This window comes from Mesoplodon bidens, assembly GCF_964165515.1.
Source record: "Mesoplodon bidens genome assembly, chromosome: 6".
Taxonomy (NCBI): domain Eukaryota; kingdom Metazoa; phylum Chordata; class Mammalia; order Artiodactyla; family Ziphiidae; genus Mesoplodon; species Mesoplodon bidens.
Genome location: NC_138162.1, coordinates 38,801,256 through 38,873,344, shown reverse-complemented (window position 1 = coordinate 38,873,344; position 72,089 = coordinate 38,801,256). Strand labels below are relative to the sequence as shown.

At 39.4% G+C, this 72,089-nt stretch overlaps 1 protein-coding gene across 1 annotated transcript; it reads left to right on the top strand.

Annotated features, from left to right (window-relative positions):
- Nucleotides 1-29,629: 29,629 nt before the first annotated feature.
- On the top strand, nt 29,630-71,782 carry HABP4 (hyaluronan binding protein 4). The gene is made up of 8 exons (XM_081237181.1): nt 29,630-30,100; nt 34,585-34,747; nt 40,326-40,487; nt 40,690-40,758; nt 44,424-44,507; nt 65,918-66,089; nt 69,172-69,357; nt 71,199-71,782. The coding sequence occupies exons 1-8, from the start codon at nt 29,740-29,742 to the stop codon at nt 71,253-71,255; spliced, it is 1,254 nt and encodes a 417-aa protein (XP_081093307.1). The 5' UTR covers nt 29,630-29,739; the 3' UTR covers nt 71,256-71,782.
- The last annotated feature ends 307 nt before the right edge of the window (nt 71,783-72,089 follow it).

The window sequence follows — 72,089 nt, the reverse complement described above, 5'->3', positions numbered from 1 at the left end:
ATGGTTTTAATTTGCATTTCGCTAATGGTTAGTGATGTTGGGTATCTTTCCATGTGTTTGTTGGCCATTTGTATATCTTCCCTGGAGAAATGTCTAAGTCCTTTCCCCCTTTTTTAATGGGTTTTTTTTGTTGATGATGAGTAGTTCTTCACATATTCTGAATATTAACCTCTTTCATATACATGATTTGCAAATATTCTCTGCTATTTCATAGGTTGCCTTCTCAATGTTGATTGTGTCCTTCAATGCACAGAAGTTTTAAATTTTGATGTAGTCCAATTTATCTATTTTTATTTTTGTTGCCTGTGCTTTTGGTGTCACACCCAAGAAATCATTGTGAAGCCCAATGTCATGAAATTTTTCCCCTAGGTTTCCTTCTAAGAGTTTTATAGTTTTAGCCCTAATGTTTAAGCCTTTGATCCATTTTTCATTAATTTTTGTTTATAATGTGAAGTAGGGGTCCAACTATATCTTTTACATGTGGATATCCAGTTGTTGTAGAACTGTTTTTTGAAAGACTCTTCTTTCCCCATCGAATGACTAGTCTTTGCACCCTTGTCAAAACCATTTCTGTTCCCTTGATCTATATGTCCATCCTTATGCCAGTACCCCACAGTCTTTATTATTGTTGCTTTGTTGTAAGTTTTGAAATCAAGAAGTGTGAATTCTCTGACTTGTTCTTCTTTTTTAAGATTATTTTACTCTTCTTGTTCCCTTGAGTTTCCATATGAATTTTAGGATCAGCTTGTGAATTTCTACAAAGTAGCCAACTGGGATTTTGATAGGAATTGCACTGAATCTATAGATCAATTTGGGAAGTATTGCCATTTTTCACAATATTAAGTCTTCCTATCCATGGCCATAGGAATCTCTTTCTACTTATTTAGATTGTCTTTCATTTCTTTCAATAATTTTTTGTAGGTTTCAGAGTATAAATTTTACACTTGTTTCCTTAAGTTTATTTCTGAATATTTTCTTCTTTTTGGTGCTATTTTAAATGGAATTGTTTTCTTAGTTTCATTCTAGGATTGTTCATTGCAAGTATGTAGGAATAAAGTTAATTTTGTATATTGCACCCTGAAATCTTGCTTTTATTTTTCTTGGGTGAATATCTAGGAGTGGAATGTCTAGGCCATATGATAGGTGTATATTTAATTTTTTTAAGAAACTTCCAGGCAGTTTTCCAATGTGGTTGTATAATTTTACATTCCCATAATCATTTATTAGAGTTCTAGTTTCTCCTCACTCTTGCCAACCTGCTATCATCAGTCCTTTTCTTTTTTGTTAGCCATTTTAGTGCATGTATAGTGGTATCTGATTGTGGTTTTAATTTGCATTTCCTTAATGACTCATGACGTTGAGCATCTTGTTATGTGCCTGTTTGCAGCCACAGATCTTCCTTGATGAAGTGTCTTCACATCTTTTGCCCAGTTTTTACTGTGCTGTATTTCTTATTATTTAGTTTAAATTATTTCTTTATATATACTGGGTACAAGTCCCTTATCCATTGTGTGATTTGTAAATATTTCTTCCCATCTCTTTTTTTTTATTGGAGTATAGTTGATTTAAAATGTTGTGATAGTTTCAGGTGTACAGCAAAGTAATTCAGTTATACATATACATATATCCATTCTTTTTCAGATTCTTTTCCCATATAGGTTATTACAGAGTATTGAGTAGAATTCCCTGTCCTATATAGTAGGTCTTTATTAGTTATCTATTTTGTGTACTGTACTGTGTATATGTTAATCCCAACCTCCTAATTTACCCCTGCCCCCCAACCTTTCCCTTTTGGTAACCATAAATTTGTTTTCGAAGTCTGTGAGTCTGTTTCTGTTATTGTAAATAAGTTCATTTGTATCATTTTTTAGATTCCACCTATAAGTGATATCACACGATATTTGTCTTTGTCTGACTTAACTTCACTTAGTATGATAATCTCTAGGTCCATCCATGTTGCTGCAAATGGTATTATTTCATTCTTTTTTATGGCTGAGTAATTTTCCATCGTATATATGTACCACATCGTCTTTATCCATTCTTCTGTCGATGGACATTTAGGTTGCTTCCATGTCTTGGCTATTATTGTAAATAGTGCTGCAATGAACATTGGGGTGCACGTATCTTTTCAAATTACGGCTTTCTCCAGATATATGCCCAGGAATGGGAGTGCTGGATCATATGGTAGCTCTATATTTAGTTTTTTAAAGAACCTCTATACTGTTCTCCACAGTGGCTGTACCAATTTACATTCCAACCAACATTGTAGGAGGGTTCCGTCTTCCCATCTCTTAACAGCATATTTTGAAAAAGTTCATAATTTTATGTCCAACTTATCAATTTGTCATTTTATGAATTGTGCTTTTGGTGTTATAACCAAAACTTTTTTCCCTAACCCATGATCACAAAGATTTTCTTTGTTTATATCTAGAAATTTTATTGATATTCTCTATTGGCTTTCTAATATTTTAATTTCATTGATTTCTGCTTCAATCTTTATTATTTTCTTTCTTCTGCTTATGTTGGGTTTCATTTGCTTTTCTTGTTCTAGTTTCTTAAGGTGGAAGCTGTGGTCATGAAGGTTCAGTCCCCAAATTTAGAGTTGGAAAGCTTAGTTTTTGATACTTTACAAAGACCAATTCTACTACTAACAACATTATCTCTCTGTGTGTATACCAAGTAATTGCACCCACTGCTCACATCCACTCTTTATGTTTTTTGTAAAACAAGAGGGAAGATTTCAGAGAGATAAAAGTAATAAATCTCTTTGCAAGTCTATTTAATAACATACAAGGTCTTATTATTTGAGAGATTTTTTTTGTTTATCATTCATCAGTTGTTGCACATTTGGGTTGTTTCTACTTTTTAGCTATTGTGAATAGTTCTATGAAGATTCATATACAAGCTTTTGAGTGAACATGTGTTTTCAGTTCTCTTGGGTATATGCCTCAGAGTAGAATTGCTGGGTCATATGGTAACTTTATGGTTAAATTTTTGAGGAACTCCCAAACTATTTTCCACAGAGGCTACACCATTCTGCATTTCCACATTATGTGGAAATGCAGAATGGTGTAGTATGTGAGCAGTATGTGAGCATTCCAATTTTTTCATATCCTCACCAATACTTTTTTTTTCTCACCAATACTTTTTTCCTTTTTTTAATTATAGCCCTCCTAGTAGGTGTGATGTAGTATCTAGTGATTTTAATTTGCATTTCCTTGATGGCTAATGACATTGAGCATCTCTTCCTGTGCTCATCTTCTTGGTATGCCATATTTCTTAGTAATGGTAGCTCTTTTCCTTGCAATACATTAGGTAATAAATACCTAGTTCTGAAATAACTTTTATACTGTGAATTAAACCCTGTATGATGTTTTTGCTGAGCTAGAAGTAAGAAAAGGCAGTATGATGAACACGTTAGTTGGCAGACAGAAACAAAGACCCATTACAAAGAGAATAATTATTATATTGAAGTCCCTTGCAGCTTCCTCCAAATAAATCATGTATTAGTTCAGCAAGAGCCTGCTGTGGGTTATGGAGAAAACACAGATAGGTCAGATTTACAGGGCCAGCACTAGACAGACCTGGGTAGAACTGATGGTGAGCCCTGCAGAATCAGCTCTGCTGAGAAGAACTCAGTATACTGCAGGAGTAAAAACAGAAAGTTGGGTGTCTTCAGCCCGCAGCAGCTACCTGTGGGAGGGAAGCTAGCTAGAAAACCAGCTTATAATGTGTGTGTATTTGTGTATGTGTGTTGTCCACTCATTCATTTATTTGTTCATACCTGGGTATGAACTCAGAAAACTTCTGTGTTTCTCCTTTACTCCCACACTACTATTACACTCACAACATTTCTGACACCTGATGCGTGTGTGTATGTGGGGAGGGTGTTTCCTTCAGCAAGCAATTCTGCAACACCAGCTAGCTGTCCTACAGTTTAAGTCAATTTATCTCCAAGTAGTGTCAGATCCCACAAGTTAAGGGCTCAGTCCCACAAGACTGTCCCCCCTACCTCACTGCAGATGCCAATCCAAAGTCCAGGGTGCCACCTGTTCTTCTGACCAACTGGCTATAAATCAGAGGTTCCCACATCCCCCCCCCCACCTTGGGTTCAGTTAATTAGCCAGAGTGGCTCACAGAACTCAGGAAAATAGTTCACTAACTGTTTACCAGTTTATTGTAAAAAGATATGATAAAAGATACAGACGAACATCCAGATGAAGGGATATGTAGGGCAAGGTATGTGAAAAGGGGCACAGAGCTTCCATGCCCTCTCTGGGCCTGCCACTCTTCCAGTACTTCCACACGTACACAAGCCTGGAAAATTCCTGAACCCCGTATTATTGGAATTTTAATGGAAGCTTCATCATGCACGCATAATCAATTACTAACTCCATTTCCGGCCCTCTGCACTCTTTGAAGAATGGGTGGTGGGGCTGAAAATTCCAAGCTTATAATCATAGTGTGGTCTTGCTGGTGACCAGCCCCCATCCAGGAGCCCACCAAAAGTCACTTCATTAGAACAAATGACACTGCTATTACCCAGGAAATTCCAAGGGATTTGAGAATGCTGTGTAGGTGCAGACAAATACTGTTTTATTCCATTTATACAAGATCCGTAGAATAGTCAAATTCATAGAGTCAGAAAATACATTGGTAGATGCCAGGGGCGGGGGGGTGGGGGGTGAGGAGGGGGAATGGGGAGTTAGTGTTTATGGGGACAGGGTTTCAGTTTAGGAAGGTGAAAAATTAGAGAGATGGATGATGGTGAGAGTTGCACAACAATGTGAATGTACTTAGTGCCACTGAACTGTATAGTTAAATATGGTTAAAATAGTATGTTTTATATTATGTGACTTTTACCACAATTAAAAAAAAACATTAAAAAAAAGAACCAGGGTCAAAGATCAAATATGAGAACAAATGGTTCTCCTAGCACCACTATTTGCAAGGATTTTAGAGACCTTGTGTCAGGAACCAGGAGCAGAGACTAATATACATTTTTTTTTTTAATTTCACAATACCTTGCCAAAAAGAATTATCTCAGGTGGCAGACAAAAATCGATTGGTAAGGAGTTAAACTTCCAAAATAAAATAACATCAACAAGGATTTGTAACAATTTTTATAGCTTCCGAATTCTTGGACTCAAGATTTTTTTTGTTTTTTTTTGTTTTTTTTTAGTGGTGCGCGGGCCTCTCACTGTTGTGGGCTCTCCCGTTGCGGAGCACAAGCTCCGGATGCGCAGGCTCAGCGGCCATGGCTCACGGGCCCAGCCGTTTCATGGCATGTGGGATCCTCCAGGACCGGGGCACGAACCCACGTCCCCTGCATTGGCAGGCAGACTCTCAACCACTGCGCCACCAGGGAAGCCCTGGACTCAAGATTTTTGATACTTTTCTGTGTAAACTTTTCCTTTCTCTTCTTCACTAATTTTCTTCAACAGCCAGATGAAGTTAACCCAGGACTCCCTGTCCACCAACCCAGACCAACTGTAACATCCTGACACACAGGCAAAGTCTGAGCCCCAAATACTCATACTCATCCTGAATTCCGACTGCAATCTAGTTCAGGCATCCCTTTATCTTCAAACATCACCAGCTGGTCTACTGAGCTCGCCTACACCACCAAGCCTCTCCTTTCTGTGCCTTGTGTTCTTTGTACATTTATATTCCATTTTCTCTTGGACTTTGCATCTTGGTTCTTTCTGTGCTCATTTCCACTTCCCACTTCCCTCCATTCATTCACTTCTTCATTTCTGGTCTCACAACTCCCATGAGACTTGATCTTCCAAAGTCATCAGTAATGTCCCATAGCAAAATCCAATGGCTTCTTTTAAATTCAGTTCCCATACCCATACTCAGACATAACCTTCATTGTCAGTTAAGTAGCATCATTCTAGGCCTTTTTAAATGCACTTATAAACATGTACATATAAGGATGCATGGTATATTTTGTGGTTTTCTTAAAAACACAGAGATTAAACTGTTCCTTTTGCTCTGTGACTTGCATTTTCACTTCAAAAAATATGTCCTGGAGATCTTTCTATGCTGTACATTGATCTTTGCCTCAGCCTTCATATTTACTGCATAGTATTCTGTGGTATATAAAAGCATAGTTTATTCGACAAGATTATTTCATATTATTCTTCTACCCTATGGACATGTCAATTGTTTAACTTTTTTCTAATATTTTAAACAATAACGCAATGAACATTTTTAGTTAGGCCGCCCTATGCCCATGTGCAAAAATGTTGCTGGGTTGAAAAATTACTGGGTTGAAAACTATAGAAAATTTTAACTGGTAAATGTAGGCAACTTGCTCTTCAAAATGCTATGACAATTTACATTCCTACCAGTAGTATAAAAGAGTAACTCTTTTTTCACATTACCAGTGATACTGAACATTATCTTTTTTTATTGTTGCTAAGCTGTTGGGCAAAAATCATCTGTTATATACATTTATTTATTTATTTATTTTAATTTTTACTGGAGTATAGTTGATTTACAATGTTGTGTTAGTTTCAGGTGTACAGTAAAGTGAATCAGTTATACATATACATATACCCACTCTTTTTTAGATTCTTTTTCCATACAGGTCATTACAGAGTATTGGGTAGCGTTCCCTGTGCTACACAGTAGGTCCTTATTAGTTATCTATTTTATATATAATAGTGTGTATATGTCAATCCCAATCTCCCAGTTTATCCCTCCCCCCCACCTTTCCCCTTTGGTAACCATAAGTTTGTTTTCTACATCTGTGAATCTATTTCTGTTTTGTAAATAAGTTCATTTGTTCCATTTTTTAAGATTCCACATATAAGTGATATACGATACTTGTCTTTCTCTGTCTGACTTACTTCACTCAGTATGACAGTCTCTAGGTTCATCCATGTTGCTGCAAATGGCATTATTTCATTCTTTTTTATGGCTGAATAATATTCCATCGTATACATGTACCACATCTTCTTTATCAACTCCTCTGTTGATGGACATTTAGATCACTTCCGTATCTTGGCTATTGTAAATAGTGCTGCAATGAACATTGGGGTGCATGTATCTTTCCGAATTATGGTTTTCTCCAGATATATGCTCAGGAGTGGAATTGCTGGATCATACAGTAGTTCTATTTTTAGTTTTTTAAGGAACCTCCATACTGTTCTTCATAATGGTTGTACCAATTTACATTCCCACCAACAGTGTAAGAGAGTTCCCTTTTCTCCACATCCTCTCCAGCATTTATTGTTTGTAGACTTTTTAATGATGGCCATTCTGACCAGCGTGAGGTGATATCTCATTGTAGTTTTGATTCACATTTCTCTAATAATTAGTGATGCTGTGCATCTTTTCATATGCCTATTGGCTATATGTATGTCTTCGTTTACAGAAATGTCTCTTTCGGTCTTCTGCCCATTTTTTTTGATTGGGTTGTTTGTTTCTTTTGTTATTGAGTTCTATGAGCTGTTTGTATATTTGGGAAATTAAGCTCTTGTTTGTTGCATCCTTTGCAAATATTTTCTCCCAATCCATATGTTGTCTTTTCGTTTTGTTTATGGTTTCCTTTGCTTGCAAAAGCTTGTAAGTTTGATGAGGTCCCATTTGTTTATTTTTGCTTTTATTTCTATTGTAAAAGCTATTGATTTTTGTATATTAATGTTATATTCTGCTGCTTCACTGAATTCTTTTAATATTTAAATTAATTTTATCATTGATTTTTTGAGGGGGTTTTCAGGTATACTATCATATCATCTGCAAATATAGATGTTTTTACTTCTTCTTTACCCATTCTGATGCCTCTAATTTATTTCTCTTGTCAAATTGTATTGGCGAATACCTCTAGTACAACATTGAATAGTAATGGATAATGCACATACTTGTTTCCAATCCTAGAAGAATTGCCTATAATGTTTGCCCATTAGCTTCTTTGAAGGTAATACTATGATCTTTTTTCTTAGATTTATTAATATTAGGTATGATACTAATTGATTTCTAAATATTTAACCAGATTTGCATTTCTGGAATATAACCCACTTGGTCATTGTGTATTATTTACTTAATGTGGTATTTACTCAATATTTTGTTTAGAATTTTGTACCAATATTCTTGAATTATATCGGCCAATAGTTTTCCTTCTTTGTACCCTATTTAGTTTAGATGTCAGTGTTATACTTTCCTCATAGAAAAAAAGGAGTAAGATTTCTTTCCTTTTTAATGCTTTAGATAAATGGTTTGGTAGAATTCCCCTGGGAAATTATCCATGTCTTGTGCTTTTCCTTGAGGTAGTTATTTAATAATTTTCTTTGTTTCTTCTATGGAAATTGGTCTCTTTAAGCTTTCTAACTCTAATGAGCTCAATCTTGCTAATCTGAATTTCCCTAGGAAATTATCAATTTGCTCTAGGTTTTCAAATGTATTTGCATAGAAGTCTGCAAAGAAGTCCCGTATGGTTTATTAAGATTTCTCTTGGGACTTCCCTGGTGGTCCAGCAGTTAAGCTTCCATGCTCCCCAATCTTGAGAAAGAAAAACAGAGCTGGAGGCATCAGGCTCCCTGACTTCAGACTATACTACAAAGCTACAGTAATCAAGACAGTATGGTACTGGCACAAAAACAGAAAGATAGATCAATGGAACAGGATAGAAAGCCCAGAGATAAACCCACACACATATGGTCACCTTATCTTTGATAAAGGAGGCAAGAATATACAGTGGAGAAAAGACAGCCTCTTCAATAAGTGGTGCTGGGAAAACTGGACAGCTACATGTAAAAGAATGAAATTAGAACACTCCCTAACACCATACACAAAAATAAACTCAAGATGGATTACAGACTTAAATGTAAGGCCAGACACCATCAAATTTGTAGAGGAAAACATAGGCAGGACACTCTATGACATAAATCACAGCAAGATCCTTTTTGACCCACCTCTTAGAGAAATGGAAATGAAAACAAAAATAAACAAATGGGACCTAATGAAACTTCAAAGCTTTTGCACAGCAAAGGAAACCATAAACAAGACCAAAAGACAACCCTCAGAATGGGAGAAAATATTTGCAAATGAAGCAACTGACAAAGGATTAGTCTCCAAAACATACAAGCAACTCATGCAGCTCAATAGCAAAAAAACAAACAACCCAACCCAAAAATGGGCAGAAGACCTAAATAGACATTTCTTCAAAGAAGATATACAGATTGCCAACAAACACATGAAAAAAGTTCAACATCATTAATCATTAGAGAAATGCAAATCAAAACTACAATCAGATATCATCTCACACCAGTCAGAATGGCCATTATCAAAAAATCTTCAAACAGTAAATGCTGGAGAGGGTGTGGAGAAAAGGGAACCCTTTTGTGCTGTTGGTGGGAATGTAAATTGATACAGCCAGTATGGAGAGCAGTATGGAGGTTCCTTAAAAAACTAAAAATAGAACTACCATACAACCCAGCAATCCCACTACTGGGCATATACCCTGAGAAAACCATAATTCAAAAAGAGTCATGTACCAAAATGTTCATTGCAGCTCTTTTTACAATAGCCAGGACATGGAAGCAACCTAAGTGTCCACCAACAGATGAATGGATAAAGAAGATGTGGCACATATATACAATGGAATATTACTCAGCCATAAAAAGGAACGAAACTGAGTTATTTGTAGTGAGGTGGATGGACCTAGAGACTGTCATACAGAGTGAAGTAAGTCAGAAAGAGAAAAACAAATACTGTATGCTAACACATATATGTGGAATCTAAAAAAAGAAAAAAAGGAAAGAAAATGATCAGAAGAACCTAGGGGCAAGATGGGAATAAAGATGCAGTCCTACTAGAGAATGGGCTTGAGGATATGGGGAGGGGGAAGGGTAAGCTGTGACAAAGTGAGAGAGTGGCATGGACATATATACACTACCAAATGTAAAATAGATAGCTAGTGGGAAGCAGCCGCATAGCACAGGGAGATCAGCTCGGTGCTTTGTGACCACCTAGAGGGGTGGGATAGGGAGGGTGCGAGGGAGTGAGATGCAAGAGGGAAGAGATATGGGGCCATATGTATATGTATGACTGATTCACTTTGTTATAAAGCAGAAACTAACACACCATTGTAAAGCAATTATACTCCAATAAAGATGTAAAAAAAAAAAAGTAAAAAAAAAAAGACCCCATGCTCCCAATGCAGGGGGCCCTGGTTCAATCTCTGGTCAGGGAACTAGATCCCACATTGCCGCAACTAAGGATCCCATGTGCCACAACTAAGACCCAGCACAGCCAAATAAATAAATATTTTTTAAAAAGATTTCTCTGATTATTGTCCCTTGTTGGTATTCAATTAAAATGTGTCTTAAGAGAAACCTAATATGGTGGGTGAAGAAATGAAAGGAGACTTTCTTGGTATGTTTTTATATTCCTTTTCTTTTTCAGTGGAAATATTCATGTATTCCTTATATAATTTTTTAAAAAGCAATATGGACAAAAGAATGAAGCCTAAAAAGGACATAGACACACATGCATGCATGCATGCCCACAGAGGGGTGATCTCTAACTGGTAAGTGTCTACTATGTGGAGTCTATGGCTCCATCATCCTCCTTGATACAAATTAACATGTCAAGATACAATCTGAGACAGCCAATTCTTTTAAAATTATATTTGTATCCAAGGCACATTTTGGAAATGATTGCATTATTAGTTAGTTGAGCACATTTTCAATGTGCCTACAGCCCCTCATCCCTCCAACTCAATGGAAAGCCTGTCTGTGAACTTACATGCAGATTTCTCCCATAATATAGGCAAAGTCTCCTGGTTATGTCCAGTGCCAAAAGTTGATGACTGATTATTACTTTGACATAATGATAATACCTTACATTTTCATGATGCTTTTCTGGCATTCAAAGCACTTCTACATATTTTCTTATTTGACCCTCAAATACCTCTCTGAGGTAGACTTGGCAGGGTGTCTTCATTTTACAGTCAAAGAAAAAGTCCCAAAGAGATTAAATGGCTTTGCTAAGGCCATCTGGCTGACAAGGGTAGGGGGTAGGACTGGCACCAATTTCACTCCTCTTCTCTTTATGCTGCAGCACTCATCACAACCTGACTTCTCCTACGCTGTGTTTTAATGGTATGCCCCATCACAGTGCTTGCTAAATGATGTCAAAAACAGCAATGTTATATTGGCAAAACAATTTAGCAATTGTGTGTGCATTTTTAAATGCTCACTCAGACTTAAGAGGGTAATTATATAATGACTTAGGAAACCCAGCCATTTTAAAAGACTTTCTACAATGGCAGCAATAATCTTTGATGTTAAGCAAAGGAATCAAGTACACTGTATTGCTTAGCATTTCTATTTAGCTGAAAGTACGTTTTTAGACATTCCACCCCAATTCATTCAACAAATATTTATTGAGTGCCAATTATGTGCCAATCCCAGTTCTCAGCAATGAGGATATGCAATGGAGAAAACAAAGTCTCTGTTCTCAGAGCTCACACTCTGTTGGAGGGAGAAGGACAACAAGCAAATGAATGTACTGTGGAAGATGCTATGGAGGAATATACAGTGGGAAATGAGGCTTAAAATGGGCTGGTCAGGGAAAGTGTCTCTGATAAGAAGACATCTGAGCAGGGATGTAAAAGAATTTATGGAGTGAGTCTTACTGGAGAAACAGATCCAAACAGAAAGGCCCTAGAGCAGGAGAGGAAACTCTGTCATTCTTTTCTATTTCAATTTTTAATTGAAATATAGTTAATGTACAATATTTCATAAGTTACAGGTGTGTAACATAGTGATTCACTATTTTTAGAGGCTATATTCCATTTATAGCTGTTACAAAATACTGGCTATATTCCTTGTGCTGTACAATACCTCCTTGCAGCTTATTTATTTTATACATAAATTAATCCCCTACCCATATCTTGCCCCTCCCTCCTTTCCTGTCCCCACCGGTAACCACTAGTTTGTTCTCTATATCTGTGAGTCTATTTCTTTTTTCTATATTCACTAATTTGTTTTATTTTTTAGATTCCACATGTAAATGATACCATACAGTATATGTATTTGTCTGTCTGACATTTCACTTAGCATGGACCCTCCAAGTCCATCCATGTTGTTGCAAATGGCAAAATTTTATCCCTTTTTATGACTGAGTAGTATTCCATCATGTATTTGTATATACCACATCTTCTTTATCCATTCTTCTGTTGATGGATACAGGCTGCTTCTATGTCTTGTCAGTTATAAACAATGCTGCATGAACATTGGGATGTATGTATCTTTTTGAATTAGTGTTTTCTTTTTTTTCAGATATATATATAGCCAGGAGTGGAATTTGCTGGATTATGTGGTACTTTTATTTTTAGTTTTTTGGGAAACTTCCATACTGTTTTCAATAGTGGCTACACTATTTTGCATTCCCACCAACAGTGTACAAGAGTTCCCTTTTCTCCACATCTTCACCAACATTTGTTATTTGTTTTCTTTTTGATGATAGCCATTCTGACAGGTGTAAGGTTCTCTGTCATTCTTAAACATGTAGAAGAGAGAACTAATTCTCTCCTCCCTAAATGATCCATAGAGGGCCTTCAGAGCTCAAATTTTTCCCCATGATTGGAGAATTAGTACAAACAGTGTTTTGTATGTAAAATAAAAAATTAATAAATAGTAAAACCTAAGCCTCTGTTGCCTAAACAATGTCAAGTATTTTAAAAAAGAAAATACTGATCATTTAATTTATTCATCTATTTTTATCTTCCTGTCTTCACCACATAGACACCATTTTTAGTCTTTGTTTCCTAAAAAATTGCATTTTTACCTAAAGAGTTTATGTAAGCTACACATCATGAGGCGCTTGAAAATTTTAGTTGACCTGGGAAAGCAACCAGAAGAGGTTTCTTTTTACGTGGACATTTGTTGTGCTGAACTGCCCTTTGTGTTACAAAAACCACACTTCTTGCTCAGGATGCTTATGTACCTTCCTCTTATATTTTTCTCTATGCTAGGGAAATATCTAGGATATTTGGTATCTTTGTGTTACTGAACTCACAGTCTAATGATCTCCAAGCTCAAAACTCAATGACTTAAAACAACAACCTTGTTATTATCTTATGATTCTGTGGGTTGACTGAACTCAGTTGGGCAGTTCTGCTGGTCTTGTCTGATGTATCTCAGGCAGTTGCAGTCACATAGTAGGTGGGGTTAAAGTCATCTGGAAGCTTGCTGGTGATGCAGGAATGGCTGAGTTTTCCTCCTTCTCCATCTGGTCTTAGGGCTTCTCCTCTCCATGTGGCTTTTCCACATGGTTGCTTGGGCTTCCTCACACCGTGGCAGCTAGATTCCAAGAAGGAGAGTTCCAAGAAGGAAATGGAAGCTGCCATCCTTCTTAATGGCTAGACCCAGAATTGGCACAGCATTATTTCTACTTTATTCTGTTACCTAATAGTCACAGCAAGTCCAGATTCAATGAGGGAGGTGGCTGTGCAAATGCGTGAATACTGGCAAGTGATGTTCATTGAGAGCCATCTTTGGAGACCAGTTATAACACCTTCTCATCCTGCATTATCATTCTGTGTGTTTACTTTTGTTAGATAACCAAATAGAAAGGCTATAAGACATGGCAGTACAAAGTGTTATACAATCACAGAAAAAGGAATGACCAGCACTTTCTGGTAGGGAATAAACAACCTTGAAAGAAAGGAGACTTCAAAGCTAAATGTTGAATGATAAATGGTCTCCTTGGGCAGCTCAGGTAGGGCAGATTAGGCAGAGGAAATAGCACGTGTGAGGTCACTGATGCATGAAGAAGCCAGGGATGTTTGGGGAACAAAATACGTTAAGGAGCATATGAGAAGGTACAGGAAGTGGCAGGAAAAAAATGGAGAGGAAAGCAGGGGTTTGATCAAGAAAGTATAGGTTCTACCTGCAAATGAGTTAGCCAAGTTTTAAGGAGTTTAAGGGCATCTCCAGACTGCCAAGTCTGCCCATCTCTGACACCAACTGCAATGAGTTTGCCAAAGTGCCAAGTCAGAGGAAACAGTCCCCACAAGATTGCCTTCACTTCAGACACCAGCCACAAGTTTGGAGGTCTTCAGGGCCATCCTCCTTTCAGACTACCTGACTACAAATTTGGGGGTTCTCACAACCACAGGCTTGATAACTCACTAGAATGACTCACTGAGCTCAGGAAAATGCCTTATTTAACATTAGAGTTTTATTATAGTGAAAGGATACAAATTAGAACCAGTCAAAGGAAGAGACTCATAGAACAGAATCTGCGGAGAAGGGGGATCAAAACGTGAAGCTTCCATATCCTTAGGAACATGTTACCCTCCTGGCATCACCGTGTGGCAATACACATGGAATACTGTCAACCCAGGAAGCTCACCTGAGCCTTGGTGTCCAGAGTTTTACAAGGGCTTGATTACGTACTACTTGTGTGGCTGACCTGTAGTCTCCAACTCCTCTGGAGGTCAGAACTGATATGGCCTGTCCAAAACACCTCACCATTTATCACATTATTAGATTGTCTGATGGGCAAAGCTCACAGGCAAACAAAGACACTTATCAGGCAGGACATTCCAGGGAGCACCTCCAAGCAAGTCAGAGGCCAGACCTCTCTTCGGGTAAAGTTAATTCCTCAGCACACACTACACTATCTGTATTTTGGAATACATGTTAGGAGTATAGGCTTCAGAGTTTGCCAAGGTTTGTCTGCCCCATGTGGTTGTCGTTGTCGTGCACTATTTATAAATATATTGGTTCTCTTCTCTTTCTGGGCACAATGTGGGATTGTGCTTCCTTATCCCATTTGAAGATAGGTATGGGCTTATGACTTGCCTTAGTTGAAGAAATGCAAGTGGAAGTGATGAGCAGGCAGAAGCTTTAGAAGTCAATGTGAGATTCATCACATACCCCTTCTCCCACCTCAGGAACTGTGGAAATACGTGTTGAGATGGAGGCTCCATCTGCCTGGGCCCCTGAGTACCTATGAAGAACAAGTGCTTTGCCCCCAAACCTTGTTGGACGTGAAGTGTGAGTGAGAAGTAAATCTTTGTTGTGTTACACTGCTGAGATTTGGGGATTATTTGTCACCACAATACATCTTGCTCTCTCCTGATATTATACCATGGGTGATCTTGGGCAATTTATTAACTTCCCTGTGCCTTAGTTTCTTCCTATAAATGAGGATAATAATACCTACCTCTCTGGGTTATGAAGAGAATAAGTGAGCTACACATTGTATTACTTTGCTAGAGCTGCCATAACAAAGTACCACAGTCTGAGTAAACTTACACAACACAAATTTCTTTTCTCACACTTCTGAAGGCTGGAAGTCCAAGATCAAGGTGTGGGCAGGATTACTTCCTTCCAAGGCCTGTCTCCTTGGCTTGTGATGGCTGTCTGCTCCCTCTGTCTTCACAAGGTCTTCCCTCTATGCATGTCTATGTCCTAATCTCTTACAAGGACACCAGTCATATTGGATTAGGGCCAACCCTAATGACCTCATTTTAACTTAATTATCCCTTAAGGAACCTATCTCCAAATACAGTAACATTCTGAGGTCTTAGGACTTCAAGAAATGAATTTGGGGGGGACACAATTCAGCCCATAATACAGATGGAAACATTTACAGTGGAGCAATACATAGCACATAGTTAATATTCAATAAACAGCTATTATTGTTACTACTATCATTATCTTTTATATACACTGATAATAAAATATATTGAAGGCACAGTGTTACCTGAAGAAAGTTGCTAAATGATAAACAATATGTTATTATCCTTATTTATTTAATTAATTAATAAGTAAGCAAGCAAATAATATTGTGTACTTAGGGAGAACAATCTAAAAAAATATGTCAATTTGAAAAGGCTACATACTGTATGATTCCAACTATCTGACATTCTGAAAAGAAGACAGTAAAAAGATTAGTAGTTGCCATGGGTTAGGGGGGAAGGAGGGATGAATAGGTGGAGAACAGAGGATTTTTAGAGCAGTGAAACTATTCAGTATGATGATGTCATTATACATTTGTGTGAATACATAAAATTTACACCATCAAGAGTGAACCTAATGTAAACTATGGACTTTGGGTGATAATGATGTGTCATTGTAGGTTCACTGATTCATAGACTACATTTTGTGCACTGCATTTATAGTGTAACAAATAAAACACTCTAATGGGGGATCTTGACAGTAGTGGAGGTTGTGCTTGGTAGGGGGTGGGAGTATATGGGAAATCTCTGTACCTTCTGCTCAATTTTGCTGTCAATCTAAAATTACTATAAAAAATTGTCTACTGAGATGGCAGACAGCAGAATCAAGAAGAACTACAATCCTGCAGCCTGTGAAACAAAAACCACATTCACAGAAATATAGACAAGATGAAAAGGCAGAGGGCTATGTACCAGATGAAGTAACAAGATAAAACCCCAGAAAAACAATTAAATGAAGTTGAGATAGGCAACCTTCCAGAAAAAGAATTCAGAATAATGATAGTGAAGATGATCCAGGACCTCGGAAAAAGAATGGAGGCAAAGATCGAGAAGATGCAAGAAATGTTTAACAAAAACCTAGAAGAATTAAAGAACAAACACCCAGAAGAATTAAAGAACAAACAAACAGAGATGAACAATACAATAACTGAAATGAAAAATACACTAGAAGGAATCAATAGCAGAATAACTGAGGCAGAAGAAAGGATAAGTGACCTGGAAGACAGAATGGTGGAATTCAATGCCATGGAAAAGAATAAAGAAAAAGGAATGAAAAGAAATGAAGACAGCCTAAGAGACTTCTGGGACAACATTAAATGCAACAAAATTCGCATTATAGGGGTCCCAGAAGGAGAAGAGAGGGAGAAAGGACCTGAGAAAATATTTGAAGAGATTATAGTCAAAAACTTCCCTAACATGGGAAAGGAAATAGCCACCCAAGTCCAGGAATCACAGAGAGTCCCAGGCAGGATAAACCCAAGGAGAAACATGCTGAGACACATAGTAATCAAATTGACAAAAATTAAAGACAAAGAAAAATTATTGAAAGCAACAAGGGAAAAACGCCAAATAACATATAAGGGAACTCCCATAGGCTAACAGCTGATTTCTCAGCAGAAACTCTACGAGCCAGAAGGGAGTGGCAGACTATATTTAAAGTGATGAAAGGGAAGAACCTACAGCCAAGATTACTTTACCCAGCAAGGATCTCATTCAGATTCGACGGAGAAATCAAAAGCTTTACAGACAAACCAGCTCTACAACAAATGCTAAAGGAACTTCTCTAAGTGGGAAACACAAGAGAAGAAAAGGACCTACAAAAACAAACCTATAACAGTTAAGAAAATGTTAACAGGAACATACATATCGATAATTACCTTAAACGTGAATGAATTAAATGCTCCAACCAAAAGACACAGGCTCGCTGAATGGATACAAAAACAAGACCCATATATATGCTGTCTACAAGAGACCCACTTCAGACCTAGGGACACATACAGAATGAAAGTGAGGGGATGGAAAAAGATATTCCATGCAAATGGAAATCAAAAGGAAGCGGGAGTAGCAATACTCATATCAGATAAAATAGACTTTAAAATAAAGAATGTTACAAGAGACAAGGAAGGACACTACATAATGATCAAGGGATCAATCCAAGAAGAAGATATAACAATTATAAATATATATGCACCCAACGTAGGAGCACCTCAATACATAAGGCAACTGCTAACAGCTCTAAAAGAGGAAATCGACAGTAACACAATAATACGGGGGGACTTTAACACCTCACTTACACCAATGGACAGATCATCCAAACAGAAAATTAATAAGGAAACACAAGCTTTAAATGACACAATAGACCAGATAGATTTAATTGATTTTTATAGGACATTCCATCCAAACAGAAGATTACACTTTCTACTCAAGTACACACAGAACATTCTCCAGGATAAATCACATCTTGGGTCACAAATCAAGCCTCAGTAAATTTAAGAAAACTGAAATCATATCAAACATCTCTTCTGACCACAACGCTATGAGATGAGAAATAAATTACAGGGGAAAAAAAGGAAAAAACACAAACACATGGAGGTTAAACAATACGTTACTAAATAACCAAGAGATCCCTGAAGAAATCAAAGAGGAAATCAAAAAATGCCAAGAGAGGCTTCCCTGCTGGCGCAGTAGTTAAGGATCCGCCTGCCAATGCAGGGAACATGGGTTCGAGCCCTGGTCCAGAAAGATCCCACATGCTGCTGAGCAACTAAGCCCGTGCGCCGCAACTACTGAGCCTGCGCTCTAGAGCCCGTGAGCCACAACTACTGAAGCCTGCATGCCTGGAGGCCATGCTCCGCAACAAGAGGAGCCACAGCAATGAGAAGTCTGCACACTACAACAAAGAGTAGCCCCCACTCACTGCAACTAGAGAAAGCCCACGTGCAGCAACAAAGATCCAACTCAACCAAAAAAAAACAAAAAACAAAAACCTTGAGACAAATTACAATGAAAACACGACATTCCAAAACCTATGGGATGCAACAAAAGCAGTTCTAAGAGGGAAGTTTATAGCAAAACAAGCCTACCTCAAGAAATAAGAAAAATCTCAAATAAACAATCTAATCTTACATCTAAAGGAACTAGAGAAAGAAGAACATACAAAACCCAAAGTTAGTAGAAGGAAAGAAATCATAAAGATCAGAGCAGAAATAAATATAATAGAAACAAAGAAAACAATAGCAAAGATCAATAAAACTAAAAGGTGGTTCTTTGAGAAGATAAACAAAATTGATAAACCATTAGCCAGACTCATCAAGGAAAAGTGTGAGAGGACTCAAATCAATAAAATTAGAAATGAAAAAGGAGAAGTTACAACAGACACCGCAGAAATACAAAGCATCCTAAGAGACTACTACAAGCAACTCTATGCCAATAAAATGGACAACCTGGAAGAAATGGACAAATTCTTAGAAAGGTATAACCTTCCAACACTGAACCAGGAAGAAATAGAAAATATGAACATACCAATCACAAGTAATGAAATTGAAACTGTGATGAAAAATCTTCCAACAAACAAAAGTCCAGGACCAGATGGCTTCACAGGTGAATTCTATCAAACATTTAGAGAAGAGCTAACACCTATCCTTCTCAAACTCTTCCAAAATATATCAGAGGGAGGAACACACCCAAACTCATTCTATGAGGCCACCATCACCCTGATACCAAAACCAGACAAAGATACAACAAAAAAAGAAAATTACAGACCAATATCACTCATGAATACAGATGCAAAAATCCTCAACAAAATACTAGCAAACGGAATCCAACAGCACATTAAAAGGATCATACACCATGATCAAGTGGAATTTATCCCAGGGATGCAAGGATTCTTTAATATATGCAAATCAATTGATGTGATACACCATATTAACAAATTGAAGAATAAAAAACATATGAAAAAAAACTGTCTACTAAAATTTTTTAAAATACCAAAAAATGCTGAACTGTTAATAGTGATTTTTTCCACTCATTTTATTTCACTTGTTAAACCATTTTTTGAGGTACGATTGACATAGAAAAAGTTGTACAGATTTAATATAAAAATGTGATGAGTTCAGAGAGAAGTATACACCCATGACTCCATCACCACATTTATGCCATTACCTCCAAAAGTTTCTTCCTGCACTCTTTATTTATTACCATTAAAAAAAATTTATTTTTTTGGCTGTGCTGCATGGCACATGGGATCTCAGTTCCCCAGCCAGGCACTAAACCTGGGCCATGACAGTGAAACCCCAGAATCCTAACCATTAGGCCACCAGGGAACTCCCTTTTCATGTTTTTGTTTTTGTTTTTAAATTTTTTTCCAGTTTTATTGAGATATAATTGACATACAGCACTGTATAAGTTTAAGGTGTTCAGCACAATAATTTGACTTACATACATCTAATAACTAATTTTTTTGGAAAAGGGTGGGAGGTTGATGAACAAATTATGAGAATTTTTGTCACATATTTTGGTGATGTTTGAGTTTTATAAATTTTCTGTGTCCATCAATTTATAATCAGAAAAAAGTATGTATGAAAAACAAAAATAAAGGATGGCCAAAACCTTTGGGATGAATAATCAAAGACAAAGGTGGCAGAATCCACACCCTGCACTTCTGACTCATGGCAGGCCTGACACACAGCTGATGCTCAGTAAAAGCTGGTCAAATCTTCACTGCTTGTTAATAGTCTCAGGCAGCATAAAGTCTCTGGGAAATACTCTACAAGGGAAGTGCCCATCCTCTCAGAAAGAACCACTGCCCCTATGCCAGTAACCTCTGGCTAGGACTGAGAACTCCAAAAGAGAGGACGGTGACTTTGAGAAGCAAAGACCTCTGTGGGTGTATAGAAAGGTGTTCAGATATCCACAGGAAGAGTCCCTGCAGGAGAGCCAGCCACCAGGGCCAGAACAGGCAGGGCAGGGACTTCTGTTAGAGTCTTGGGAAACCATGGGGTAGGGTGAGCCTTTTTGAGCCAATATAGAAGACAGCAAACCTACTGGGCTTTTTCCCTTTGGGGTAATTATATTTTTTCTAAAATATGAAAGCAGCTTGGACTTGCACTTGAGGACTGGTTTCAAATTCCAGCTTTACGACTTGTTACCTCTGTGACATCAGACAGACCTTTTAGTTTTTTCACTATAATTTCCTCATGGTTAAAATAGTGATAATAACACCTATCTTTCAAGATCCTTCTAAGGATTCCCAGTCGTAATATGATTGCTCAGCTGATTAATGTATTGAAGTATGTCTACAAGAAGTGAACACCAATAGGGTGAATTTTAGGGATTTCTAAGTAGGAACTGGGGGGTACAGGGGGTGGGGGAAATTAGGACAAGCCTTCCATGTAGTAGACTGGGTCCTAGAGGGCTTTTAGTTCTATTTATAAACATCTATAAATGTGGAGTCTAATACAACAAATTTAAAAATATTCCCAAGGAGAATAAGCTAATCTCCTAAGAGGGAAAAATGGACTCCTCAGGTGCCAAGTAAAGAAGGAGCTGAGGGCTTCCCTGGTGGTACAGTGGTTAAGAATCCGCCTGCCAAAGCAGGGGACACGGGTTCGAGCCCTGGACCAGGAAGATCCTACGTGCAGCGGAGCAACTAAGCCCAAGTGCCACAACTACTGAGCCTGCACTCTAGAGCCCGGGAGTCACAACTACTGACCCCACGTGCCACAACTGCTGAAGCACACACGACTAGAGTCCGTGCTCCACAGCAAGAGAAGCCACCGCAGTGAGAAGCCTGCTCACTGCAACAAAGAGTAACACCCGCTCGCCGCAACTAAAGAAAGCCTGCATGCAGCAACGAAGACCCAACACAGCCAAAAATAAATAAATAAATAAATAAACAAACAAAAAATCACTTCTTCAAAAAAAAATTAAAGAAAAAGAAGGAGCTGAAAGAGCTCTGGTGGTCCTAGGGGTGGCAGGACAGAGGTCTGTTACACTGGGAGAGGCCTGAATGGCTCAGAGCTTGGGCTTGGATGACAATTTACAGATGGGAGATGAGGCTTCGATGTATGAAGCCTTCTTAAATAGTTCTCTGTGGTAGCTATAGTGATTCTTAGAAAAGTAGCTGTGCCAACTCTAGAGGAAGCCCCTCATCACCTCTGAGTGATCCAGGCAGCAGCTGATTTCCACAGCATTTCTATAAGCCAACTGTAGCTTTGATTGACTAATCCAAGAACGGGATGTAAAGCTCATGTCCTCAGTTTAAAACTCTCTTCTAATAATTACTTGAGTGTGAGAATATGTGTATCTAGAGTCTTACATGCCAGCATTATTGAAAATGGTGAAGCATGGGAAACACCAAAATACCCATTAATAGAAAACTGGTTCAGTACACTGTAGTATGCTAGTTATTGATTTATTATCTCACATCTGCAAATTCATCCTTCATTGCCTGCTCCACAAAAATGGATCTAGGTCCTTTAAATCATTTTCCTTTGCCAGTGGAAGGTGTCAGACTCTGGTAGTAGCAAGTGCTGAAAGGACACTGGAAGAGAAAGAGCTTTTCTTTTCCTTGTTCTGGGGTACATTGTCACCAGGCTCCTACAGAGCATGCTTTTTTCTCCACTAACTCCAAGTGTTTTTTTCCTGTACTGTTTGCAGGGCTTCTGCTCTTTCCAGCTGTCAACATGGACAGTTAGCCAGGAGCCTCAGAATGCATGGGCCTGTGTCTCAGCCCAGGTGACTGCTCCTGGCGCCCTCTTCTCTGCCTCCTGTGTGTACACACTAGAGCCCCATAAGGCTAGCCATCTAATGGGCCAGTCAATCAAACTTTGTTCCATGCAGTGTCCAGAGTCTCCTCAGCCCAAGCGATACACAGGAGTGTGCTGGGTTCCTACAGAGTGTGATTGCCCCAGCTTCTGGTTCCAGCAGTGTCAACAGTGGCACTTGACTCCCTTTATGCACCCCCCTACCCCATAAGCCTTTAGTCACCTAGGCCCTGGGGTGCTGCTCCTGCTTTCCCAGTGATTGTGGACCATCTATGACCCAGAAAACTTCTCAACCATCCAATGGGCTATAACCAACACCTTCCTCAGTGACGTCTGAACTCCCTTCCAACTTTGTCCTTCCTTGGATACCCTTCCTCAGTCCTAGGGTACCTTTTAGAATTCTTTTTCTAACCTTATAGTTACTCTCTTATCATAAGTTAATAATTCTTTATGTTAAGCTTCCCTGTTTAAATTACTGCGTGTTTCTGTCTTTTGATTGGACCCAGATCACATACAGTGTAATATCTTATGGCCATTAAAATGATGACATTGATGTATTTATTGACACAGAACTATGTCTATGACATTGTTGAGTGAAAAAAGCAGATATGTAAAATTATATGTATGTTTACATGAAGAAGACTAGAAGGATGCTTAGAAAATGTGAGCAGTGATAATTTGTGGGTGGTGGTATTTCAGATGAGTTTTACTTTCTTTGTGCTTTTCATAGTTTTAATTTCTTTCAGTGAGCATGTATAATTTCATGCAGGCAATAAAGTTTATTTCTCCCAACCCTCAGAAAACTCTGATGATACACCCTAAATTTAAAAGATGAAGTCCAAACTCCTTACCACGGCACATAAAGTAATTCAAGGTATGGCCCCTTCTTGTTGGTATAGCCCCATATTTTACCATTCTACACAGAAATTCTAGTTAATCCAAAGCTCCCAATTTTATACCTATGGGTCTTTGCACATGTAATTCTCCCTGGAATGGCTTAATCATTCATCAAAGCCCTCCTTTCTAGAGACTTTCCCAATTCATTCCCCTTAACCTTGTGTTAAGGCATTAAGTTTATCAAAGGACATGTAGCTAGAGGACTTTGCAGTGGAAGAGGTGGTCCAAGCCTCTGCTGGTGCAGGATCTCTGTCCTTCCTTGGTGGTCAGACTCTTTTTCATTGTGTGCCTGGGTCCCAGGCTGAGCACCTCAAACTCACCAGCTGCCAGATAAGACTAAACTAGTCAACAACAAATGATGACAAGGCTTCCATCAGGTGGCACTAACAGATCCCATTGCTGACTTTGTATTTTTACTTTAGCTTAGTGCTTCCCAAATTCTACTGTGCATAGACATTTCTTAGGGATACTGTAAAATGCAGATTCAGATTCAGTAGCTCTGTGGTGGGCCTGAGATTGTGCATTTCTAAAAAGCTCCTGGGTGATTTGCAGTTTCTGGCCCACAGATCATCCTTAGAGAGTTAGATGTGAGCTTATTTTTAATACATTTCTGAAATATAATCTAAGCAGAAGAGCAGCCCTATTTCAACAGCATGAACACACTATAGCTTTCATTCCGCAAATTATATTTTTAGGGATCTAAGTATACCACTTCCCCGACTAGGGTCTCAGTGAGCACTCCCTAACATAATTCTATTGGTGATATAATTACAGACCCTTAGGTCTCTTCTGAGAACTGTGCCTTATGTGCACAATGTCTGCCCCCACCTTGCATAGCTCTTTAAGGAGAGAAGCCATGTCCTGCTCACACCAAAGCTGTTAGCTCAATACTTAGCAGGAAAGCATTATGGTTAGGAGTGTAGACTCAAGTTCATGATCCCAGCTCTACCACTTACTGAGGCACTCATCTCATGGTACTGTAACACGGGGACAGTAGAAGCATCTACCTCTTCAGGTTGTTGTAAGGACTAAACAAACAGAAAATGCTTAGAATGATGGCTAGCAGCTAGTAAGCCCAAATAAAATTCAGCTATGATTATTAGCAAATGTGTAGAATAATGAATCTTTCAGAAAAAAGAAACAGTATCACATCCATTTAATCATGTAAATGTATTAATTAACTTACACACATTAATTCGTTTGTTGCATTTTTTTTTTTTCCTGCAGTATGCGGGCCCCTCACTGCTTCGGCCCCTCCCGCCGCGGAGCACAGGCTCCGGACGCGCAGGCTCAGTGGCCATGGCTCACGGACCCAGCCGCTCCGCAGCACGTGGGATCCTCCCGGACCGGGGCAAGAACCCGCGCCCCCTGCATCGGCAGGCGGACTCCCAACCACTGTGCCACCAGGGAATCCCCGTTTGTTGCATTTTTACTTTGTTTGTAACACATGCAAAATTGTCAGGAGCACATGCATACAAAGAAGAAACTCATTTATTCACACAACAGATACCTCCTGGATGAAAAGCACTTTTGCAGGCAGTGAAGATGAAGCCAAAAAGAAGGGAAGGAGGGGACAGAAAAACGAATTAGATATGATTTCTGGTCTTAGGGAGGAGAAGTAAGGAGAAAGAATTCTAATGCAGGGCACAGCAATCCAATACTACAAGAGGGGTGCCAATAATATGTTCATGCTAATCATCACCTGTGGGGAATTCTGTTTGTTACCTACCCGGCCATCCATTCCTATCTGCTGGTATTGGAAACCTTATTTTCCTTGGGGACTTACTCCCTCCACTCAGCCCCGGTTGAAGGGGCTGACTCCAGCTTGACCTGGTGAACTAGGCCGGCTGATCAGAGAATCAAATGCCCTTCGCTATAGCAACTGGTTCAAAGGTGTACTCATGACCCAAGAAAGGCCAGTGATTCAATTCTGTGATTCCTATGCTAACGTTGCCAGAAAGGTCCTTTCTTTTCCTGCTGGGCTTACAACTATAAGGGCTTAAATATGGTACTACTGGGACCATCTACAAAGTGAAACTCATAAAAGGGAAGCCAATACAGAAGAAAATATAGCAAAGAGATGGCAAGGGGCAGAGAGAGAGATGAGGTCCTGGTATGGTTTATCCCTGACCCAGCTATGCCTGATTTAATCATGGACTTTTTTCTTGAGCCAACAAATCCTTTGTTTTAATTATAGGTTTTCTGTTGCTCACAACTGGAAGGATCCAGAATAAATGTAGAATTTAAAAGTTCTAAAATAAATTATTTTATTCAGGCGTGATTAAAGTTACAACCAAGACCAACATTTTAATAGTAGGAATTTTGAGAGAATAAAAAACTCTTCTATTGGCATGAGTGCCTTGAGGATATAAAGCACTGTGGTAGCCAGTAACATCTTGACATAAGAAAGCTGGAAAGAGGACTTCCCTGGTGGCGCAGTGGATAAGAATCCTTCTGCCAATGCAGGGGACATGGGTTCGATCCCTGGTCTGGGAAGATCCCACATGCTGCGGAGCAACTAAGCCTGCGCGCCACAACTGCTGAAGCCCATGTGCCCTAGAGCCCATGCTCCAGAACAGGAGAAGCCACTGCAAGGAGAAGCCACCACAAGGAGAAGCCCGTGCACTGCAACAAAGAGTAGTCCGCGCTGGCTACAACTAGAGAAAGCCCGCGCGCAGAAACAAAGACTCAACGCAGCCAAAAATAAATAAATTAAAAAAAAAAAAAAGCTGAAAAGAACCTCAGTGACAACAAGAATACAAATATTAGTAGGCTGGGTGCAGGTCCTTTCCTGGTTTAAATATTCTGTTTCTGGTCGTCATAAATGGAATTTGGCTTGCTGGAAGTTCTCCTGCAGCATCCTGATTGTTAATGATTTATGGTTCTATAACCCCTAACTTTGAGACTGTGTACTTGCTTTATTCATTTGCTGTGGAAAACTGAATTTAAATTCACTTCCACCTGGTAACAACTAAACCAGGACCTATAATTTCACTGATCTTATCACAATTGACTCAACTGGCACAAAAGACAGACGAGATCCTCTTAGAGTTAGGAAAAATATTTTTGTTCTTGCATATATTATTCAAGTAGAAACAACTGTAAAATAATGTAAAATTTTTTAACCTTTTAAAATTTACTTCTTTCGTTTTATCTTCCCATCAACAATATGTGGAACACAGGACCAATTTTAAGCATCCTAGCTTTATAGAGGAGAAAGGTAAGCAAAGAGGGAGTAATAATCCTGTGGCAAAACAGAGTATATGGAATGATGATTCACAAAAACTCACACCCTTTATAGCCTGACTGGTCCCTCTGCCTTGGCCCTCACCCAGGTGTTGCTCTTTGCATGTAATCAAAGGTAACAAAGCTACATGCTTGTAAATTCTCTAACTTTCTGTGAATTTTAAGTCAATCTGGAAGATTTTAGTATATTTTATTTTATTATTCCTAGTGGAATTTGCCTATTAATTAACTCAAGGCAATTTACATTTTGTATGTAGTTAAACTTCACTGCATTTCCACTGGTGCCAATAAGTAACTGCTATGGAAGGGCTGGTGGTATCGTTCAACATCCACACTTCACTGCTTTTTTGGTATGCTTTATTTTCTGGGTTGTATGGTTGTGTGCATGTATTGGTTTTTTTCTCTTTGGTATCATAATTACTATCAGATAACTTTTACTGAGGATCTACTCTGTGCCAGGTATGGTGATGAACACTTCATATGCATTATTGGACCCAGTTCTCACAATAACCCTCTGAAGTAGGTACCATTATTTTCTCTGTTTTACAGATGAGAAAACTGAGGCACAAGAATAAGGAATATGTACAAGGTTACAAAGTCAGTTAGTGGCATAGCCAGGATTCAAATCATGGTCTAACTCCAAAATATAAGCTTTAAAAAAATTGTGGCAAAATACACATAAAATTTACTATTTTAGCCATTTTACAATTCAGTGGTATTTAACCATCACCACTATTTAGTTCCAGAAAAATTTCATCACTCTAAAAGGCAACCTCATGCCCTTTAAGCAGTCAATCCCCATTCTTTTTCCCCTGAGCCCCTGGCAACCACTAATCTGCTTTCTATCTCTATGGATTTGCCAATTCTGGACATTTCATATAAATGAAATCATACAATTTGTGACCTTTTGTGTCTGGTTTCTTCCACTTTGCATAATGTTTTCAAGGTTCATCCATGTTGTAGCAGGTATTAGTACTTCATTTCCTTTTCTGACCAAATATTAATCCATTGCACCACATTTTGTTTATCCATTCATCAGCTGATGTGCATTTGGTGGTTTCTACCTTTTGGCTATTGCGAGTAGTGCTGCTATGAACACTCAGGTACAAGTTTTTGTCTGAACACCTGCTCTCAATTCTTTTGGATAAAAAGTATAGGCTTTTGATCATAAGCCTCTGTTGACTCCAAGAAGGAGAAGACCAGATATCTTAAAATCTTCATTCAACAAATACTTACTGAGAACCTATGGTACAGCTACCTAGAATGCTAAGCACTGGTAATATGTTGTAATAATGAATAAGATAGACATCATCCCTGTTCTCTTCCTCGGGAATGACAGAAAGTTGAATAAGTGAGTAAAACACAGACCTGGCAGCAGTTAAGATTAAGGGTTCCTTTTCCATTTGCTATTAAAGGAAAGTAAAAGCTGGTACTGATGTATCTGAGCAAGATGCTGTAACAGAATGCTTTTGATGCAAGAAACAAGTACAACTAAGACTAGTTTAAATAATAATGATATTTATTGTCTTACATAATAATAAGTCTGAGGCAGGAAGTTTCCCGATTGTGGCAAGTCAGCAGCTCCACATCATCAAGGAACTAGGTTTTCTCCATCCTTCTTCTCTGCCGCCCTCATAGTCACAATAAGGGCCAGCACTCTAGGCATCATGTCCTCCTCACATAACAAGGACCAAAGTACAGAAGTGGAAAGTTAGCAGATCCTGTTGCAATCCCTTTTTAGGTCCAAGAAGAATGATCCCTCCAAGAAATCCTGCAGAATACTCTCCCTCAGGTCTATTCTGCCAGATTTGCACCAGAAGCCTATTCCTACACCAATCATTGGTAGGGGAATGAAATTACAATGTGTGATTTAAGGTTAATCAAGTTTGAGGCTGGAAAAGGGCCCAGTTCCCCCCTGGGGCAAACAGCTCCCTGATGCCCTAACAAAATACAGATTTTGGGAAAGTGTAAGAGGGAAAGAAAGGGCTGTAGTATAGGCAGCCAAGAGTGTCTCTACCAGTGCCTAGGCAAGAATTCCTGGAGAAAGTCCAATTCACAGTTCTTCTCTGAACTTCAAGCTCTCAGTTGAATAAAACAACCAAAGAACCAAACAAACAAACAAAACAAACACCCAAACCCTAAACTTCAACATGTCCAAGACTGAACTTAACGATTCTCATCAAAGTGGTCTATAAATGCTCTGTTTCTTTGTGAATAGCATCACCATTCCAGTTGCAAGAGCCAGAAAAATAGGAGTCATCATACTCTCCTCCTTTTTCCTCACCACCCATATCTAGTGCATCACTGAGTCCTGTTGATATAACCTCCAAAATAGCTCTTGGATCTACTACTCTCTTCACCTCCACCGACAGTATCCACTATCCAAGGATAGTGATCACCACCTTTTCCCTGGAGCTCTGCAGCAATCTTCAGCTTGGTCTCCCTGCATCCATTTTGACCTCCCTCCAACCTAGTCCTTCACATTACAGCTAGAGTGGCCTTTTCAAACACATGCTCATGCTTAAAATTTGTTTGCCGCTGCTCCCAGAATAAAGACCAAAATAAGGCCTTCCTCCAACTCTTAGCAATCCATTTCCTTGAGCTTGAATGGGCTGTGCTCCACCCCAACTCAAGACTTGTGCACTTGCCGTTACTCATGGCCCTTGTCATCCTTCAGATCTCAGCTTAACCGTCATTCCCTGGGAAAGCCTCTCCAAACTTCCTAATTAGGTCAAGTCCCTCTGCTATAGGATCATAGAGAAGTCTGTGCCTTTTCTTCAGGGCACTTTTCTGCCTATAGGCTGTAAGATTTACTAAAACAGAGAGCTAGTGACTCCTACAACATAACGCCAGGCACATAATAAGTGTACACTATACAGTTGTTGAATGGCTCAATCAATGTATAAACTTCAAAGAAGTATGGCCAATGATGAATGTGGGCCCAGTCCCAGAGAGAACATAAATTATGGCCGTGACCCACCTGCATGGTCCAGCAGCCTGGACCGCAAGGCTCCTTGCTCCTCCCAGTAGCTCCGCCCCTTGGGTCCAGCCCCTCCCTGCTGAATCGTGGGGAGGGGCATAGAGGTCGCATGACGTGACAGCAGCCGGTCGCTGATTGGGTTTCCAGGCGTGGTGGCTAGGAAAGAGGCCGAGTCCGCGTGCGCTGATTGGCTGGCGGGAAGGGGCTGGACGGGCGGCGGCGGCGGCGCGGGGGCGGGCGCTGGTAGGGATGGGACTGGGCTGGGGCGGGAGGGCGGTAGCTGCGGGTAGGATGGGTCCTCGCTGCCGGCTTCGCTGAGACTCGCTCGCGTGAACTGCCTGCGGCGGGCCCGCAGTGGCCGCGGCGGCATGAAGGGCGCTCTGGGGAGTCCTGTGGCCGCGGCCGCTGCAGGCGCCGCGATGCAGGAGAGTTTCGGCTGCGTCGTGGCCAACCGCTTCCACCAGCTGCTAGACGACGAGTCAGACCCGTTCGACATCCTGCGCGAGGCCGAGCGCCGACGCCAGCAGCAGCTGCAGCGCAAGCGGCGCGACGAAGCGGCGGGGGCGGCGGCTGGGGCCGGCAACCGCGTCGGCAGGAGCCCGGCTGGGGCCTCGGGCCACAGACCCGGCGCGGGCGGCGGCCGGAGGGAGTCTCAGAAGGAGCGCAAGAGCCTCCCGGCCCCCGGCGCGCAGCAGCCAGACAGCCCAGGGGGCGGCCCTCAGCCGCCTGGTACGCGCGCTCCGCCCGGCACCTAGATGCCCCAGGGTGGGCGCGGTTGGCGGGAGGGGAAGGAGAATGGGGTCATGGAGGTCACCTCTCCTCAGCAGCCCCACGACCTCCTACTACGGGACTGGGATCACTGGAATCTGTTCCAGAAAGGGGAGGGGGCTCTGGGAAGAGTTGGCTGGAGTTGAGGGTCCCTGTGGCCGAGGAGGGTGGGAAAAGAGGACGGGGCGTGGGGTGTCACGCCCCTTCTGGCCTTTCCCAGTCCCTTCTGGGGGCGAAGGAGAGTGCAGGCTTGGAGTGGGGGGTTTCAGAACGCTGAAACAGCCTTTACAAGTTGGGCAAAGTTGAGAGAGATTTCTGGGTTGGTGTGTGGGGGCGAACACTGAGGTCGCTGACCCGGGGCTCTCAGATCTAGAACTAGCAGGGACCTTCTCCATCCTCCAGCCCAACCTCTGCAAGATTCGCGTCGGGGGGCAAAAAGTATTGTGGTGGGAAGGAGGGAGGGGAGCGCCTTTTAGGGAGAATGGAGGAGGGTGCACCCGGACCCTGGGGATGGCGGCGGGAGCCCGGGGTGTGTGAAGGATCGCCGGGGTGAGGGGCTGGGGCATCTGTGATGGAGGGAAGTCCTGGGTGACCTCGGGGGCGGGCTGTGACGTCAGGGCCGCGAGCAGAATGCGGCGGGGGTGGACGCGGGGTCCCCGGCGCCTTCCAAGCTCTGGTGCCTTCACCCATCCATCCGCCTTACGGAGCTTCCAGCAGTCATCCCGCACGGGTGTTCAATATAGCAGGCAGCATTGATGGGTTGTGTAACTTGTCATTAACTCAATTTGCTTTAAGAAAAGCGTTTTAAATTAACCTTTTCAACAAGAATATTCAAAGTTCCCCACTCCCTGCTTAGCCAGAACGGCAAGTGCAAAGCTTGTTGTACTACTGTCCGCATCTAGGGACGGAGGGTGCTTAAGAGTCGTTTCTCACCTGAACTGCATCAGTGGCAAAGCCTCCAAGTTTCCACCTGTGTTTCCTGTTTTTCAAAGATAAGACAGTGATCCTAAGGTTTCCGTAAAAAATGTTAAGATGTATAATTTGACCACTCCAGCCAATGTTTGGCAGTGTATTCAACTTGGCTTTACTGGCTTGGTCCTTGCTTGATAAAAATTGTGCAGCCCAGCCCTGAGAGAATAACACCTGATTTGAGTGTTGGGGCTTTGACTCCTGCAACTAGGTAATGTTTACCTTTATCTGTGGAAAGTTCAATCCAGCATTATCTCTTGAAAATCAGAAAATTAAGTCACTATAATAAAAATATTGAAAATTATTTTAAATGCTATTGGATATCCCAAGACTCCTTGGTAGGCCAGTACAGTTATAAGCCTATTTAAACAGTGAGTGAGACTTGAGATATTTTGTACATTTTGCATTATGTTCTATCTTTTCTTTTAAATTTAGATAAATATAGTAATAATAGAATTGGGAAAGGCTAAGCTTTGTTTTTTAACAAGTGAAAATATGTACTTTAGTGTGAAACTGAATTTAGTTTTCTATGTCAATGTATTGCTTTTTAACCTTTTTACTATTAAAAATGTGCATTTTTGTTATAAAAATTTTAAACAATTCAAAAGTGTATGAAGTATAGTGAAAATCCTGTATTTTTCTTACTTTTAACACCTTGCATTTACATACATAAATGCACAGAGCTACTTCTTTTTTTCTAAATTTACATGATATAAACTGGGTTGCAACCTGCATTTAGCGTTATGATCTAGTACAGTTATAACTTGCTAAACTAATAAACTTAGCACTGTAGTCTAGTACATTTATAACTTTTTTTCTGTCAATTGTTTATGATCCAAGTGATCTGGCTTTTGAGATCTATATTAAAGAATTTAGTTAGTTTTGTAGTTAAAATGGAAATTTTATAATTCTAGTTCTTTTTCAAGTATGTTATTTCAGGAGCAAACAGCTCATTAATTTCCGTTTATGTAGTTACTGTGCTAAATTTATCTGTAATGGGTGTTAGAGAGCTACTCTCTCAAGGTTTTGTAGCCCTAATTGATATGGACTGTACTTTTCTAACACTCAAAAATTTTAATTTAGTTAGAATATTATAAATGAATGCTTAGTGTAGACAAGAATCAAAGTCAAAACAAGTTTGACATATAACGGAAACATTAATCTCAAAAGGATGTGGAAATCATAAGATTTTCCCATAGAAATAGGGTTTTAATGGCCTTCACTATTTCACAATATACGTAGACCCTTGGATGAGCCTTGCTCAAAAAAAGTCGTTCTTGAAGTCTTCAGAGGCTGTTTCAGCTTTGCTTTTCCTGGCCTTTCAGAACTAATCTCTGAGTCAAAGCTCAAATTTATTTGGGGGAAATCTCACTGTAAATTTTATTGTATTCTGTCCTTTCATGTGGGCTTGGGGTTACATCAGTGATGAGACTGCATATGCCAGCCTTTTATTGGAAAGGGCTAGTAAAATTCAGTGTTTGCATATCCACTTGGAGCCGCTGATCTAGCACAGTAAAACTAGGTTCAGTTGCATTCTTGATCCCTTAGTAGTAAATTGTGGGAAAAACTGGACCCGTATTATATTTGTTTTTTGGATTTTGGGAGGAAAAGGAAATGTTTGCAGGGTATTGATAATTATTCTACTAAGTTGCCAGTTATATTTAATGGTTTTCAACTTATACACAGAAGCTTTGGAAGAAGCTTTAGTATAAAGTATGCAGCAAATGTCATTTAAAATTTTGAATGATGAATTCCAAATTTAATTGATACAATTTTAAAAATAACCTTGAAAGCAGAAAGAAGGTGGGAATAAGCTAAGTAATTCTGTAGTTGAGTGGAGATATTTAGTTTTTTTTTTAATTACAGGTTATGAATAGGAAATTTGAAACTATTAAAATAACTTTTTACATTGAGGGAAAAGTATTGAAAAGTATTGTTACTGTTGATGTTCTTGCTGTTATGTCATGGTCTATTATAGTTTTCAACTTGTTAGATAGTTAACTTTCACAATAACATTTTCTACCTTACATATTAAATGCCTCTTCCAAATTTGATCTCTCTTAATAACGTGTGTGTGCTCGGATCTGGCATTGCATACTCCTGGGCAATTGGGCACCAGTGTCAGTCTCTGTTTCTGCAATAAAAGCATAATGCTCTGTTTATGATAACATCTTTCTTATATCCTAAACATGTCACAAGCTCAGACTGTGGCTTCAGGAAGCAAATCAGACTTAAGCATTTCCTAGGTTATGGGACATTAACTTAAGATTGAACTTAGATCTGTTGTGCAATATTTCACATTTCAAAAAAATACTTTGTTAGCTAACAAGTAATAAATTGCACAGTTTTGTGTTAGTGGTGTCACGACATGATTTTTGCTTTAAAATGATATTAGTAATGTATTGGAACTATGTTAATATTTACATGTGCCTAGTTTATAAATATTAGATAGAAAATATTAAGTGGGAAAATAGGAGAATACATGTAAACATATTTCTTAAGAGTCACAAGTATCTGCCTAAGTAGAAGAGGAACCCAGTAGTTTAAAAAAATACCCATTAATTCAAGTACATTTAATATTTTTATAGCCATACAATAAATGTGGAGGGTGACATACCAAGAAAAATCTAAAATTTTCTACTAAAATGAAAATTGTACATAATGTTTGAGATGGAGACCTATTAAATGTATACAAAGAAAAGATAAACACATTTTGGAAGATAATTTAAGAAGTAACAAAGTTCTTCACAATATATTCACCAAATGTTAGTTGCCTTAAGACATAGACCCTGCTGAAAATTTTTAAAGCGTCAAAACCGAGAGGAGTAAAAAGAGAACAGAGAAGGCTCCTCAGTGCTGGCCTCTCCATGGACGGGAGATGCCCCTTCAAGTGCTGGCCAGCCCTTGCATGAGTTGGCAAATACCAGCTTGGCCTCATATTTGAGAAGTGTGATCATAAATGTATAAATCCCATCAAAGAGCAGGAAAATCTGTTTTCAAATGAGAAAGATACAATGGTACAAGCTATTTAAAAATGAAAACTTTATTAGCCAATGAATGATAAACTATAGATGGGATTCTAAAAATATGTTCTGAAATACAGGGTATTTATCTTTTAATTTTCTGGAAGGAACTTAGCTACCATGTTTTGATGAAGCTGCTCTTGTGAAATGTAGTTGATAATATATCTCAGTTGCTATCACAGAGTCATTGTAAAATATCTGTAAGTTAGTTGGTATAGTTTATCTTATCATACTTTCTAGGACATAAGGGATTCAATGGTAATGTCAAAGTTTTATTAAAAGACTCTGGGCAGTAGTAGTATCAGCAACCTTTTTTCTTCTCTGAACTTTTCCAAACTTCCCAAATTTTCCTATGACATTGATTTCTAGAAAAGTAAAATTTTAAAGTACCTGTAATAACATGCTGCTGCAGACCTTGTGTTCTAGCTCTCCCCTTTGATTTCTCCCTGTCAGGCCAGAAACGAACTTCCAGAAGAGGGGAGCAGCAAGGATGGAATGAGAGCCGGGGGACGGAGGTGACGCTTGATAGAGCAGAGCGGAGATCCTACAGGGAATATCGACCCTATGAGACGGAGAGGCAGGCAGACTTTACACCTGAGAAGTTTACAGATGAAAAGTAAGTACTGCAGACCTCGGCCTGAAGGGTTGGGGGGAACCAGAAGGATTTTCAGAGGACTACTAGCCTTTGCAACCTTTTTGTGGTGCCAGTCCTGGGAATATTTTGCCAATTTCAGTACCAAATTTCAGTACCAAATCATACTACCTTAGGTAACACGCGAAGCACCTTCCATTTATCTCATAGATGGCCTTAAGTCTTGGTTTAGGAAATCATTACACAATGAAAAATGGATTACTTATTGGTAACTATGAAAAGCATTCTTATAACTATCTAGGAGTATGCTAAACTGATTAAATTTTCTTTTGAAATTTAGGCCAGAGATATAATTATGTTCTTGATTTAGCAGTACTAATTTGGGCTACTAATGAATTTAAACAAATTCCTAGCCCCATGTCAGGTCAATAGGTTATCATGATGATATTGGACAAAAAAACTGATAAAATATGTGACACCAGTTTAAGGCTCCCATGCCTTCTCTAGAAAGTGCTCTGACCTGGGAGATGATCTCAGGCTGGTGCAGCCTGACACCCTTCTGAGTAATGTGGCAGCATGTGGGCTATCATGCCCACCTATACACAGGAAGCAGTTCTTAGTGTCTTATGCTTGGCACTAACAAGATGGATGCTTGCTGCCTCAAGTTTTTAATTATTAAACCTGCATAGCACTGGGTTTAGATTAAAACAAAATAACTTGTGAATCACATTTAAAGGAAAAGAAAGTTAAAAAGGCTAAAAGAGACTAGAATAGTGTACAGTTTAATGTCAAGGGAGCCGTTATTCCCAAAGTCTTTCAACTTCTTGACTACCTATTCCACTACACATTCAAAACAGAGATGGTATATCTGCCACCATGTTAGAGGATGAGGGCTAGAGAAAGGCTTGATTCTGCTTTTTTGGGTGATTAGTTCAAATTTGCTATGTAACAGTCGCAGTCTGCTTGCTTACAGAAAGCCTTCTGGATCAGAGGTGCTTATTTTGGGAAGCATTTGTGTATTTTTTTCCTTCACTGCAGGGATTTATTCTGTAGAAATACGGAAATTATAACTCATGTTTCCAGCTTTTTTAGTAGCAAAATTATGAGTTTTTTTAAAAAGGATAAGTCTTTATATGTTACCATGAAGAAAACTGCCTATTAAGGGATGCCTATTTTGGATACAGGAAGTTTTAAGAATTATATAAGGAATTCTCATATACCCTCATCCAGATTCTCCAATAACATTTTACCATATTTGCTTTATCATACCCCTCCCTCACTCTCTCCTTCTCTTTCTCCTCTCTCTCTCTCTCTCTCTCTCACTCTCTCTCTCTCTCTCTCTCTCTCTCACACACACACACACACACACACACCTCTTTTTTCCTTGGCATTTGAGAGTAAGGTGCAGGAATGTCTCTTTATCCCTAAATACTTTAAATATATTTCCTAAAAACATGGTACAATTATCAAACTCATTAACATTGATAAAATACTATTATCTAATTCTCTAAATTATGTAATCTACAGACTACTCAAATTGCACCAATTGTCCTAATAGTATCCTTCTAGCAGAAGAAAAACAATTTTGGTTCAGGATCCAGTCCAGGAATGTGCATTGCATTTAGTCTTCTTTAATTTAAAACAGCTCTTTAGGGCTTCCCTGGTGGCGCAGTGGTTGAGAGTCCGCCTGCCAATGCAGGGGACACGGGTTTGTGCCCCGGTCAGGGAAGATCCCACATGCCGCGGGGCGGCTGGGCCCATGAGCCATGGCCGCTGAGCCTGCGCATCCGGAGCCTGTGCTCCGCAATGGGAGAGGCCACAGCAGTGAGAAGTCCGCATATCGCAAAAGTAAAATACAATAAAAATAATAATAATAATAAAATAAAACAGCTCTTTAGTCTTTTATTTATGGATTTGACCTTTTTTAAGAGAGTATGGACCAGTTATTTTGTAGAACAGCCCAGAATTTGAGTTTGCCTGCTCAAATTCTTAATGTTCACCAACCTGTTAAAAAAGAGGGTAAGCTACATGTTAAAAGAATGAAATTAGAACACTACCTAACACCATACACAAAAATAAACTCCAAATGGATTAAAGACCTAAATGTAAGACTAGACGCTATAAAACTCTTAGAGGAAAACAGAGGAAAAACACTCTTTGACATAAACCACAGCAAGGAAAACAGAGGAAAAACACTCTTTGACATAAACCACAGCAAGATCTTTTTTGACCCACCTCCTAGAGTAATGGAAATAAAAACAAAAATAAACAAATGGGACTTAGTTAAACTTCAAAGCTTTTGCACAGCCAAGGAAACCATAAACAAGATGAAAAGACAACCCTCAGAATGGGAGAAAATATTTGCAAATGAAACAACAAAGGATTAATCTCCAAAATATACAGACAGCTCATGGAGCTCAATATCAAAAAAACAAACAATCCAATTAAAAAATGGCCGGAAGACCTAAATAGACATTTCATCAAGGAAGACATACAGATGGCCAAGAGGCACATGAAAAGATGCTCAACATAACTAATTACTAGAGAAATGCAGATCAAAACTACAATGAAGTATCACCTCATGTGGTCAGAATGGCTATTATCAAAAAATCTAGAAACAATAAATACTGCAAAAGGTGTGGTGAAAAGGGAACCCTCCTTCACTGTTGGCGGGAATGTAAATTGATACCACCACTATGGAAAACAGTATGGAGGATCCTTAAAAAACTAAAAATAGAACTACCGTATGACCCAGCAATCCCACTACTCGGCATATACCCTGAGAAAACCATAATTCAAAAAGAGACATGGGGCTTCCCTGGTGGCGCAGTGGTTGAGAGTCCGCCTGCCAATGCAGGGGACATGGGTTCGTGCCCCGGTCCGGGAAGATCCCATATGCCGCGGAGCGGCTGGGCCCGTGAGCCATGGCCACTGAGCCTGTGCATCTGGAGCCTGTGCTCCGCAACGGGAGAGACCACAACAGTGAGAGGCCCACGTACCGCAAAAAAAAAAAAAAAGGAGACGTACCACAGTGTTCATTGCAGCACTATTTACAACAGCCAGGACATAGAGGCAACCTTCGACAGATGAATGGATAAAGATATGGCACACATATAAATGGAATATTACTCAGCCATACAAAGAAACGAAATTGAGTTATTTGTAGTGAGGTGGATGGACCTAGAGTCTGTCATACAGAGTGAAGTAAGTCAGAAAGAGAAAAACAAATACCATATTCTAACACATATATATGGAATCTAAAAAAAAAAATGGTACTGACAAACCTAGTTGCAGGGCAGGAATAAAGATATAGACATAGAGAACAGACTTGAGGACATGGCGTGGGAGGGGGAAGCTGGGCGAAGTGAGAGTAGCATCGACATATGTACACGACCGAATGTAAAATAGTTAACTAGTGGGAAGCAGCAGCATTGCACAGGGAGATCAGCTCGGTGCTTTGTGATGACCTAGAGGGGTGGGATAGGGAGGGTGGGAGGCAGGCCCAAGCGGGAGGGGATACGGGGCCATATGTATACATATGGCTGATTCACTTTGTTGTACAACAGAAACTAACACAGTATTGTGAAGCAATTATACTCCAATAAAGATCTATTAAAAAATAATATATTTTATAAGAAGGGGATTATAAAGAAGCAATTGAGCATATATTTAATTGGGGGTGGGGTAAACCTGTGGGATAAAGAAATGATTTAAGGGATTAAAATAGACTAGAACACACAGGGTTATTTTTAGGGTCATTTTCAGTTACTATTATATTATTAATGAATTTGTTATTTTATCAGTATCTGATCTAGATTTCATGTAAATTTAGACCCGATTTTGACTATTGGCATTATTTTCCATACAGAGTTTTATGCTTCATTTCTTCTCAGTTTTTAGGTAGACTTCTTTTATGGCCCTGTCCAACTTCCTGGTTAAGAACTTACTGTTACTTTTCATTTGTCATTGTTTTAGAACTCTGCTTTAGATATTTACTGTAATGTGGAATCAGATTCTATAACAGTCTCTATTTAAAATTTTGGTTTTGGTCCGGGGAGGTGGGAGACAGAAAAGCCAGCTTGGAGAACTGATTTAGGATGATGTTTCTTGAAAGACACTGGCATAAAGTTAATGACTGGCGCTTCTGTATTTCTTTATCTTTTTGAGTAAAGAGAATTGTGATTTTTGTATCTTTTTATTGGTGATTGTATAGTAGCTTTTTTTTTTTTTTTTTTTTTTTTTTGCTGTTCGCGGGCCTCTCACTCTTGTGACCTCTCCTGTTGTGGAGAGCAGGCTCCGGACACGCAGGCTCAGCGGCCATGGCTCACGGGCCCAGCCACTCCGCGGCATGTGAGATCTTCCCGGATGGGGGCACGAACCTGCGTCCCCTGCATCGGCAGGTGGACTCCCAACCACTGTGCCACCAGGGAAGCCCTGTATAGTAGCTTTTTAATGTAACATTTTAAGCCTGTTTCAGCAGACTGGAACACACCTCTAGTTCTGGTGTTTGAGCCACTAATGTCACTAGATTTCAATAAGTAATCTGTTGCTTTAAATGTTTTTAAAAGCCTTGACAAATTAAAAAATATAATTTCTTATTAAACTAGGATTTAACAATGAAAAAGATGAGGCCCTTCCTGCAGAAGCTTTGAGTCTGGTGGAGGAGAGACAAGTCCTCATAAAAAGTGACAGTGACCAGATGTTAGCAGAGAATGGATGTGAGGAGAAGTGGGCGGTCAGGCCCTGGATCCAGTGGGTGTGGCAGGGAAAGAGTGAGAAAAGGTAGATTCTTGGCTTGGACACTTCCATGTTGTGAGTTAGGGACTGTAGTAGGAGCAAGGGGTCAGTGTTGGTCATGTATCTTCAGGGCCATGGGGTAACATAGGGGGATGTCCAGGAAGTAACTGGCTTTGTGGCCTGAAATCAGAGAGACCCCCAAATGAGAGACACAGGGTCACATGAAGGGGCCATGTAGCATTAGCACAGGGACGAGGACGATGTGTACAGGAGGTAGGGAGTCAGAAATGTTGGTGCTCTTAAGGACAAATGGGTAGGTATCCAGAAGATGGGATATCCAAGACATGTTCCATGAAAAAGGCAAGGTGTAGAACCTTTCCCTATATGTGACTCTGCAGTGTCTGCCTCTGAGAGGTGGAATTGTGTGGCCAAGAAGCAAGAGGAGTACCTTGTGAATGTTTGGGTATTACCTATTTCAAAAATCATTTTATAAGGATGAGCAGGGAAAGAGAAGCCAGAAAGGGCAGAGGAAAATTAGTGGTTGGTAGTGTCAAATGATGCATAAGGGTCAGATGACCTAGAGACAAAAGTTGCTATTGGATTTAACAACAAAGACGTCATCTTCAGCTATCTTCCTCATCTGTGGGCACTAGTTGTAATTAAATGACTGTACGTGAAGGGCTCAGAACAGTGTTAGAGATAGTATGTGCTCAGTAAATTTAACTATTATTTTTTTTATTCAAGATACACGATTCTTTCCAATATACTGTAGCCATAATGTCCTTCTAGAATTTTTTTTTAATCAAAAAAAGCCTTAGCTCTTTAATCCAATTCACCGCTTTTTATTATACTCATCTCTTCCAAGACCGGTTGACAGGTTTGATCGAGAAAGACCACTGAGAGGACGTGGATGCCCAAGAGGGGGCATGCGAAGCAGAGGCAGAGGTGGTCCTGGGAACAGAGCTTTTGACGGTTTTGACCAGAGAGGGAAACGAGAATTTGAGAGATACAGTGGGAATGATAAAATGTAAGTTTCATTGTAAATGCTATTTTCCCTTTAAGATCTTGGTGTGAATCTGTTGTGTGTTAATATTTAGTTGACTTTATATTAGTATGCAGTTATTCCTAAGGGAGCTGATCCTGGGACAGTTTTTATAATCAGCTTTTCTGATTTGGAGATTGACTGGACACCAGCTTCCAGTTTAAGGGAATATTCTTTCTTTTTCTAGAGCAATCAGAACTGAAGACAACATGGGTGGATATGGAGTTCGCACCTGGGGATCAGGTAAAGATACCAGGTATGGTGCAAATGTGTACCTTCTGTGAACCTACAATTAAGTGGAAATATCTGGATCTTTATTTGCCTGTCTTGAAAATTATGTCCTCTATGTTATGCTTGCCATGTCTTTATAGTTGTGTGCTTTACGTAGCGATTGTTTTGTTCATTTTGTTTCATGAGATAACTTTTTAAAACAGTTTTGCTATGTTGCAGTTAGATTTGAAACTGCTTTCAAAATTATTTTATTTTATCTTATTTTAGCCAAGCAAATTGTATATTTGCTGACACCCCAAGCACATGGCACTGTATATTTGCATATGCCTCAGAATGCTTTTTAAATTCCTAGATATTCTGTACTTTATTTTTCTGTGACCTTCCAAAGTTTTTGTATACATTGCATCTTTTTTTAAAAAATAAGTTTATTTATTTATTTTTGGCTGCTTTGGGTCTTTGTTGCTGTGCGCAGGCTTTTTCCTAGTTGTGGTGAGCGGGGGCTACTCTTTGTTGCAGTGCACGGGCTTTTCATTGTGGCTTCTCTTGTTGCGAAGCATGGGCTCTAGACGCACGGGCTTCAGTAGTTGTGGCACACAGGCTCAGTAGTTATGGCTCGTGGGCTCTAGAGCACAGGCTCAGTAGTTGTGGCACATGGGCTTTGTTGCTTCGCAGCATGTGGGATCTTCCTGGACCAGGGATCGAACCCGTGTCCCCTGCATTGGCAGGCGGATTCTTAACCACTGCACCACCAAGGAAGTCCCTGCATCTTGATTTTATAAAATCATTTGCAGATCAAAACTCAATGACAAGTTTCACCTGAGGTTCAAATTTGACATTTCTCAGGCTTTATGATATCTCAGATCTGTGCCAGTTTTCCTACTTAGGGGAGGTACTTGGTTCTGCTATTTCTGTCATTTCAGGGCTGCAGGGAAGTACGAGGAATGGGTTGCTCCAGGATGTGTTGCAGGGAAGGCTTTACACAAGTTTGAAGGCTTGAGGGGATCCAGACTTCCACTTTTTTTCTTTTGAAGAATATAAGCTCTTTACATAAACTTATTTTTCTTTTTATCCTTTAAAACAAATGTACAAAATAAGGTCAAATGTAAGATTAAATTTACTACCATTGCACATCTGTGTTGTCCTTGAAAAGAAACTTGTTGAATGTTTGTCAATCTAGGGTTCTATAGAATCTCAAATACAGACCTTTTCATTTTGTTTTATTTTACTGTAATAGTATATTTTTAAAAAGTAATATAGGCACTTTCTGCATCATCTGATTTACTAGCTTATTTAATACTACCACCCCATTTCAGTTTGCATTTGAGTTTAAAATCATTTTGGCTCCAAGTGATTACTTACTCTAAGAGGTAATTATTGACCTTGGAACATGAAGAAGTGACCACATGTGCTCCTGGCAGATGGTATGTCCCAATGTTAAAATGAAACGTGCCCTATGGCACTCATTTTGGATTGGTTTGTGAGTTATAAAGTCAAAGCTCTTAGGTGGTAATAATGTGTAATTGAAAGTTTTTTTTGTAGAATAAGACTTTAATTTCTTATTTAATACATTGAGATTTTGATTTGCCACCATGGTGTAGTGCAGCTGAGTTATGATTAATGAGAAAACAGCAGAGGTGAGCCTAACAATAAATGATGTGTTCGTGGCTGACAAGGGCAAGTGCTGCACCGTGCATTGGAGGTGTGAGGGTTTTGCTGTAGTTTAGTATTCCTGTTTGAAGACATTGACAGTATAATTAGATCTAAGGACAAAATACTTTCAAAATGGTGTGACTGAGCCATTTCCATTGTTACTGGTTTTCTTCAAGAGTTTGACTGTTAGTACCTGTGCTGAAAGTAGAATTTTCTCCATTTGTAATAATTTTAAAAGTGTAATATCAGGTATTATTTTCTTGTTACTAACTGGAATAGACACCCACAAATGCAGTTTTTAATAATACTGCCTTCCAACTTTTATTGTGAAGAGCCAAGACAGTTTTATGTAGTAATCAAGCAACACTGGGTTAAATCTGTTCACTGTCATAAATTTGGTTAAGATGAAGTCTGATTGAATTTGAACTAGTTTAAACACCTTGAGGTGTTTAAAATTTTTTGTAACCATACTTGTGCAAACAGGCATTTTCTACATTAGTATAACTGAAGTCAAAATATAGACATGGGCCCTGGAGCTTTATCTTTCTTCTAATAAATCCAACATTTGTGATTTACTTTCAACAAAATAATAAAATTTGCCAAAATAAATTGTTGCTAATCTTGAGACTTACTTGTTTTGTAGTTTTCGTCATATGGTTCTAATGGTTCTATTGAGCTATAAGCACAAAATTAGTTTTATGTTTATTCATAAAATAATTTAGGTCAATACAGGAGGGAGGTCTGTGATTTTTCTTCTAAGTTGATTGACAGGTTTAAGAATTGCTGGTCTCTTTGTTTTGTATTCTGCTTCTTTTTTCTTCCCCTATATCGTTATAGCCCTTTTATGATTTTTAATTGTTGAAAGCTATGAACTGTCAGTGAATCCATGTTCTTATCCCCTTGGTTTATGACATGGCCAAGGGAATAAAGAGAAAGTTGGAGTAATACAGCACTGCCACTGCTGCTAGACTCCTGGATGCTAAAAACTCCCATGACCCACGAGGGTCACACTGATGTGTAGAGGCTGCTTTTGTTAAAGGACTTCTGCCAGGCAGAGCAGCAGGGATGTCCTTCCAAACAGGGAGAACATTTGATTTAGGACCTTTTTAAAAGTAAAAATTATTTATTCAAATTTTGTGTTGGAAAACTGAGTTTTTTTTAAAGTTGATAACAATGGCTTTGAGTTGAGAATTAAAATACTTTTAATGTAAAAACTCTGTCCTTTTATTATAGTTCAATTTATGTTTATTAAAAAAAACACCTGATTTTATGAAGATTTTTCCTGAACTGGGAATGAAAAAGTGCTGGGTTCTGAACGTACAATGTAAAATATTTCTATTATGTTGACCAATCTTAGCATTTTCCTGAGAATGAAATTTCTTTTGCTGGTACTTTTTTAAAAGTAATGTTCAGATAGGATTAATATCAACATAAAAAAATTAAGCTTATGTATTTAAAATTCAAAGTGTTTTTCACTGTGCTGTAATTTCTAATCTGTAGATTATGTATTTAGATGTGATGGTATGTAAATTGATGTTTCAAAGCCTTATTTTTCTGGTATGGTTATCACCAGCTTGTTTGTAATCCTACACATTCCTTTTTGTGGAATGTTTCCACTTTCTTGCCATTTTCTAAAGTTTGAAATGGCATATTCTTATCTATTTTAAGTCATTTAACACTTACAGGTTGAAAATGTTTATGGCCCCTGTTAATATTTGGAATTTCCTAGGATAATAAGAGTTTTGAATAATTGTTCTTGTCCTTTACAATCTGTTTTTAATTTTAGGCCATTCATGGAAACTTGTATTTCTCCAAGTACTTTTCACACTTTTGGAAATAATTTATATGGATTAGCAATTAAGAGCATTTTTCTTCCTCTTTTTTATTTTGATGTGGATTACCTGTATGTACATATTAATTCCTTGAGGGATGTTTACTTAAGAAAAAGGACATTGAAATGTGTTTTTTTCTGTCTTGAATATGTAAGGGCATTGATGTAAACAGATTTGTGTGACTAGAGTGGTTCTTGCTGCTTTGCAGTGACATGGACCCGACTGCCCCCATGGAAGAGACCACAGTGGTGGAGGAGTCCCTGGGCCCCCTGGAGGAGGAATCTCCAGCCAAGTGGGTATTTCATTCATTTTCCCCATTGGGTTGTTGGTCTTTTTCTTAAAGATTTATAAGAGGTCTTCATAGAATAGGAAGCTCAGCCTTTCGTCATATCACAGAGGGTTATCTTCTTAATGTGTTAATGAATAATCAAACTAATTAATAGTTCAGATCATCTAATGCATGATTATTAATGATAATTAATGGGTTGAATTCAAGTATTCTGTCCTGTGCCTACAACTTATTTTCTATCAGCAGCCTGTACTGTGACTAGTCTCTCTCTCCTCAGGACCCCTATCTTTTGTCCCTTCATTCTCTCCCGGTCCCTCCTTCCTCTTTTCTTCATGGAGCTTAGTTCCCTGGTCCATCTGTAGCACCCTTGCCAAGGCTTTAAACTCCCTTGCCCCTTGGGTCTATGAGTACCTTGCTAGCAAATGCACCCACCTCCTGGACAACCAGTAGCCATCTGCCTTCTTTCTGCCTGCATCCACAGGCTGAGCACTGCAAGATACTCAACAGGGCTGATGGGAACCCCTGTAAATTCCCGATCACCACATTCTGAAATGGGCCCTCAACACTGCCCAGCAATGCCCATTTCTTGGATTTGCTCTTTCCCCCACCCACTACAATGACTGGTTCAGTCCTTCTTGTCCCCTCAAGAGCCCTGACATTGCCCCCCACTTTCCCCTTCTTCCATCCTTCTGACACCCACACCTCCTCTTTCATTTTCTGGGTACAACTTGGCCTCCTTTGTCACAGAGAAATTACACCACTCTCAAAGGTGCAAACCTGCCTGCACCTGCCTCCTGTGCTTCCCTTGTGGTAAAATAGAGGCACCATCCCTCCACCAGCCTCTCCAGCGTTTGGATCCCATTTCCTACTGACTTCAGAGAAATCTCACTATCAGTTAGCTCCTTCATTTTTAGGCATGCTCACTTCCTTCCTCCCAACTCTGGTCTTCTTATCAACATTTTATCTGCACTCAGTCCCTCTTGTTTTAAGCCTCTAGTTGCCCCTACATTCACATTCAGCTGCCTTTTTCGGGGTTATGTGCATTCTTTCTTCATTTCCTCCCCTTCACTTCATCCTCACTTCACTCCAGGTCTGGTTTTGACCTCATTGCCCTTCTGAAACAGTCACCACATGTCTCCAGACCTAACAGATGTTTCGGTCTGCATCTTCCTTGACCTCTCAGGACATTTGACTTTACAGGCATACCTCAGAGATATTGTGGGTTTGATTCCAGACCACCTCAATAAAGCGAATATCACAATAAAGTGAGTCACATGATTTTTTTGGTTTCCCAGTGCATATAAAAGTTATGTTTAGACTATACTGTAGTCTATTAAGTGTGCAATAGCATTATGTCTAAAAAAAACAGTATACATACCTTAATTTAAAAATACTTTATGGCTAAAAGATACTAACCTTTTTAACATACTTATCATCTCAGCCTTCGATGAGTCATAATCTTTTTGCTGGTGGTGGATCTTGCCTTGATGATGGCTGCTGACTGATGAGGGTGGTGGTTGCTAAAGGTTGGGGTGACTGTGCAGTTTCTTAAAATAAGACAGCAATGAAGTTTGCCATATTGACTGACTCTTCCTTTCATTTGAACACTTAGAGGCCATTATAGGGTTATTAATTGGCCTAATGTCAATACTGTTGTGTCTCAGGGAATAGGGAGGCCCCAGAAGAGGGACAGAGATGGGAAGGCCAGTTAGTGGAGCAGTCAGAACACATACAACACTTATTGATTATGTTCACTGTCTTACGTGGGTGCAGTTTGTGGCACCCCAAAACAATTACAATAGTAACATCTTTGTATCATTGGTCACAGATCACCATGACAAATATAATAATAATGAAAAAGTTTGAAATATTTTGAGAATTACCAAAATGTGACACAGAGACGTCAAGTGAGCAAATGCTGTTGGGAAAATGGTGCTGCTAGACTTGCCCAACACAGGGCTGCCACAGATATTCAATATGTTAAAAAGGCAGAATCTGTGAAGTGCAATACAACAAGGTATGCCTGTGTTGATTTCCTCTTAACCACAACCTCCCATTGGTTTCTGCATTCTTCTGGCTTGCTTTCTGCTGCTCAGTTCCTCCTTTGCAGACTCATCCTTGTCTTTCCGCTCTTTTAAAATGTTGAGCTCTTCAGGGCTCTGCCTTAGGCCCTCTTCTCTGTGTCTAGTGTCTCTTTATAGGGTCTCACGCACTCCTGCAGCTTGAATTGTCATTTATCCCCTGACTCCAGAATATATACCTCTGGCTCCAACCTTCAACATGGACTCCATGCCCATGTGTCCATCTGCCTCCTAGACACCTCCCCGTGGGCATCCCAAATGCACCTCATGCTCAGTGTGGCCAGGACTGAGGTCCACAAGCCCCCAACCTCATTAGGTGTTTCTGTTTTACGGAATGGCATTGCCATTCATCCAGTTGCACAAACCAGAAACCTAGGAGTCATTCTTGAGATTTCCTTCTTCTTGACCCACTGTCTCCCCAAAATCCAATCTGTCACCATGCCCTGAGGATTTATACCCTTTTATATATACCATCTCCACTCACCATCATAGTCTCTGCTACTGCTATCTGCTCTCTCACCAGAGCTCCTAATGGGGCTCCTTGCATTCTCACATTCTACCAACGCACCCATTTCACACCAAAGTGGCTTTCACGCTGCCATTCTGATCATCATGCCCCCACCCCTCGAGTAAGACCCTCCCCCTGGTGGCGTCCTGTCCTTTTTCTGTCCCTTGCCCTGACCTGCGCAGTCCTGCATGGTCTGGCCCATGAAGAGCCCTCAAGTTCAACCACTCCTGTGCCTTCTCCAGGTTCACCATGTGGCCCTTATTTCATGTTCCCAAGCTCCTTTCTCCAGCTCCTATGCCACACCTGCCAAAGAGCTTTTGCAAGTGCTGTTTTCTTGTTTTTCTGTACCTCTCCTCCACACTCCCTTCACCCTTCACCTATTTATTTAACTCTTACTCATCCTTCAGCTGCGAAGAGGCAATGCTTAAGAGCAGAGACTCTGAGCCAGTGTTCTGGATTCAAATCCCAGCTCTGCCATTTACTAGTTTGGCTAAGTTATTTAATCTTTCTGTGCCTCAGTTCTCTTCATCTGTAAAATGGGAATAATAATAACACCTACGTCAGAAGGCTGTTATAAGGATTGGTTGGGTGTGCATGTGTTTCATGTAGAGTGGGGCCTGGCATGTAGTCAGTGCTGTATAAATACCTACTATTATTATTGTTACTTATTACAAGAGTAAAGTGCTACGACTGATGATTGTGAAAGCTGTTACTTTACTATTCAAAACAACTAAGTAATGTATTTAATTAAAGAAATAGATTAATAGTTAATAAGAATATTTAGACAGTAAGTTAACTAAGAAAATAGATCAACAGTGTATATGAATGTTAAGAAGTGAGTTAACTAGATACCTTCAGGAAAAATTGGACCCTTTTTGAGCCAGTAAACCATTTATACAAATTCAGGTAATATAAAGCAGAATAATAGGGGGCAAATTATAGCATAATTGTAACCTTTAGAATTGATTGAGGTACTCTAGCATTCATAATATTAGACAAAATAATTCTTTCAATTAATCAGTTATTTTGAAAGACAAAATAATACTTAATGATTTTGTTGGCAGTCTCATTGTCTGCAGTATCCTAGTGGAGCTAGTCAGTAAATCTCTCTCCCTCTGCTGAACATGCTGGACAGTGAGCACTCAGTTAAAATTGCAGGAGCTGCAGTGCACCGCAGTCTAGTGACCGACCACACTGAGAAATTCTTGTTTCTGCACTGCCTTGTCAAATTTTAAAATTATTACTAACATTTCTAGTAATACAATTATAGTTTTTTATAATTTCAAAATTAGGCTTGTATATGCATTCTAGGATGGAGATGCTCTCTGATCTTGGCTTTGTCGGGATATTGATCTAACACCCAAGCTTTCAGCATTCAGCCAGAATGTATATTTAGTGCAACTCTTGGTTTAGAACTTCTTGGTAGGTGAATTTAATGTACCCTTGCTTATTTTCAAACCTGCAACCCAAAGTACATACATTTTCCTCAAATTGGACACATTTTGTCGACAGTTATATGTGCTATGCCCTTCCTTCCTTCTTCGTTTCATTACAGAAGTATTACATGTTTCTTGTCATGTGGTGTTCTAATGTCCAAGAATACCTGTTTTGCTTTAAGAGTAAGTCTAACATTTACTGAGCATTTCTTGTGTGCCAGGAACTGTTCTAAATGAGTCTATGGCTTAACTCATTTAACACTTTGCTGCCTGTGAAGGAGAAGGTACTGTTCCTATACTAATGCTGAGACATACAGGTTAAACAACTTGTAGTAAGTGTCAGAGCCAGAATTTGAACCAGGTATTGTGGCACAAACATTCATGTTCTTAACTGTACTGAGTTGTAGGAATGGTTAAAAGTGCCATTTAGACTAACTTGCTATTAAGAACTGCAAATGGGAGAAGGTGGTTCTGTAAGCAGGGGAAGAGCTGCCAGGATCACTGAGGATTTCCCTATTAAGTAACATGGATCAAAAACTCCCTTGCATCCTTAAAAATTTAAAACTCTATGAAAAGAGAATGGTGAGGAAACATTATTTAAAAATATCTGCAATGAATTATTTTGTACTTTGTTTCCAAGGGTATTTGCTTAGATAATGAAGATTGTTATGTACTGAGTCTTCTTAAAGCAGGACCACAGCTCTTTAAAATTCTTATTGCAAATTTATGAGGAGCTCAAAGTTTATCATGAAATTCACTTCCCTTTCAGTACTTTATTTTTATCTTTTATTACTTTTTTGGCTGCGTAGGGTCTTAGTTGTGGCACGCGGGATCTTTCATTGCGGCACGTGGTCTCTTCGTTGCAGCGCTCAGACTTCTCTCTAGTTGAGGCACTCGGGTTTTCTCTCTAGTTGTGGCACACGGGCTTCAGGGCGCATGGGCTCTGTAGTTGTGGCGCACGGGTTCCAGAGTGTGTGGGCTCTGTAGTTTGTGGCACACAGGCTCTCTCCTTGAGGTGCACGAGCTTAGTAGTTGTGGTGCACGGGCTTAGTTGCCCTGTGGCATGTGGGATCTTAGTTCCCTGACCAGGGATCAAACCCACATCCCCTGCATTGGAAGGCGGATTCTTTACCACTGGACCACCAGGGAAGTCACCCTTTCAGTACTTTGGAAGGAAGTAGGAGATATTATTTACATGTTAGGTTAGATCCACTTGCCACAGTTAAGTATTCAGTGAGTAAAGTTTTATTTCTAGAACCCACTTTCCTTGATTCACTGCACATTTTCATTCAGGTGAAAAAGTATTGCCTGAATGGAAGTTTGGACATTTGAATTGATGATTTGTATGCTTCCTCTGTCCATATCTTAACTATCTTCCATCTAAGCATTTTTTCTGCCATCTTATTCCCTAAATAGCACAGAGGTTAAATGCGGGCTTTGGAGGTAGAATGAATGGATATAAAATTTGGCTCTTTCATTTATTTGTTAGTTGTATAACCTGTCTCCTTGATTTTCTTACCTGTAAAATGGAGCTGTTAATTTTAACTAACTTGTGGCATTAATTATCATGAGCAAATTAATGTAAAGCACTTTGAATAGCATCTGGCACCTAGTAAACATACAGTAAATATTAGCATTATTATCCCGTTTATTTCTACATAAGGATAACTGTTGTTAAAACAGTTCTATTTCTTCTGTAATTTTACCCATTTAGAAACAAAATGTATAATTATCAAATCTGCATACAGCATTGTTCACATTACAAGTCATAGATTTGATGACTTATACCTATAAGCAGTTTTGATGGAAAATTCTCTCCAAAAGTTTTTTTATCATATTGGGTGGGCCAAAAGTTCCATTTGGGTTCTTCTGTAAGATGGCTCCAGTAGTACTTAGTTGTCTTTAACTTCATTGGAAACAATTTGGTTACATTGTATGTGACAGCTGTCATATCAGCATGCATTTAAAAAAGACATAAAAATTGGTAAATTTTTGTGTAGCCATTTTAATATTGAAGATGGAAGAAAAAAAGCAACATTTTCGGCATATTATGCTTTATTATTTCAAGAAAGGTAAAAACGGAACTGAAATGCACAAAAAGGTTTGTGCAGTGTATGGAGAAGGTGCTGTGACTGATCAAATGTGTCAAAAGTGGTTTGCAAAGTTTCGTGCTAGAGATTTCTCACTGGATGAAGCTCCACAGTTCGGTAGACCAGTTGAAGTTGATAACGATCAAATCAAAACAATAATTGAGAGCAATCAATGTTATGCCACGTGGGAGATAGCCGACATACTTAAAGTATCCAAATCAAACGTTGAAAATCATTTGCACCAGCTTGGTTATGTGAATCACTTTGATGTTTGGATTCCACATAAGTGAGAAAAACCTTCTTGACCCTATTTCTGCATGCGATTCTCTACTGAAATGTAATGAAAACACTGTTTTTAAAACAAATTGTCGAGGACTTCCCTGGTGGCACAGTGGTTAAGAACCCACCTGCCAGTGTAGGGGACGTGGGTTCAAGCCCTGGTCTGGGAAGATCCCACATGCCGTGGAGCAACCAAGCCAGTGCGCCACAACTACTGAGCCTGTGCTCTAGAGCCCGCGAGCCACAACTACTGCAGCCCGCGTGCCTAGAGCCTGTGCTCCGCAGCAAGAGAAGCCACCGTAATGAGAAGCCCGCACACTGCAATGAAGAGTAGCCCCCACTCGCTGCAACTAGAGAAAGCCTGCACCCAGCAGCAACGAAGACCCAACGCAGCCAAAAATTAATTAATTAATTAAAAAAAATTGTGACAGGCGATGAAAAATGAATACTGTACAGCAATGTGGAATGGAAGAGATCATGGGGCATGCAAAATGAACTACCACCAACCACCAATGGCCGGTCTTCATCGAAAGAAGGTGATGTTGTGTATATGGTGGGGTCGGGAGTCCTCTATTATGAACTCCTTCCAGAAAACCAAACGATTAATTCCAACAAATACTGCTCCCAATTAGACCAACTGAAAGCTGCACTCAGTGAAAAGCATCCAGAATTAGTCAACAGAAAATGCATAATCTTCCCATCAGGATAACGCAAGACCACATGTTTCCTTGATGACCAGGCAAAAACTGTTACAGCTTGTCTGGGAAGTTCTGATTCATCTGCTGTATTCACCAGACATTGCACCTTCGCATTTCCATTTATTTTGGTCTCTACAAAATTCTCTTAATGGAAAAAAATTCAATTCCCTGGAAGACTATAAAAGGCACCTGAACAGTTCTTTGTGCAAAAAGATAAAAAGTTTTGGAATTATGAAGTTGCCTGGAAAATGGCAGAAAGTAGTGGAACAAAAGCATGAATACGTTGTTCAATAAAGTTCTTGGGGAAAATGAAAAATGTGTCTTATTTTTACTTAAAATACCAAAGGCACTCTTTGGCCCACCTGATAAACTAAGAACTGTAAAGGTCTTTGAATTACTCAAAAGGGAATTGTTAAATTTAGAGTGATAGCAGTTATGTTGCTTTTATAACTGTTAGAAATATACTTGCATTAGTCCTTCCTGGAACTGAGAATTAGCTATATCTCTTCCTGTTGAATATCCAGTCTTTGCTAAAACGGCAGTAAAAACTACATTCAGAGCTGATTCAAATGGGAAATGGAATCTGCCTTACGGAACTGTCATAGAATGTGTTTTGTTTGTTTAGAGTGTGTTTTTTATAATTATTTTTGGTCAATAGGCAATGACGTTAAGGAGCCTGTCCTTGGTGATTTTATACTGCTCCCAAAATGGCTTGTTGAAATGGCAGGTGATAAAGGAGAATGCATGGGGGAATCTGTAAGAACACCTTCGAATGAAGCGCATCTGAGTGAAGGGTGTCAGGCTGATCACTTTCATGGATGGAATCACTTGTGGCAGATGCTCTATTCTGAACTGCACTATTTGCTTTATTTTGGGTGTCTGTGTCACTTCAGGGCTGCATTTCTCACACGCCTTCTACTTTTTCTAGTTGTTTATGTTTAGATGTATTTTTTAGACAAGCAAACAAAAAGTACTTCTTTTGTGGTCTTAACACAAAATCTGTTCTTATTGAACTTTTTGGAATTTATTAACTTCTATTAGGTTATCTTAGTTATGAAAGAATCCTCAAATTCATAGCATCCGGTTCCACAGATTTCTTAATTCTATCACAAGTAGGCTACAGAAACCCTCATGATTCCTTAATATTTCTTTATTTTTAGCTCTTTTTGTTAAAAGATAGAAAAAAAATGTATATAAAATAAGAATAGTATATTGAAACTCCAAGTAAGTTATTCAGCTAAACTGTTAGCAAATCATGGTCATTCTTGTTTCATATATTTCTCTACCCATTTCCTCTACCTCCAGGATATATATTATCCAAAAATGTTTCAGAATGTTATATCTAAAAGACTTCCTTTAAAAAAACCATAACTGGGGGCTTCCCTGGTGGCGCAGTTGTTGAGAGTCCACCTGCCAATGCAGGGGACACGGGTTCGTGCCCCGGTCCAGGAAGATCCCACATGCTGCGGAGCGGCTGGGCATGTGAGCCATGGCCGCTGAGCCTGCGCGTCCAGAGCCTGTGCTTTGCAATGGGAGAGGCCACAACAGTGAGAGGCCCGTGTACTGAAAAAAAAAAAAAAAACCATAACTGGAATATCATTATCCCATCTAAAATTTTTTAACAATTCCTTAATATCATTAAATAGCTAGGCAGTTTGTCAGTTTCCCTGATTATCTCAAAATCTTTTTTTTAAACAACTTATTTGTTTGAATTAATATTGAAATATACATTTTAATTTTTATGTTTCTTACATCTCTTTTAAAAACAGCTTTATTGAGATACAATACAAATCCAATAAACAGCACATATTTAGAATGTACAGTTTTACAAGTTGGAAATCCATAAACAATCAAAATAATGAGCACATCTATCAACCCAAAAAGTTGCCTTGTGTCCCTTTGTAATCCCTCCATCCCGCCCCTTTCCCCCAGGCAACCAGTGATCTACATTTTTGTCATTAAAGATTAGTTTGCAATTGCTATAATTTTATATAAATGGAAGCATACAGCATGTATTCTTTTTGTATTCTTTTTTTGTCTATATTCTTTCACTGAGCATGCATATTTTAAGATTCATTCAGGTTGTTGAATGTATCAGTAGTTCCTTCCTATTTATTGTTGAGCAATATTCCATTTTAGATAGACCACTTTTTTTTATCCATCTGCCTGATGATGATCATTTGGGTTGTTTCTAGTTTTTGCTATTATACATAAAGCTACTATGAACATTTCTGTGTGTGCCTTTCTGTGGATATACATTTTCATTTCTCCTGAGCGAAATGGCAGGTGTTTATGTAACTTTTTTTTTTTTAATTAATTAATTTATTTATTTTTGGCTGTGTTGGGTCTTCGTTTCTGTGTGAGGGCTTTCTCTAGTTGTGGCAAGTGGGGGCCACTCTTCATCGCAGTGCGTGGGCCTCTCACTGTCGCGACCTCTCTTGTTGTGGAGCACAGGCTCCAGACGCACAGGCTCAGTAGTTGTGGCTCGCAGGCTTAGTTGCTCCGCGGCATGTGGGATCTTCCCAGACCAGGGCTCGAACTCGTGTCCCCTGCATTGGCAGGCAGATTCTCAACCACTGCGCCACCAGGGAAGCCCCTATGTAACTTTTTTAGAAACTGCCAAACTCATTTGCAAAGTGGTTGTTCCAGTTTTTATAATTTTTAGGCCTTATAATAGGTGTATACCTCATTGTGGTTTTAATTTGCATTTCCCTAATGACTAATGATGTTGAGCCTGTCTTCACGGGTTATTTGCCATCTGTATGTCTTCTTTAATAGTCTGTTGAAATCATTTGCTCATTTTATAATTGGTTTGTTTTCTTATTACTGAGTTTTGAGAGTTCTTCATATATTCTGGATTCAAGTCCTCTATCAGATACAAGATTTGCAAATATTTTCTCCAAATCCGTGGCCTGATTTTTTATTCTCTTGACAGTGTCATTTTTTAAAAAATGATGACCACACATTTTCTATTTATTTTTTTTTAATATTTATTTATTTATTTTGGCTGTGCCAGGTCTTAGTTGTGGCACATGGGATCTTCGTTGCAGCATGTGGGATCTTTAGTTGCGACCTGCGGGCTTCTTAATTGTAGCTTGCATGCTGGATCTAGTTCCCCGACCAGGGATCAAACCTGTGCCCCCTCCATTGGGAGCATGGAGTCTTACCCTCTGGACCACCCAGGAAGTCCCCTCTTGACAGTGTCTTTTGAAGAGCAGAAGTTTTTAATTTTGAGGAAGTTCAATTTATCAATTCTTTCATTGATCATGATTTTGGTATGAAATCTTTTCCTAACTTAATACCACAAATGTTTTCTCCTATAAGTTTTATAATTTTGGGTTTTATATTTAGGTCTATGATCCATTTTTAAAAATTAACATTTGGTCCATTTTGAGTTGACTTTTATATACAATGTGAGGTATGGTTCCCTCCTTTTTTTTTGCATGTGCATATCTAGTTATTCCAGCATACTGAAAACCATTATTTGAAAATCAATCGCCCATGTATGTGTGGGCCTATTTCTTTATAGTCTGTTCCATTAGTCTGCCAGTATCAAACTATCTTGATTACCCTTAAGTTGCTTTTAATCTATGTGTCTTCTCTTTTTTTTTCCCTTGCAATTTATTTGTTGAAAAAGCTGGCTCATTTGTCCAAATAGTTTCTCAGAGTCAGAATTGTATTGATTACATCCCTGTAATCAGTGATGTGCTGGTAAATATTTAACATCTGGTTCTCTGGGATGAAAAAGCCTGGATCTATTGCACTTGCTAGTTTCTGTGGTGTAAATATTCCTACCATGGCTGATTGAAAACTACCAAGGCAACATCACTGAACACAGAGTGGGGAAAAGATGTGCAGTAGTACATCGTTGTGTAGTATATCCACTCTACACATAAAATGGAGACAAATATCTTCCAGTGCATAGGAAAAGGCAAAATGTAGTGAAATAATTAGGGAACAATGAGTTGTGAGGATTTATTACCTTTGTTTTAACATTGTTAATTATGCGTTTCTATAATTTAATTTTTAATGACTGTATTTCACAGCCAACTCGCAAAATTCCTGAAAATTTAAGTTGGCTGTTATGACTTGGTGAAAGCCAGTCCCAGCATGGCATTGTAGAGTAGTCCAACATGTTTCTCTGTTCTTCATATTTAAAAAAAAATGTCCTGAATATTAATAATGAGAGGCAGAGGTTTGATTAAATTCAGGTTCAACTTTTTGGCAAGATTGTTTCATAGGTTATGGAAGGCTGCTGATTATCATTGCCTTTATCCATTAATTCATTAGGGCTGCAAATTAGTGATAGTCTAATTCTATCATTCTTTCTTCAGTTAAGTAGCTGGGATGATCTGTAAAGAAAAGCTTACCTAGAACTAGTTGATTACACTGAGTGTAAGTTTGTTTAGGAAATGAAGGATGCATAAAAGGCATGTTTTACTTTTAATTTACTCATTTTCAGAATAATGAGTTGGTTCCCTCATATCCATCAAAGGTGCCAGTGACTTTTTTTAAGTGTCATTGTGAACTTAGAGATTTAAACATATCTGATGTGTTTCAATCCACTGAGTTTTTATGCTTATTGGTGCTTAAACTGGTCCATTTTTTGACTGAAGGGAGCCTCTTCAAGTTGATTCTTGATCCTTTTGACACACATTCAGTGGTCTTTGATAGCTTCCTTGCTTTCTGGTAAGACATGTTTCAGACTCATCATCTATACTTCACACCTCATACTGAGTCATTTTTCCAGGGAGCCAGAGTCCTTTAATAGAATATGGTATTTAGAACCATATGATATCACTTATATGTGGAATCTAAAATATGACATAAATAAACTTATCTACGAAACAGAAACAGACTCACAGACATAGAGAACAGACTTGTGTTTGCCAAGGTGGAGTGGATGTCAGGGAAGGATGGATTGGGAGTTTGGGATTACCAGGTGCAAACTATTACATATAGAATGGATAAACAACAAGGTCCTACTGTTGTATAGCACAGGGAACTCTACTCAATATCCTGTAATAAACCATAATGGAAAAGAATATGAAAAAGAATGTATATCTATGTATAACTGAATCACTTTGCTGTACAGTATAAATCAACTGTACTTCAGTAAAATAAATTTAAAAAAAATAGAATATGGTATTTAGAGACCATAGTCTAGGCACTAGGGTTACTTACTGCTACTAAGTTCTTAACTGTTTCTAGGACATTTAAGTGGACAGAGCTGAGGAATACACACACACACACACACACACACACATTTTTAAGCTAAAATATATTATGAGTTCATTCATTATTTCCATTTGAAATTTAGGAGTACAAAATTTTTAGCTAAACTTTCTTAAGTTTGTTTCTCTTTTTCTTCCATGCTGAAAATCCCAGTTGTCAGTAATGTCATACTATTACTCATTTGCTGCACACACGACAGTAACAAATAACATTACCAACATTACCTCCAATAATATGATTATTAAAAAGTTATATACAGAGAGATGAATAATTATAAATTTATATTTAAAGGCACTTTAAATAGCTTTTTTCTGATGCTTTTATCACCAACTTGATAAACAATTAGGCTAATTTGATTAATTTTGCTTCTAAATTTTAGAGGTTGAATTTTAATTTAAATCTGTTTTATAGATTTATTTATTTATGTAAAATATTTAAATGTTTCCAAAGTACAATCTGTTAAAACATATTTTCCAAATAGCTGCTATCCCTGTTCTTTCCCTGGTTTATATTATGATTTTTTTAAAAAAAACCTATATGTATATATATTTGTATGTCTCCTTATTTCTTAGGTGAATGGTAACAGACATTCCACCTTGCTTTTTCATCAGTATATCCAGGAGGTGCTCCATAGCAATTTATGTATTTCTCATTCCTTTTTAGCTGCTTAATATTCATGTTTGATATCCATAATTTTTCCACCAAATTCTTCTCCAGATGATTTCAGGTTGTTTCCAGTATTTGGCATTACAAAATTTGCTGTCTTTTTATATTTTTGCCAACGTATGTTTGGGATATGTTTTAATATTAGTATTTTTCCAACATTTTATTATGAAAAATTTCAAACACAGCAACGTTTAAAGAATTTTACAATGAACACCTATACCCACCACCTAAACTGATATAAAATTTATTTATTGTGAAATGTACAAAAATAAGTGTACATTCATTGTTTTGACAAAGGCACATTTTTTAGTTGCATCATTTATTTTTTTGAGTTATGAGTCCTTTATGTATTCTAGATCTAAGTCTCTTATTAGATATATATATGATTTGCAAATATTTTCTCCCATTCTATGAGTTGTCTTTTCACTTTCTTGATGATGTCCTTGTGCAGCACAAAAATTTTCAATTTAGGTGATGTCCAGTTTATTTACTTTTTCTTTTGTTGCTTGTGCTTTTGATGTCATATGTAAGATACCATTGCTTAATCCAAGGTTTATGCCTCTGTTTTCGTCTAAGAGTTTTATACTTTTAGCTCTTATATTTATGGTGTGAGAAGTCCAACTTAATTCAAAGGAGAAAGAACAGTCTTTTCAACAAACGGGGCTGGGAAAACTAAATATCCAAGTGCATAAGAATGGTCTTTGGCACCCTGATCAAAAAATAATTAATTGCTCATAAATGTGATGGCTTATTTCTGGACTTTGAATTCTATTCCATTGTTCTATATGTCTGTCTTCTGTTTTAAGAATTCATGAATTTAAGGAGGGTATTTACAAAAGTATGTATTTGTGACCCATTCTTTATAACCTCTATTCATGGTTTCCTTATATGTGTTTTGTCTCAGTTACTTCTCCCATTTGTTTCTACAATTGCCTATCTCATTTTGTGTGTAATGTCATAGGGGAAGGGAGTGCCTGGTGGTGAAGTGTAATATTAATATCATTGGGATGGTGATGCTCCCATTTTTCTTTTTCTTTTTCTTTTCTATTTTTTTTCTTTTACATCTTTACTGGAGTATAATTCCTTTACAATGGTGTGTTAATTTCTGCTTTATAACAAAGTGAATCAGTTATACATATACATATGTTCCCATATCTCTTCCCTCTTGCGTCTCCCTCCCTCCCACCCTCCCTATCCCACCCCTCTAGGTGGTCACAAAGCACCGAGCTGATCTCCCTCTGCTGTGCGGCTGCTTCCCACTAGCTATCTATTTTACGTTTGGTAGTGTATATATGTCCATGCCACTCTCTCACTTTGTCCCAGCTTACCCTTCCCCTCCCCATATCCTAAAGTCCATTCTCTAGTAGGTCTGTGTCTTTATTTCTGTCTTACCCCTAGGTTCTTCATGACATTTTTTTTTCTTAAATTCCATATATATGTGTCAGCATACGGTATTTGTCTTTCTCTTTCTGACTTACTTCACTCTGTATGACAGACTCTAGGTCCATCCACCTCATTACAAATAGCTCAATTTCATTTCTTTTTATGGCTGAGTAATATTCCATTGTATATATGTGCCACATTTTCTACATCCATTCATCCGATGATGGACACTTAGGTTGTTTCCATCTCCTGGCTACTGTAAATAGAGCTGCAATGAACGTTTTGGTGCATGACTCCTTTTGAATTATGGTTTTCTCAGGGTATATGCCCAGTAGTGGGATTGCAGGGTCATATGGTAGTTCTATTTGTAGTTTTTTAAGGAACCTCCATACTGTTCTCCATAGTGGCTGTACCAATTCACATTCCCACCAGCAGTGCAAGAGTGTTCCCTTTTCTCCACACCCTCTCCAGCATTTATTGTTTCTAGATTTTTTGATGATGGCCATTCTGACTGGTGTGAGATGATATCTGATTGTAGTTTTGATTTGCATTTCTCTAATGATTAACGATGTTGAGCATTCTTTCATGTGTTTGTTGGCAGTCTGTATATCTTCTTTGGAGAAATGTCTATTTAGGTCTTCCGCCCATTTTTCGATTGGGTTGTTTGTTTTTTTGTTATTGAGCTGCATGAGCTGCTTGTAAATTTTAGAGATTAATCCTTTGTCAGTTGCTTCATTTGCAAATATTTTCTCCCATTCTGAGGGTTGTCTTTTGGTCTTGCTTATGGTTTCCTTTGCTGTGCAAAACTTTGAAGTTTCATTAGGTCCCATTTGTTTATTTTTGTTTTTATTTCCATTTCTCTAGGAGGTGGGTCAAAATGGATCTTGCTGTGATTTATGTCATAGAGTGTTCTGCCTATGTTTTCCTCTAAGAGTTTGATAGTTTCTGGCCTTACATTTAGGTCTTTAATCCATTTTGAGCTTATTTTTGTGTATGGTGTTAGGGAATGATCTAATCTCATACTTTTACATGTCCCTGTCCAGTTTTCCCAGCACCACTTATTGAAGAGGCTGTCCTTTCTCCACTGTACATTCCTGCCTCCTTTATCAAAGATAAGGTGACCATATGTGCATGGGTTTATCTCTGGGCTTTCTATCCTGTTCCATTGATCTATCTTTCTGTTTTTGTGCCAATACCACACTGTCTTGATTACTGTAGCTTTGTAGTATAGTCTGAAGTCGGGGAGCCTGATTCCTCCAGCTCCATTTTTCGTTCTCAAGATTGCTTTGGCTATTCGGGGTCTTTTGTTTCTCCAAACAAATTTTGAAATTTTTTGTTCTAGTTCTGTGAAAAATGCCAGTGGTAGTCTGATAGGGATTGCATTGAATCTGTAGATTGCTTTGGGTAGTAGAGTCATTTTCACAATATTGATTCTTCCAATCCAGGAGCATGGTATATCTCTCCATCTATTTGTATCATCTTTAATTTCTTTCATCAGTGTCTTATAATTTTCTGCATACAGGTCTTTTGTCTCCTTAGGTAGGTTTATTCCTAGATATTTTATTCTTTTTGTTGCAATGGTAAATGGGAGTGTTTTCTTGATTTCATTTTCAGATTTTTCATCATTAGTGTACAGGAATGCCAGAGATTTCTGTGCATTAATTTTGTATCCTGCTACTTTACCAAATTCATTGATTAGCTCTAGTAGTTTTCTGGTAGCATCTTTAGGATTCTCTATGTATAGTATCATGTCATCTGCAAACAGTGACAGCTTTACTTCTTCTTTTCTGATTTGGATTCCTTTTTTTTCCTTTTCTTCTCTGATCGCTGTGGCTAAAACTTCCAAAACTCTGTTGAATAAGAGTGGTGAGAGTGGGCAACCTTGTCTTGTTCCTGATCCTAGTGGAAATGTTTTCAGTTTTTCACCATTGAGGACGATGTTGGCTGTGGGTTTGTCATATATGGCGTTTATTATGTTGAGGTAAGTTCCCTCTATGCCTACTTTCTGGAGGGTTTTTATCATAAATGGGTGTTGAATTTTGTTGAAAGCTTTGTCTACATTTATTGAGATGACCATATGGTTTTTCTCCTTCAATTGTTAATATGGTGTATCACATTGATTGATATGTGTATATTGAAGAATCCTTGCATTCCTGGAATAAACCCCACTTGATCATGGTGTATGATCCTTTTAATGTGCTGTTGGATTCTGTTTGCTAGTATTTTGTTGAGGATTTTTGCATCTATGTTCATCAGTGATATTGGCCTGTAGTTTTCTTTCTTTGTGACATCCTTGTCTGGTTTTGGTATGAGTGTGATGGTGGCCTCGTAGAATGAGTTTGGGAGTGTTCCTTCCTCTGGTATATTTTGGAAGAGTTTGAGAAGGATAGGTGTTAGCTCTTCTCTAAATGTTTGATAGAATTCGCCTGTGAAGCCATCTGTCCTGGGCTTTTGTTTGTTGGAAGATTTTTAATCACAATTTCAGTTTCAGTGCTTGTGATTGGTCTGTTCATATTTTCTATTTCTTCCTGATTCAGACTTGGCAGGTTGTGCATTTCTAAAAATTTGTCTATTTCTTCCAGGTTGTCCATTTTATTGGCATAGAGTTGCTTGTAGTAATTTCTCATGATCTTTTTGTATTTCTGCAGTGTCAGTTTTTAGTTCTCCTTTTTCATTTCTAATTCTATTGATTTGAGTCTTCTCCCTTTTTTTCTTGATGAGTCTGGCTAATGGTTTATCGATTTTGTTTATCTTCTCAAAGAACCAACTTTTAGTTTTATTGATCTTTGCTATCGTTTCCTTCATTTATTTTTCATTTATTTCTGCTCTGATCTTTATGATTTCTTTCCTTCTGCTAACTTTGGGGTTTTTTTGTTCTTGTTTCTCTAATTGCTTTAGGTGCAAGTTTAGGTTGTTTATTCGAGATGTTTCCTGTTTCTTAAGGTAGGATTTTATTGCTATAAACTTCCCTCTTAGAACTGCTTTTGCTGCATCCCATAGGTTTTGGGTCGTCCTGTCTCCATTGTCATTTGTTTCTAGGTATATTTTGATTTCCTCTTTGATTTCTTCAGTGATCACTTCGTTATTAAGTAGTGTATTTTTTAGCTTCCATGTGTTTGTATTTTTTACAGATCTTTTCCTGTAATCTATATCTTGTCTCATAGAGTTGTGGTCAGAAAAGATACTTGATACAATTTCAATTTTCTTAAATTTACCAAGGCTTGATTTGTGACCCAAGGTATGATCTATCCTGGAGAATGTTCCATGAGCATTTGAGAAGAATGTGTATTCTGTTATTTTTGGATGGAATGTCCTATAAATATCAATTAAGTCCATCTTGTTTAATGTATCATTTAAAGCTTGTGTTTCCTTATTTATTTTCACTTTGGATAATCTGTCCATTTGTGAAAGTGGGGTGTTAAAGTCCCCTACTATGAATGTGTTACTGTCGATTTCCCCTTTTATGGCTGTTAGTATTTGCCTTATGTATTGAGGTGCTCCTATGTTGGGTGCATAAATATTTACAATTGTTATATCTTCTTCTTGGATCGATCCCTTGATCATTATGTAGTGTCCTTCTTTGTCTCTTCTAATAGTCTTTATTTTAAAGTCTATTTTGTCTGATTTGAAAATTGCTACTCCAGCTTTCTTTTGATTTGCATTTGCATAGAATATCTTTTTTCATCCCCTCACTTTCAGTCTGTATGTGTCTCTAGGTCTGAAGTGGGTCTCTTGTAGACAGCATATATATGGGTCTTGTTTTTGTATCCATTCAGCTGGTCTTTGTCTTTTGGTGGGAGCATTTAATCCATTTACATTTAAGGTAATTATCGATATGTATGTTCCTATTCCCATTTTCTTAATTGTTTTGGGTTTGTTATTATCGGCCTTTTCCTTCTCTTGTGTTTCTTGCCTAGAGAAGTTCCTTTAGCATTTGTTGTAAAGCTGGTTTGGTGGTGCTGAACTCTCTCAGCTTTTGCTTGTCTGTAAAGGTTTTAATTTCTCCATCAAATCTGAATGAGATCCTTGCTGGGTAGAGTAATCTTGGTTATAGGTTTTTCTCCTTCATCACTTTAAATATGTCCTGCCACTCCCTTCTCGCTTGCAGAGTTTCTGCTGAAAGATCAGCGGTTAACCTTCTAGGGATTCCCTTGTGTGTTATTTGTTGTTTTTCCCTTGCTGCTTTTAATATGTTTTCTGTGTATTTATTTTTTGATAGTTTGATTAATACTTGTCTTGGCATGTTTCTCCTTGGTTTATCCGGTATGGGACTCTCTGTGCTTCCTGGACTTGGTTAACTATTTCCTTTCCCATATTAGGGAAGTTTTCAACTATAATCTCTTAAAATATTTTCTCAGTCCCTTTCTTTTTCTCTTCTTCTTCCGGAACCCCTATAATTCGAATGTTGGTGCGTTTAATGTTTTCCCAGAGGTCTCTGAGTCTGTCCTCAGTTCTTTTCATTCTTTTTTCTTTATTCTGCTCTGCAGTAGTTTTTTCCACTATTTTATCTTCCAGGTCACTTATCCGTTCTTCTGCCTCAGTTATTCTGCTATCGATCCCCTCTAGAATATTTTTAATTTCATTTATTGTGTTGTTCATCGTTGCTTGTTTCATCTTTAGTTCTTCTAGGTCCTTGTTAAATATTTCTTGCATTTTCTGTATTCTATTTCCAAGATTTTGGATCAACTTTACTATCATTATTCTGAATTCTTTTTCAGGTAGACTGCCTGTTTTGTCTTCATTTGTTAGGTCTCCTGGGTTATTACCTTACTCCTTCGTCTGCTGTGTGTTTTTCTGTCTTCTCATTTTGCTTATCTTACTGTGTTTGGAGTCTCCTTTTTGCAGGCTGCAGGTTCGTAGTTCCTGTTGTTTTTGGTGTCTGTCCCCAGTGGCTAAGGTTGGTTCAGTGGGTTGTGTAGGCTTCCTGATGGAGGGGACTAGTGCTTGTGTTCTGGTGGATGAGGCTGGATCTTGTCATTCTGGTGGGCAGGTCCACGTCTGGTGGTGTGTTTTGGGGTGTCTGTGGACTTATTATGATTTTAGGCAGCCTCTCTGCTAATGGGTCTTGCTAGTTGTTTGGCATAGGGTGTCCAGCAATGTAGCTTGCTGGTCGTTGAGTGAAGCTGGGTGTTGGTGTTGAGATGGAGATCTCTGGGACATTTTCGCCGTTTGATATTACGTGGAGTTGGAAGTTCCCTTGTGGACCAGTGTCCTGAAGTTGGCTCTCCCACCTCAGAGGCACAGCACTGACTCCTGGCTGCAGCACCAAGAGCCTTTCATCCACACGGCTCAGAATAAAAGGGAGAAAAAGGAGAAAGAAAGAAGATTAAGAAAGAAAGAAAAGAAAGAAAGGGAAAGAAGATAAAATAAAATAAAATAAAGTAAGGTAAAATAAAATCAAGTTATTAAAATAAAAAAATTATTAAGAAAAAAAATGTTTTAAGTAAAACAAACAAAAGGGACAGATAGAACCCTAGCACAAATGGTGAAAGCAAAGCTATGCAGACAAAATCTCACACAGAAGCATACACATACACACTCACGAAAAGAGGAAAATGGGAAAAAATAATAAATCTTGCTCTCAAAGTCCACCTCCTCAATTTGGGATGATTCGTTGTCTATTCAGGTATTCCACAGATGCAGGGTACATCAAGTTGATTTTGGAGATTTAATCCACTGCTCCTGAGGCTGCTGGGAGAGATTTCCCTTTCTCTTCTTTGTTCGCACAGCTCCTGGGGTTCAGCTTTGGATTTGGCCCCGCCTCTGCGTGTAGGTCGGCAGAGGGCGTCTATTGTTCGCTCAGACAGGACGGGGTTAAAGGAGCCGCTGACTCGGAGACTCTGGGTCACTCAGGCCTGGGGGAGGGAGGGGTACGGAGTGCGGGGAGATCCTGCGGCGGTAGAGGCCGCTGTGACGGTGCATCAGCCTGAGGCGCACCGTGCGTTCTCCCGGGGAAGTTGTCCCTGGATCCCGGAACCCTGGCAGTGGTGGGCTGCACAGGCTCCCGGGAGGGGAGGTGTGTATAGTGACCTGTGCTTGCACACAGGCTTCTTGGTGGCTGCAGCAGCAGCCTTAGCGTCTCATGCCCGTCTCTGCGGTCCGTGCTTTTAGCCGCGGCTCGCGCCCGTCTCTGGAGCTCCTTTAAGCAGCGCTCTTAATCCCCTCTCCTCGAGCACCAGGCAACAAAGAGGGAAGAAAAAGTCTCTTGTGTCTTCGGCAGCTGCAGACTTTTCCCGGACTCCCTCTCGGCTAGCCGTGGTGCACTAACCCCTTCAGGCTGTGTTCACGCCGCCAACCCCAGTCCTCTCCCTGCGATCCGACCGAAGCCCGAGCCTCAGCTCTCAGCCCCCGCCCGCCCCGTCGGGTGAGCACACAAGCCTCTCAGGCTGGTGAGTGCCCGTCGGCACCGACCCTCTGTGCAGGAATCTCTCCGCTTTGCCCTCCGCACCCCTGTGGCTGCGCTCTCCTCTGTGGCTCCGAAACTCCTCCTCTCCGCCACCTGCAGTCTCCGCCCGCGAAGGGGCTTCCTAGTGTGTGGAAAACTTTCCTCCTTCACGGCTCCCTCCCACTGGTACAAGTCCCATCCCTATCCTTTTGTCTCTGTTTATTCTTTTTTCTTTTGCCCTACCCAGGTACATGGGGAGTTTCTTGCCTTTTGGGAGGTCTGAGGTCTTCTGCCAGCGTTCAGTAGGTGTTCTGTAGGAGTCGTTCCACGTGTAGATGTATTTCTGATGTATCTGTGGGGAGGAAGGTGATCTCCGCATCTTACTCTTCCGCCATCTTCCCCCTCTCCTATGCTCCCATTTTTCAAAGACTGCTTTGAACACAGACAGGAAGTACCTTCAGTTGGCAATGGTGCCATAAAATGATGAAAATAAAATAAGGAAACTTATGGTTCAAGGTTTTCCTTACGTTATTTAAATTTAAGATACAGAACCATGAAAGTACGTTAAACTAATGGTTATGACTTTCTCTTTGAGACAGTAGACATTTCAGACCTATCAGAAATTATTCTTTATGATTATATTTCTTTACAGAGTTCCTGAGTTGGAGGTAGAAGAAGAAACTCAAGTTCAAGAGATGACCCTAGATGAGTGGAAAAATCTTCAAGAACAGACCAGACCAAAGCCTGAATTTAACATCCGGAAACCTGAGTCCACTGTCCCTTCGAAAGCAGTGGTGATACACAAGTCTAAATATAGAGATGATGTAAGCATGATGTTTTGTATCTAGAGGTAATCTTCACTGTTACCTTGTTGGAAACGAAATGGGCTTTTCCACTTCTCTTTTAAAAATGGAACATTAGTAGTTGACATTCTAGTTTCAACCTAAGAGTAATCAGAGATTATGTGTGCCTAATTTTACTGTATTTTTATTGTTTATTAAGAAAAAAAATTGAAAAAGAATTGACCCACTAGTACTTAATCCAAAGCAGTTATAGTGGCAGTGCACTTTCTGCTCCCTCCAGAACTGTGCAAAAACTGTGCACATGCTGTATGTTTTAGTTGCATGTCAATTTTGTGTCAGAAGAGAGGTACAGAATGTTTCCTGAATCCATTTCAGAGGATAACTACTCCGCATTTTCGTGATTAGATTACCTTCAGTTCTAATTCCTTTTTTTTTAAGTTTAAGTATAGTTGATTTACAATATTTTGTTAGTTTCAGGTGTATAGCAAAGTGATTCAGTGGTTTTTTTCCCCCACAGTTCTAATTCTTAATAAGAAGAGCATTTAGTTGGAACTAGTTGATCATTTTTAACTGGTCAGGGTTGGGTGAAGCCTTTTTTGTGTTATTATAGCAGCTTTGCTCCCTCTGCAGAAACTCACCAGAGGAGCCCTGAAGCACCTGGCAGCACCGTCAGGCACTGCTGCTGTGGCCAGCTATCCTGTTGGAACTGCTTGTGTGTTCCTCTGTCTTTTGTGGTCCTGATTTTACAAGGTTTATGTTCAGCTCTTCATTGACGGCTTTAGCTTTGAAAATATCTTCCAGCAGATATTGATAAGGCTCGTCAGAGAGTTATTTAATCATATTCTATTTAAGCTGCTGAACTTAAGGAAGGGTACACTGAAGCATTCTAATTTTAAAATTTAGAGTTTGTATCATTCAGTCACAGCTATTTATCTTGATACCAGTCTCTGTGTCGATGACGGTAGTGAGCAACCCTTCCTCTCTGCTGGATATTCATTGATTTTCCATTTGAAACTCAGGAGTTTTGTACTATGTAGATTTGTCTGTGTTCCCATTTACACTTTGGTTAGTTATATTCTTTGAATGAATAGTTTCCCTAGGGGGTCATTTATGATACAGGATCCCCTCCTAACTCCTGTCTCAGTCAGTCCAAGCTCTTGGAGTCTAATAAGTTTTTAGCTGTTCCACTAGAAATGGCTTTTTGTACACATACGAGTGAGGCCTTTTTACAAGTCCATCAGCTAGTTGGGTTGTTTTTTTTTTCCTATCCATTTTCTTCTTTTTTGTTCTGGGGCACTGTAAATAAAGCTTTGCCTAAAACAATTGTGTTGTCAGGATTTGAAATGTGCAGCTGACATGTTAGGTAAAAATAGAAGCTGCTCTTCCTTAATCCACACCAGATTCATCCTCCCTGGCTCCAGAGAGAGGTCTCCTGGAATCTTTGAAGCAACTGTCTTAGCTGCTGAGTCATCGAGCTTGGTCTCAGTAAAGCACACATCTTTGGTACTTATTAATCTTATGGCATTGACAATTTTAGCCAGGAATTTTTCTTAAAGCAACAGAAGCCAAATCACTAGTCCCGGAAGTGATTGGTGTCACTTACTTCGTTCTGAGTACCCTAAGAGACAAAAGCAGTAGATTAACACCTCTTGTTTGCATGGAGCTCTGTTCTTTGCAAAGTTCAGACCAAACAGTAGCCTATGAAGAGAGTTGGGACCTTAAAGCACCTTGGCCTGACTATTCGCTCACTTTGCTTCCATTGCAAGTTGTCCCTTCTTACTTGGAAGGCCGCCGTGTCTCTGCTGAGGCACACTGACAGCCAATTGTTTTCTAAACCAGGCCATAGTTATCATTTTGCCTCTTATATTTTTTGTGTTTATCTTGGTGCCAGAGTGCCATTGTTCCTGAATTGTTCTTTCCTTCATCTTTTTAGCTTTGAGAGCCCATCTGTCTAAGACCTTTGCTTTATTTTAATCTGAAGCTTTGAAGGGGACACAAGTGTTAAATGTGAAACCTGAAATGAACATATGGCCAAAAGGGATTGATGTGCTCAGGGAAATTTGATTCCATTTGCTGGACAAGCTGTAGGGACGTTTAACCTTACAGCACTTGGGAGATTCTCATCTACGATCACTGGCATATTTTCTGTAGGTTTATATTTTACTTAAAAGTGAGAGTTCTTCTTTGTTTCATTCATGGTTAGGAATTGAAGCCAAATCAAATTTGAAGGAGATTTATTTAATACAGTGTTCTTTTAACAAGAGGTAGAACTTATTTGACCTCTTACAATAAAATGTACTTTCTCAAAGAATTTGAACTAGAGCAGTTCTTCAAAAGCAGCTTGAGTTCTTTATGCAGCCTTGGTAGCAACCCTCAGTAAATCATACTGTGGTTCTATCCTTTCCATATATTTTGAGTCAGAGTTGTTTATTGTATATCATCCAGTTGTTAACATATGTTATTTGTACAGTCAGCACCCATGTTGAAAGAAGTTTCTCCATCAAGCTCTATTCTAGGAAGGTGATTTTCCTTATTTATCAAAGTAGCATTTGTGAAGAAATAAAACAAAAGGCAGAAACTAAAACTTTTCAATCTCAGCAAAATACACTTAGATATAAAACATTTAAATGATTACTGTTAGTCATTTCAAATCTTACATCTTAACCTACTAAACTGATAGAAATTTGGTCTCACTTGAAGTAACGGTAAGTTCAAAAATGTTTGAATTAAGACTGTGAGACACTACTATATATAAAATGGACAACTAATAAGAACCTACCTTGTAGCACAGGGAACTCTGTTTGATACTCTGTGGTGACCCATATGGGAATAGAGTCTAAAAAATAGTGGATATATGTATATGTATAGCTGACTGACTTTGCTGTTACAGCAGAAACTAACACAGCATTGTAAATCAACTATACTCCAATTCAAAAAAAAGGACTGTGAGTATGAGAACGTGTGCCTACAAAAATGTGCAGATCCCACCTGGCTGGAAGCAGAGCAGCAGCATCTTCCCCTGCCCAGAGAAGCCCAGCCCAGTGAGTGTCCATGGAGATGGCCGTGTGTATGTTCTGTGTTTGATGCTGTACCTGTGTTTCAGTTGGTAAAGGATGACTATGAGGATGATGCCCACGTTTTCCGGAAAGCAGCCAATGACATCACATCCCAGCTGGAGATTAATTTTGGTAACCTCCCTCGTCCCGGGCGCGGAGCCAGAGGTGGCACACGGGGAGGCCGGGGAAGGATCAGAAGGGCAGAAAACTATGGACCCAGAGCAGAAGTGGTGGTAAGTGTTTATATTCTAAACCCTGGATGGTTTTCTGAAGTGAGAGGATGAAGATGCCCTGGGCCTACATAGTTTAATTTTGGAAGATCATCAGGTTGTGCCTCATCTAGATAGAGGAGGTTCTTCCTCCTTAGTCTAGTGTGGGTCTGATGTTGGAGTGTCTGGAACGGTCATGTCAGCATGATGGACATCAGTTGGATACAGACCATTATGTAGCCCTGGCCTCCAGGGTCTCCAGGGAAGTCCGATGTCTGCCATGAATGCACGTTCAGAGCTGGAGAAAAATTCACACATCTGCATCAGATAAGATCCCCAGGCTTGGGATTGAATTAGATCAGCTGACAGTTGCTTACCATGGTCTGATCGTCTGCCCTGTGCCCTGATGCTTTCAGGGTAGACAAAATCCTTCCTACAGCTTCAAGGCCACCTTTTCGCTTCAAACCATTCTTTCCCACTCTTCAGCCAACACTGCTCTACTTCTAGAACAGACAAGCATGTTCCTTACCCCACGGGGCCTTTGCACCTGCTGGCCCTTCTCCCACCCCTTTGCCTGTTTACCTAGAATAGATCCTCCAACCTCCTTTCCTCAGAGGAGTCTTCCAGCCTAGGTCAGAGTCCTTATTTTCTTTGAAGCACCGTCTGCATTTGTAATTGTATTCTCGCTGGTGCAGTTGTTGATCAGTGTCTGCTGTCTCCAGGGGACATGATGGTTTCCCCAGTGCCTAGCGCAATGTAAGCTGTAGTAGGTGCTTCGTAAGTGTTTTTTGAACAAACACCTGTTTAGTGGGAGTTGGGCACAAGGCCTGGTGGCCAGCACAGGCCGCCGTGCCGCCCTTGTGACGATGGAACAGGAGCAGCCCCTTCTCTGTGGCTGGTCTTGGAAATGTTCCTTTTGCTGCTTGATCCCTTACTCCAGGGAGCAGCCCCTGGGAGGAGAAACTAGTCTGTTATACTTAAACAAGAGCAAAAGCACAACAGTGTTTTTTCTGGGTACATTTGAGGCCATGTTGGAAAAAGGAACTATTCTGGGGATAGAAAATATACATCCACTCCTTTCCCATAGCAGAGCTGTGCCGCCGCGGCACTTCGTGTGCAGTGTGGTGATCCGGTCCTTGAACCTGCCGCCCACCTGGGCTCTTCCAGCTTCTAACAGCCTTCACACTCGCATTGTTTCAGGATTCTGTTCTTTTTGCTCATTCATTGAGGCTTATCTCTGGGAGAACCTTCTCTTCTAGAAAACATTACTTGAGTGTGATGTGTACTTGGCCAGCAAATTGCATTGGATTCCCTGACTGTGGGCCCCCATTCCCAGGCCATCTGTTACTGAACTTATCAGTATGTTTCTCCCCCAACTTTGTGAGCTCCCCGAGGGCAGGACTGTCTTTAATCATCCTTATATCTCCATGTAGCAAACATTTTTGCTACATGGAGCAAATTTATCCAATAAATATCCTCCATATTTATTGGATGAAGGAAGTGCCAGATACAAAAAGGTCACTCAGTAAGGATCTGTGGGAGGGAGGGCCGGGGGTGGCCAGTAGGCGCTGCCAGCCATTCTGCAACAGGGACGGGAGCGGGTCAGAGGAGGGAGAGGCACCCTTCCATGTCCCCTCTTCGGGGTCTGTGCAGCACTTGGCCGCAGCTCAGAGCAGGGCCTCACTTAGAGTGACCCTGCCACTTTTCTCTCCCCACTGGGACCCTCTCTCCCTCAATGTTTGGGCTGCTACCCCCACCCCATTAGCCCCTCCCCTGAGGGAGAGTGGGCACCGTGTTTCACACAGCTCTGCACCCACGTGGGAACGGGTGAAGTGACAGTTGGTTTCAAAACTTTTCTTTTTCAGACACAAGATGTTGCTCCAAACCCAGATGACCCTGAAGATTTTCCTGCTCTGGCTTGAGAGAGCCCTATTTCCCTGGCAACTTAAAACAGCACTGGCATACCTATAAAGAGACTTTTCTTGCTGTGGGGAAGAGAGTCAGACTCTAAGAACAATAGACGTTGCTTTTTCCCATGTAGTTTGAATTCATTGCACTTTTTTGGCCCGGGGGTGGTGTGGGAATAAGGATTTCTCCAGATGCTAGAGAGCAGTAGTTCTGGTCAGGGGTTAGTCTGGCACTTTCCCAAGAAGGTAGAGAATGGTGACTATTTTTTTACTTAAGGAATTCCAAATGTAGTTCAGAAATAATGTTTAAAATATGTACATAGAGATTGTATTGAATCTTCCACAAAAGCATGGAGAGTAAAGCAAGTTGTAAAATAGAATCTATTGAGACTACTTAGTAAGTTGTACAGATACCGGAAGGCTATGTCCTTCGGTATTAAAGGAAATACATATAACTTGGACCATTAATTTAAAGCGGCCACAGCCTAGTCTTCCGAGACCAAGAAATTAAAATACAGTTGTATTTACTATTTACTTGTAAATGTTATATTCTCCTGGAATTTTTTGGTTTTCATTTAACGAATAATTTTAAGTAGCTATCATGCAGTTACTGGTTACCACTCTGTGGCAGAGAATTAGGGAAAGTATTGATTTTTTCATGGTGATCTAAACTACCTCGTGGTTTCTGCGTGTATGTACACACACATACACACACACGCTTAGTATAAATGTGCATATTTAGTGTTTGGGTGGGTTTTAGGATGAGTATTAAGTAAATGATTTTTTAAATAACGTTGTTTAACCCACCAATCAAATGAAAAGGGGTCCAGGCAAAGAGTATTGCAACTT

Excerpts from the sequence above, each read along its gene's own strand:
- HABP4 (XM_081237181.1), top strand. The coding sequence starts at position 29,740 with ATGAAGGGCGCTCTGGGGAGTCCTGTGGCCGCGGCCGCTGCAGGCGCC. Across the intron at positions 44,508-65,917 it reads GAGGAGGAATCTCCAGCCAA|AGTTCCTGAGTTGGAGGTAG; the intron begins GTGGGTATTTCA and ends ATTTCTTTACAG. Across the intron at positions 69,358-71,198 it reads GACCCAGAGCAGAAGTGGTG|ACACAAGATGTTGCTCCAAA; the intron begins GTAAGTGTTTAT and ends TTTCTTTTTCAG.